Here is a 72089-nt window from a genome sequence, read left to right on the forward strand (position 1 = left end):
TCTGAATTTAAAATATTAGAACATGACCTTCTTGTATAATCTATAAGAAAATAAATTCAATCAAACAATGTAATCATGTAATTTAATTAAAAATAAATTCAATTTTATAAAAGTTGACTCTTTAGTAAAAGAATGTTAATTTTTATGAAATTAAATTAAATTTTAATTAAATTACATGATTACGTTGATTTATTGAATTTATTTTTTGTTAGATTATGTAAGAACATCATGTTCTGAGATTTTTAGTGAAAAAAATAGTTGAGGAATAAAAAATAGCAAACGAGGTGTAGGATATCATCACCTGAGAAGTAAAACCACATCGGTCAGTTATCCGAGTAACTCGTACGAGCATAACAGGCTACAGAGATGGAGCTCTGCTAAAATCCCAACAAGTCCTCCCCATTTCCAGAAAACCCTAACCCTAATTCCTCGATTCTTGTTTATCCTTCTCCTCACACTGTAACAATACACGGGTCTAGAAGGGAAGCTGCACTGAAAAACTGGAAGTGGGCTATGGGCTTGGGCTTGGGCTTGGAAGCACGGCTATTGGACTGGAGACATAAGTCTCGTTTGTTTTTGCAGATGAGATGAGTTGAGATTAAAATTAAAAAGTTGAATAAAATATTGTTAGAATATATTTTTTAATATTATTTTTGTTTTGAAATTTGAAAAAGTTAAATTGTTTATTTTATTTTGTATTGAAAGTTGAAAAAGTTGTAATAATTAGATAAAATAAAATGAAATGAAATATTTTCTGAAAACAAACTAGATCTAATATATTTTAGTTACTGTAATGAGCTTAGGCACCAGTGGTGTAATGATTAATTGATTTCTTTTTATTCTCTTATTGTGCTTATATTAATTGTTTAATGGCCCACGAGATCTACAGCCTTCTATTAGGAATTCCTGCATATAGCTGTAATGATGTACTGTTTATTTTGTCCAAAATCTTAATACAATTTTATTTCTATTTTATCTTCTTCTTTTCTATTAGAGATTGCTCCCCTCGAAGCGAGCTTTCTCAGTGCATTTTCATCAAGCATCTTCGGGTGTGCTACACACGCAACAGTCACACCCCGGCATGGAACCCGAGGACTCGCCGTCTCGCCCACTGATCGACGAGATCCACTCCAACGGCGACATCGAAGATCCGAGCCGCAGCAAGAGGCCAATTATAAGTAGCGGCGAGCAGCTCGACGTGGAAGCCTACGCAAGCCTCTACCAGGGGCGCACCAAGATCATGCGCCTCCTTTTCATCGCGGACCACTGCGAGGGCAACCCGGGGATGCGGCTGGAGGCTCTCCGAATGGCCTACGAAGAGATCAAGAAGGGCGAGAATACCCAACTCTTTAGAGAAGTGGTGCAGAAGATTGACGGCAAGATGGGGCCCGACTATGACTCCGCTTGGTCTGAGATGGTTGACCGCAGGGCCGAACAGAAGAAGGAGAAACTCGAGAACGAGCTCAATGCGTATAGGGTATAATTCCTCTTTATGTATATTTTTCTGTGCATACTTATTTTTGTTGATGCGTGTACTTGTTTGTGTTTGGATGTGCTATAATTGGAGATTGGCAGTTCCAGCAGGTTGTTTTTTGGTACTGAGTTTGATTAGTGTTTGTTGATTAGTATTCTTTGCTGTAGACAGCTCAAGGATTGTGACATAGTTGAAATGCAATTGAATGAAAACGTGTAGTAATCCTTAACATCCTTTTTCTGTGTGTGATATATTTGGTGACTGATTTTCTTATACATTCTCTGTGGTAGTGCCTTTGGGTCGTAATACGTTAATTTTTCACAAAAACAATTCAATGCATTTCATAGTTTTTATTTCTTTGCAAAACAGTCTCAAAATTTAGATAATGTTGGTCTACAAAGCTTTGCAGCTTCCATTCCATAGTATTGTAGTTTTTCTTTACCCTTCATCTTTGTTTTAAGCCCTAGAAAGCAAAGCCATAATAGGACCCACTAAGCGCTTTGCTTGTACAAAAGTTTGGCTCTGTTGAACTGAGTGTACTTAGACCTTGTTTTTTGGCTTTACCTCATTTGAGATTCTAGAGTTGTTGACCTGTTTATCTTGAGATGCTAGATTAGTAACCTTATTTTTGGCTTTCCCTTCATTAATAATTTTATCTCGTGTTTCTGAATCTTGTTGGTGATATTGATAATGTCTTGTCCTTTGACGTCTCTGCGGCCTCATTTTGAATTTTAACTCCAGCAATGCTCGAGATAAAAATGCTGGCATTGAAAAAACAAGTTGACTAATTCAGCTTAGATTGATTTTGGATATTGACATTGAAGATGCCTAGATAATATAAGAAAAGACAGGCAGTGCTTCTGTGAACTAATCCAAATTTCAACCCAAAGTAGATGGTGCAGACAGTTAGATAACCAAATTACCCATATTTTGTCAATGGTTAAGTTCTGGTTCAAAATGAGTCAGCTCTTTTCAAATATTAAGTAAATATCGTTAGATGCACATTGGACAATGAGGTCCAGATGGAGTATTTCATGTTGGGAAATCTATGGATATTAATGACTCTTTGTGGTAGCTTTTGGTAACCCTTCATTGCTAAAGTTGACATTCTCTCTATATGGGAGGTTGGTACCCATGGTATTCCTTTTTCCTGATCTTCATTCCTCCATTTAATTTCTGTGCAGACAAATTTGATCAAAGAAAGCATAAGAATGGGATACAATGATTTTGGAGATTTTTATTATGCTCACGGTGCACTTGGGGATGCTTTTAAAAGTTATGTACGGACTCGTGATTATTGCACTACATCAAAACATATCATCCATATGTGTATGAGTGCAATTCTGGTCAGCATTGAGATGGGTCAATTCACTCACGTGACAAGCTATGTGAGTAAAGCAGAACAATCGTCAGAGGCCCTTGACCCAATCACAGCCTCAAAACTACGTTGTGCTGCAGGATTGGCTCATTTAGAGGCTAAAAAATACAAGCTTGCTGCTCGTAAGGTTGTTGGCTCATTTACTGTCTTGCTATTGACTTTCATACTTATTATTCTTGAAGCTTTGAGCTTTAATAAAGAGCTTGCTGATATTGATAGCCTTGCTGTATTTTAATCTGTAACCTTGGCTTGAAAATTCAATGATAATTGTTGCTGGTATCATGCTTTGATTGATTTCTTGGAACTCGCGGTTAAAATATTTTTGAAAGAAACAGTCTGAACTTCAGACTTGGCAGATTTGATGATGGTGACAATGACTTTCACAATCTGTGCTTGAGAACTATTGTGTTGATCTAAGCTAGGGGGTTTGGTGAAGAGAAATATCCTATAAAAGATGATGGACAATCCATATATGAAGCTTTTGAGAACAAAATATATATATAACAGAGTTATGGGGAAAATGATTTGGGCTTTGCATCATCAATAGTCTGTTAAAATCAAGCTGCACTTATAGTTTTCCTACCTGTATGAATGTTCTATACCCTATAAAAATTGTAAAATTTTTTAGTGCATGAAATTTGGCCCTGTTCAGAATTTTCTATTAACTCGTTGGTTTACATGATGGGCATTCATTCGTTCTCTATATGGCCCTGTTTTAGCTCATATGGTAAAAATAATGCAAAGTGGATTGGGGTAGGTCTGGATTCTAATCATGCCAATGGGAAAATTCGATGATATAAAAAAGTAAGAGAAAATTGTCATTCCTTCTTTAGTTTGAACTCAATTGCTCTGTCATTTTAGATGAAATGGTTTGTTCCTTTGCACTTTCTATCATATTTTTTTTTTGTAACTTGAAAAATGTGTTCAAAATGATTGAGGTCACATATTATCTTTGTAAAGGATACTTACAATGAAACTTCTTCCAGTATTTATCTTCACTGGGACATTTATATCATCATATGTTTACAGTTCTTGGAAGCAGGTCCTGAATTGGCAAGTCACTACAACGAAGTCATTTCACCACAAGATGTTGCAACATATGGCGGACTTAGTGCACTTGCAAGTTTTGACAGAACGGAGTTGAAGGTATTTATCCAGTTTCTTCTTTTTTCTTCATTTTTTTTCTTTGTTTCTCACTAACATCATAATGAAAGCTTGAGAGCTGCTTCTGCTTTCATCTTGCAGCACAAAGTTATAGACAATGACAACTTCCGGAATTTCTTAGAGTTAGTACCTGAAGTAAGGGAGCTTATCAATGATTTCTACTCGAGGTATCGTAATACTTTTAGCCATATTAGACACAAAGTAGAAAAGATTAGAACAAAGAGTATACAAGTATCAACCCAACCTATCTTGGACGGTCCCTATTACTTTGTGTATTTTTTTCAGGGGGCCGCATTTAACAGAATCATTTCCCTTGTTATTTCAGCCATTATGCGTCGTGCCTGGATTACCTTGGAAATCTCAAAGCAAATCTGTTGCTTGACATCCATTTGCATGACCATGTTGAGTCATTGTATGATCAAATCCGTAACAAAGCCCTCATCCAGTATACGCACCCATTTGTCTCAGTTGATTTGCGAATGATGGCTAATGCCTTCAAAACAAGCATTGCAGGGCTAGAGAAAGAACTTGAAACATTGATTACAGAAAACCAAATACAGGTTTGGTTTGGATTGTTGTCCATGAATTCTATGTTGGTCTTTACTAACGGCAAAGGTCTAAAAATTGAAATTTGTCTGTGGTGATGCAGCTTACCTGTTCATGCAATAAGTACAGTATACTTGTGATTTATATAAAGCCAATGTCAGCTGATTGAGCAGAATTAGGTTACATTTGGATGTTGAGTTGAGTTGAGTTGAATTCTATATGAATAGTAGTAAGTTAAGATGGTGGAGTAAGTTATATGAGGCCCACCTAAGATAAGTTTAGATGTATTTGATGTTAAGATGAGTTTAGATGTATTTGATGTTAATATGAGTTTATATGTATTTATGGGAAGTTGAAAAAGGTTGTGGGACCCACGTGTAAAGAGGTGTTGAGTTGAAAATTATTGTAGGTCCTGCGTGTAAAGAGGTTTTGAGTTGAGATGAATTTAGTAATTTAAGAGTTGGGTGTTTAGATATTAGAAGGGGTTTAAATCTGAACCGAACTCAGCTAAGCTGAGTGCAGTCAAGAAACCAAACGAGCTCTTAGTCTATTTAAAGAGTTCCAGTCCGGATGTAGTGAAACCGATTTAGATTCAACCCTAATAAATATCATTCTTTTTAATCCTTTAGTTATCAAACATATCAGAAACCAATTCAAAACACAACCCTTCTAAATATAAGGTATTTAATGCTTTACGAATCAAACATATGGTTGTTTTGCAGGCTCGAATTGACTCGCACAACAAAATTCTGTATGCACGTCATGCAGATCAAAGAAATGCAACTTTCCAGCGAGTTTTACAGACAGGCAGTGAATTTGATCGGGATGTTCGGTCAATGCTGCTGAGAGCAAATCTTATTAAGCATGAATACAATCTTAGGGCATCAAGGAAACTTTGAATATCAATTTCAGCAGGGACAGTGGGTAGGACCAAGCCTTTTCTCCTTTTGGTATTGATATGCAATTGTGCTTGGTCCTTTAGAATGGCGAAGTGGGTTTCCAAAGACTCAAACAAGATGTGGGGGCGGTTGCATGCATATTCAGCATTCAAGGATACAAAATTTTATGCAACAATTACCAAATATAAATGATTACTGCTCTGTATATGGCCGGATTTATCTCATTGGTTGCTGTCAATTCTCCATTTTCGCGTGGTTTCCTTTTCTCTGCCTTTGATTGGGATGTTTCCTGCTGTAAATGTGATAATCATGCGAGCATTGGATGTTCTAGTTACGTTCATTTTATTAAAAAAGTAAAAGGAGTTTTGTTCATTTTATTTTTATTCAATTACTAAGTTATATTTAATGGTCACAATCTATATGTTTATTTTTTGAAATCTTATACTTTTTCATTAGTTTCTAATAATTAGTTAATTATGTAAAGATTATAAGGTTAAGGTTAGTTAGTTGTGTGTGTCTAAAAGATTGGATCTACAAACATTATTGATGATAAACCATAAAAGACTTTTTATTTTTTATTTTTTTAGCACAAATAGTGGGTTTCTATTATATTTCATGACTTTGTTTAAAAACTTCAACATAACAATTTTGCGTTCACACTTCACATAAATATATTTATACATACATACATATAATGTGTCTATATATATATATATATATATATGCATTTAGACATACCTATATTGACATTATTTTCATAATAACTTATCCCATTAATCACATTTTCTCTCGAATTTTTTCCTTTTATTCAAATATGTTCTCGGTGTTAATATTAAAATAATATTATAAAAATAAAAAATTGTCGTACCTTTTTTTATAAATACGAAATTATAAGAATTTGATTCGATCAACAACCTTATCTAAATTCTTATTAGAGCGTGATATTATTAAATGAGTTAATTTTAAGTCAAGTTATATAATTGTGATCAAAGTATTCATAAGTATGTTAGAAGCTAGTCTTAAACCTCGACCATTCATGTGAATTCATTCTTTTCTTGTCGTTAAACCCTTAAATCTATGAATAAATCAAATCGTAGCAATTTGATTTAACTACTTCTGAATAAGAGACGTATAACTTAAAATGTGCATTTGCAGAATATTTTGACTCTTTATGGGGCTGCATCAGGGCGATTATTGAATAAGGAGAAAATAGAGTTACTGTTTAGTCGGAATGTGGATGTAGGAGTAAGGAATGCCCGTAAGGAACTTTGGGGAGTTTGTTCTATTCAAACTCATGATAGATACCTTGGACTTCCCTCATTTGTGGGCAAATCAAAACTAAACACTTTTCGGGATGTTAAAGATAAGTATGGGCAAAGTTACAAGGCTGGAAAGAAAAGCTTCTGTCATAGGCTGGTCGTGAAATCTTGATCAAAGCAGTGGTTTAAGCCATCCCCACATATGTAATGAGCTGCTACAAAATGCTTGTGTAGTGATTTGAAGGGACTGATTGCTCGTTTTTGGTGGGGACAAAGAGAGCAAAAGAGGAGGATTCATTGGATGAGCTGGAAACGCTTATGTAGTTCCAAATTTTCTAGTGGGATGGGTTTTCGAGACTTGGAAGCATTTAATTTGGCTCTTTTAGCAAAACAAGGATGGCATTTGCAAACTCATAATAGCTCTATGTTTTACCTGGTTTTCAAGGCAAAATACTTTCCACACAATGATTTTTTATCGTTTGCTATTAGCTCTAGTCCTTCTTATGTGTGGCGTAGTATTTTTTAGTCTAGATCTGTTATTCAGGCTAGCCATCTGTGGTGCATTGTAAGTGGCAAACATGTGAAGATTTGGAGGGATAATTGGTTGTCGAGCTATCCAAATACGAGAATTATCACTGCTTGTAATGGCATAGACGCTGATGCATGTGTTAGTGATTTAATGGACTCTTCATTGTCGGGTAGATGGAAAACAGATCTGAAACATAAGGTATTTCTTCCTTTTGAAGCTATGGATATTTTTAAAATTCCATTATTCCCTCATTGGACTGTTGATAAAATGGTGTGGGGATATACGCGAAATGGCCAGTTCAGTGTGAGGTCAGCCTATCATTTAGTGCTTCAATTGAGGAGTGCTACTATTGCTAAAAGCAGTTCTCATGGAGGCTTGAATACTGTTTTTTGGAAGAATATTTGGCATCTGAATCTTCCTAATAAAGTTAAAAAAAATTTGTGAAAATCATGTAATAATGGCTTACCCACAAAAAGTTAGTTGCATTATTGTCGAATAATAGACTTTGTTATGTGTAATTTATGCCATGTATCTTTTGAAGATGTTTATCATATAATTTGCAAATGTCGTAGCAGTTCAAGTGTGTGGGGGGAATATTTTGAAAAACATTTACATCTCTTCCAAACTTACTCTCGGTTTGACAATTTGGTTGGGGCAATTATGGATCTTAATGATCCAAGTGCTATTTCCTGTTTTGCTGTTGTTTCTTGGGAAACTTGGAAATTTAGGAATTTAAAGGTTTTTCAGAAATCAGAAGCTACAGCTTGTGATGTTGTGAAAAGTTGCTTTTCCTATGTTGACTGTTTTTTGTTGGCTCGGCAGTGCATGAAAGTGGTGTAGTTTCAAACTTTGTTGTGTTGGAAACCTCCACCAAGTGGGCAACTGAAGTTAAACTTTAATGGAGCAATTTTTAGTCAATGATCTTGGAAGGATACTCACTTATTGTAATTGAAGCTATTCAATGTTCAAGAGTGTAGTTTCAGCCCTATTATTAGGGAGATTCAGTTATTGTTATCTTATTTCCAATGTTTTGATGTTTTACATGTTGGATGACAGGGAAATGAGATGGCACATAAACTGGCCAGGCATGCAAGGGTGGTGGAGAATACTCTTCAATTTCATCCTCCATATTTTATTCAACCTAGCTTGGAAGTAGAAGTTGAAAGTTGCCTACGGGCTTAATGTATTTATTAAGTGTGTGTGTATTCATGCATTGTGTTACATTTTGTTTCTTCATAATGAATGAAGTATCATTTGATTCTCAACAACAACAACAACCAAAAAAAAAAATTCCACCCAAAAATATCTCTTTGGCATGTGAATGTTTGCTCCACTAGATCTTTAGAAAAATTACACTCTAGATCTTACAACTTTTTAATCATATATTTTACGGTAAGGAGAGATAGATACAACATATATATATATATATATATATTATTACAATAAATGCTTCTTTTTTTATAAAGAGATACTTTATTGCTCATAAAAAAGGCTTAAAACGTGTCTCACTGAATACAATTGAACGAATATAGCTACGGATCTCTTCTAAGTCATACAAGTCTTCAATAAGATTAAGAGCATATTTACCTAGTTTTCGAGCTGCCATGTTAGCTTCTCTCTTGGTATGGAGAACATTCCAATCTGTAAAGGAATTCAGCACATAGCTTGCATCTTTAATCAACAAACCTCCTTGACTCTGGTCTGATTTTGGCTTCTTCAGATTGTTCACCACCTACAGAGCATCTCTATCAAGAGAAAATTTAGTAACACCCATTTCTCTATAGAATATAGAAGCTAATATCATGGCATAGGCTTCAGCAGTAAAGGAGTTAGCTTTTAAACTTCTTCTAGCTCCAAGTGTCCCAATAACCAGGCCTTTACAGTCTCTTAAGATAGCACCAATACCAATTCTTCCCTCTCCATCATCTATAGTTGCATCCCAATTAAGTTTGTTACTTCCTTCAGGAGGTCTTTACCATGAAGTAATACTAGTAGAGCTACTGTCTGAATTTGGTAATTGAGTTCCTTTTGTGCTCTTAAAAGTCTGCAATTCCTCTCTGGCTCTATTGAAGATTGAGTTTGGATGACTAAACATTTCCCATGTATGAGTTCATTCCTTCTAGTCCAGATAAGTCGTGCAATCATAGTAGCTTCCTCAAGTTCATCTTGCTGCAGATTTTTAACTAGCTGGCCCCATATGCCTAGAAAAGTCATACTGTAGAAAATTAGGTCTCTTACCCTCTGCTATTTCTTCTTTAATCTGAATCAATTCTGTATCACTTGCTTGAGCGACCTTAATTTGATCAATCAATGTTGAACCTAGGGTCAAACTATTCATCTTAGCTTGAGTGTCCTGGATTACCTCAATGTCAGCTCGCTCCATGTCCAGTAGTAAATGCTTCTGAGGAGTAAACATCGTAGCCAGAGTGCTAGAGGATGACTTTCGACTAAGTGCATTTGCCACGACGTTTGCTTTACCAGTATGGTAGTTAATATTGTAGTCATAGTCCTTCAGAAGTTCCAACCATCTCCGTTGTCTCATATTCAGTTCTTTCTGTGTGAAGAAATATTTCAGACTCTTATGATCGGTATAAATCTCGCAATTTTCATCATAAAGATAATGTCTCCATATCTTCAAGGCAAAAACCACTGTTGCAAGTTCCAAATCATGGGTTGGGTAATTCTGCTCATAACTCTTTAGTTGTCGGGAAGTGTATGAAATAACCTTCCCATTCTGCATTAAAACACAACCTAAACCCTATAGTGAAGCATCACTGTATATAACAAATCCTCCATCTCCAGAAGGAACCGTAAGAACTGGTGTCGTCACTAATCTTTTCTTCAATTCTTGGAAGCTGTCTTCACACTCATCTGTCCATATGAACTTCTCATCCTTTCTTATCAACTTTTTCATCGGAGCTAAAATACTTGAAAAGCCTTCTATAAATCTTCTATAGTAACCAGCGAGGCCTAAGAAACTTCGTACCTCATTGACATTACTAGGCTTGGCCCATTTTACCACTGCCTCAACCTTTGCTAGGTCCACTGAAATTCCTTTTGCTGATACCACGTGTCCCAAAAAGGAAATCTTGTGCAACCAAAACTCGCATTTCTTTAATTTTGCATACATCTTCTTTTCTCTTAGTGTCTGAAGGGAAATTCTCAAATGCTCCTCATGCTCTGTGCTACTCCAAGAATAAATGAGAATATCGTCGATAAAAACTATCACAAACTAGTCCAAATAATCCTTGAATACCCTATTCATAAGATCCATGAAAACTGTGGGGGCATTAGTTAGACCAAACGGCATAACAAGGAATTCATGGTGTCCATATCGTGTTCGAAAGGCCGTCTTCTGCACATATGTCTCCTTAACTTTCAACTGGTGGTATCCAGATCGCAAATCTATCTTAGAAAAGACTTGGGCTCCCTAAAGTTGATCAAATAAGTTGTCTATCCAGGGTAGAGGGTATCTGTTCTTAATAGTTACTTTATTTAACTCCCTATAGTCAATATATAAATGCATAGACTCATCCTTCTTCTTCACGAAAAGTATTGGAGCACCCCATGGAGAAACACTGGGGCGTATGAAACCTTTTTCTAGTAACTCTTGTAATTGATCCTTGAGTTCCCTCAACTCAACTGGAGCCATGCGGTAGGGTGCTTTAGATATAGGCGCCGTTCCTGGAGTGAGATCAATTGCGAACTCAGCTTCTCTATCCTAGGGTAATCCTGGAAGATCTTCAGGAAACACATCTTTAAAATCTCTAACTACTTTTATGTCTTCAATCTTGAGTTCATCTTCTGGTGGTAAGATCAAACTCGCTAGGAATCCCATGCACCCTTGTCTCAAAAGTCGGGTGGCCTGCAAAGCTGAGATTACACGAAGAGGGGAACTTTCTCATACGGACTGAAAACTAAACTCCTCCCCATCTGTGGATTTAAATACTACTCTCTTATTAAAGCAATCCACACAGGCATGGTTCCGGGATAACCAATCCATTCCCAGAATCACGTCAAATCCAAACATATTAAATATGATTAAGTCCACAGGTAGAATTCTCCCTTGAATCTCTATCGGACATCCAATTAGCATAGAATCACAAATAATATGATCCCCCGAGGGTGTAGCAACAGACATACTAGGTTCTAGTGGTTTAGGTATCTTCACAGTCAAAGGCACATAATGATTTGAAATGAAAGAATGAGTAGCACCAGAGTCGAATAAAATGGAGGCATGACGTAAAAATAACGATAATGTGCCTATATGAATGTCATAACAACTTAGAGCTATCAAGATCATATGAATTATTCATTGTACCAAAAGACACATCTAAGATTAGGATAATGAAAGATACCTGTGACTACATCAGTTGATGCTTCAGCATCAACAGGGCTGAGAGTATAGACTCTTGTCGTAGCTTGCATTTTCTGTCCTCCGCTCCTACCTGGCTCCCCAGGTTTCTTAATTGGGCAGTCCCGAGCTAGATGGTTTGGCTTCCCACACTTGAAACACACGTTTTGGCCATACATACACTTTCCCTAATGTCGTTTCCCACATTTTGCACACGTGGGGTAAGTTTGCCCTGCTGGTGGTTACACTTGACGATTCTCAAAGTGAGGCCTCTTGTCCTTATGCGACGCTGTTTGGAGTTGTTGTTGTTGCTGGCGCTTCCTTTGGTTGTACTCAATGTTTTCTTGGAGGTCTTCTTCAGCAATGGTAGCTCGGGTGACTAGCTCCTAGAAACTCCGAATCCTGAGAGTACGGACACGTTCTCGAATCCTGCGATCCAGTCTGCGCTCAAATTTTTCAGCCTTCTTTTCCTCATCTAGAATTAAGTAACTGGCGAAACGGGAAAGCTCCATGAATTTCGTAGCATACTATGCTACCGTCATTGTTCCTTGAGTGAGGTCCATAAATTGGTGAGCTCTCGACTCCCGAAGGGTCCGTGGGAAGAAGTGATCTAGAAAGATTCTCTTGAAATGTTCCCAAGAAATGGGGACTGCTTCCCCTAATTCCAATTGAACCAAAGCCCGAGTCGACTTCCACCACTTGTTTGCCATGTCAGTCAAGTGGTAAGTGGCATATTTCACCTTCTGATCATCTATGCAGTAGAGCGTTTGAAAATCTGTCTATACGTTCAATCCAGCTTTCTGCATCTAAGGAATTCAATCTGCCATCGAAAGTAGCGGATGCTGGCGGGAAAATTGCTCCAAGGTACAACCGGCCTATGGAGCTCTAGGTGCAATAAATTGGCAGCTAACCATTGATTGAAAGAATTGGGTAGCAGCTGCGACAAGAGGGTTCGGGTTATCATTCTGATTAGATCCAGAAGATCCCTCTCGATTTGGGTGATTTCTAGTGTCGGGGGCCATGATCTACGTCAAGATGTCATAGTAACAATTATCTAGTGTTTGATAAGAATGTAAAAAAAAAACAAATGACAATGAAATAACTACAATGATGGTTCTAACTAGTAAAAACTATAAAGTATTCAACCATAAAAACAAACCTTGATTACTCACGAGCAGGCTAGGAGCATCCTAAGTGGCTTAACTTTTCTTCAGAAAATTTATAAAAAGTTTTTTTTTTTTCAAAAAGTCTACAGAATCAACCTGTCTCTGATATCAAATTGTAACACCCCCTTCCCGTAGGTTAGGAGTGTCACGTATTTTTCATAAAAATAAATCTGGCAAGAGATTCCAAATTTTATAAATGAAATTAAAAATTTATTTTGTAAAAAAATATCTAATAAAATATCTCTCAAAAATATTAAATGAATAAATTGAATAAATTCATATCATAAAATCCGGACCCAAAAGCATTTCTCTGTAGCAAGGATCTTTGCCATGACTTTAAAGAACGTTGTGTCGCTCTCCGAGTAACTCGTACGAGTAGAACAGACTACAGAGAGAGAGAGGGAGCTCTGCTAAAATCTCAGCAATTCCTCCCCATTTCCAGAAAACCCTAACCCTAATTACTCGATTCTGGTCTCCACACCCCGACATGGAACCCGAGGAATCACCGTCTCGCCCACTGATCGACGAGATCCACTCCAACGGCGACATCGGCGTCGACGAGCCGAGCCGTAGCAAAAGGCCAATTATAAGTAGCGGCGAGCAGCTCGACGTGGAAGCCTACGCAAGCCTCTACCAGGGGCGCACCAAGATCATGCGCCTCCTCTTCATCGCGGACCACTGCGAGGGCAACCCGGGAATGCGGCTGGAGGCCCTCCGAATGGCCTACGACGAGATCAAGAAGGGCGAGAATACCCAAATCTTTAGAGAAGTGGTGCAGAAGATTGACGGCAAGATCGGGCTCGACTATGTGATGGATTCCGTTTGGTGTGATATGGTTGACCGCAGGGCCGAACAGAAGAAGGAGAAACTCGAGAACGAGCTCAATGCGTATAGGGTATAATTCTGTTTCTTTGTGTGTATCTTTCTGTACATACTTATTTTTGTTCATGCGTGTACTTGTTTTTGTTTGGATGTGCTATAATTGGAGATTGACAGTTCAAGCAGGTCGTTTTATGCTGCTGAGTTTGAATTAGTGTTGGTAAAAATTAGTATTCTTTGTATATAGGGAATTTTTATTGTTTTCTGGAAAAAGCTCAAGGATTATAGAAACAAGTTGTCTAATTTAGCTTAGATTGATTTTGGATCTTGACATTGCAGACGTCTAGATGATAAAAGGAAAGAGAGGCAGTGCCTCTATGAACTAATCCAGATTTCACCCCAAAGTAGATGTTGCAGACACCCAAATTACCCATAGTTAAGTTTTGATTCCAAACGAATCAATTATTTATAAATATTAAGTAAATATCGTTAGATGCACATTGGACAATGGGGTCCAGATGGAGTATTTCATGTTGCAAAATCTGTGGATATTAATGTCTCTTCATGGTAGTTTTAGGTAACCCTTCGTTGCTAACGTTTACATTCTCTCTATATGAGATGTTGATACCCATGGACTAGTCTTCCTGTTATTTTCAAACATCATCATGTAAGATCTGTTTTCCGATCATTTCTTCTATTGTTCCATTGTATTCCTTTTCCTGATATTCATTCCTCCATTTACTTTCTGTGCAGACAAATTTGATCAAAGAAAGTATAAGAATGGGATACAATGATTTTGGAGATTTTTATTATGCTCACGGTGCTCTTGGGGATGCTTTTAAAAGTTATGTACGGACTCGTGATTATTGCACTACATCAAAACATATCATCCATATGTGTATGAGTGCAATTCTGGTCAGCATTGAGATGGGTCAATTCACTCACGTGACAAGCTATGTGAGTAAAGCTGAACAATCATCAGAGGCCCTTGACCCAATCACAGCCTCAAAACTACGTTGTGCTGCAGGATTGGCTCACTTAGAGGCTAAAAAATACAAGCTTGCTGCTCGTAAGGTTTGTTCGCTCATTTATTGTTTTGCTATTGACTTTCGATGGTACTTATTTTTCTTGAAGCTTTGAGCTTTAATAAAGAGCTTGCTGATATTGATAACCTTTCTGTATTTTTATCCATAACCCTTGGCTTGAAACTTCAATTATAATTGTTGATGCTATCATGCTTTAATTGATTTTTTGGAACTCGCTGTTAAAATTTTTGAAAAAAGCAGTCTGAACTTCAGACTTAGCAGATTTGATGATGATGACAATCGCTTTCACAATCTGTACTTGAGAAATATCGTGTTGATCTGAGGTAAGGGTGTTTGGTTAATGGTTAATCAATCAATCATTAACAGTTTATGGAGTTGTCATATTGTGGGATGGGTTGATTTAGTTTCGAAAGGGGCTTTGGGTGTTATTATTGTTATGTGGGATAGGAGGGTTGTGTAGATGATATATTATCATGTGGGAGAATTTATGTTGGCCTGTCGATTCAAGAGTGTGGATGATGGATTTGAATGGGCTTTTGGGGGGGTTTACGGTCCTAATGTGTATAATGTTAGGAGGAAATGGCAGGGGTTAACTGCTGTTGGGATGTTCCTTGGTGCTTTGGTGGGGATTTCAACATTACAAGGTATTTTAGTGAGCGAGTGGGGGATAATTATTTCTCTCGGGTCATGAATACTTTTTCAGATCTGATTTTTGAGCTGGATTTCATCAATTTACTGATGGTTGGTGAGGATTTTACGTGGTCCAATGGAAGAGCATGGTCTAGGCTGGACAGATTTCTGGTTTCGGCTTCTTGGGAAGTACTTTTTCCTGATTTGAGCCATAAAAGGTTACCGAGAATATGTTCTGACCATTATCCTATAATGTTGGAATGTGGAGGCATTATGAGAGGGCATAGGTACTTTAAATTTGCGAATATGTGGTTGGAGAATGAAGGTTTTGTGGATAGGGTGAGGTCATGGTGGTCTTCGTACTCTTTTTCTGGTACCCCGAGCTTTTTGATGGCTAGTAACCTTAAAGCTTTAAAACAATATTTGAAGAAGTGGAATGTGGAGGAGTTTGGGAATACGGAAAATAAGAGGAAACTTTTGATGCAACAATTGCAGAGTTTGGAGGAAAGGGAGCTGATGGGGGGGACATATCCGGTGAGGATTTGAAGAGGAAAAAAACGGTGGTGGATGAATTAGAAAAGATTACTTTAATGGAGGAAATCTTATGGAGGCACAAATCTCGGGTCCTTTGGCTAAAGGAAGGTGACAAGTGTTCGAAAATTTTTCATCGCATGGGGAATTGTCATCGAAGAAATAATGCGATTTGAGACTGCATGATGGTGATAACATCCTTTTAGATCAAGAGGTCATTAAAGATCATATTGTAAATTTTTATGAGAAGCTGTTTAGGGAAGAATACTCGTGGAGACCAAAGTTTGATGGATTGTTTTTTTACTCCATTGACAAGATTAGTGCAGATTGGTTAGAGAGAGCTTTTGAAGAGGATGAAGTTCTTGATGTGGTTAGAGGAATGGCAAGGGATAAGGCTCCGGGACCGGATGGTTTCTCAATGGCTTTCTTTCAAGCTTGTTGGGAAATAGTGTGGGATGATATTATGAAGGTTTTTCTTGAATTTTATACATTTATGAAATTTGAGAAAAGCTTCAATACTACATTTAAAGCTCTTATTCCCAAAAAGGTAGGGGCTGTGGAGATGCTGGATTTTCGGCTTATTAGTTTGGTGAATGGGGTATATAAGATCATTTCTACGGTGTTAGCTAATCGTATGAGTTTGGTGTTGGGAAAAATTATTTCGAAATCTCAAAGTGCTTTTGTAAGGGGGAGACAAATTCTTGATTCAGTCTTAGTTGCTAATGAATTTGTGGATAGCATAATCAAACTAAATGAATCTGGAATTTTGATCAAATTGGACATGGAAAAGGCATATGACCATATGACCATGTTTGTTGGGATTTCCTCTTGTACTTGGGAGATATGGTTTTGGAGAGAAATGGTGTATGTGGATCAAGCATTGCATTTTGACGGTGAGATTTTCTATTTTGGTGAATGTATGCCGGTAGAAGAAAGGTTCTTGTCGGGTTTTGAGGTGGGAAAGGAGGATTTTGGAATAGCATTAAGTTATCTCATCTTTGTTTTGCCGATGACACTTTAATTTTCTGTGAGCCTAATCTAGAATATCTTCGATCTTTGAGAGCATTGTTGTTATGTTTTGAAGTTGTCTCGGGCCTAAGGATTAATCTTAACAAGTCTGAAATTGTTCCAATGGGTGCAGTAGCCAATATTTCAGATTTGGCTAATATTTTGGAGTGTAAGATTTCTTTGTTGCCGCTGAAGTATCTTGGTCTTCTGTTGCATCCCTCTCATAAATCTGTTTCGATATGGGATGGGGTGATTGAGAAGATCAAGATAAGGTTGGCTGCATGGAAAAAGCTATACTTGTCTAAATGGGGATGAATTACTTTGATAAAGAGTACGCTGTCTAATCTTCCCACGTATTTTCTTTCATTTTTCCCTTTGCCAGTAGGGGTTGCAAAAAGAATTGAGAAAAGTTATCGCAACTTCTAATGAGATATAGGAGAGGAGAAAAAGTTTCATTTGGTTAGTTGGAACAAGGTTTGTCAACCAATTTCTTGTGGAGGATTGGGGGTGAGAAATTTGAGGATGTTTAACAAAGCACTTCTTGGGAAATGGCTTTGGAGATATCATGTAGAAGGATGTTTTATGGAAAAATGTTGTTGCTGTTAAATATGGGAGTGGGTGGGGGGATTGGTGTTCTAGTGAAGTTAGAGGAGCGTATGGGGTGAGCTTATGGAAGTTCATTAGGAAAGGTTGGGGGAGTTTTTGAAACATACTAAATTTAAGGTGGGGAAGGGAAGAAGATTCTGTTTTGGCATGATATTTGGTGTGGGGAATCAGCTCTCAAATCTGATTTTCCCTCTCTTTTTAGGATTGCAAGGGATTAAAATGCTGCTGTGGCAGATTTTTTCCAAAATACTGATAATAATATTCTCTGGAATGTTGATTTTATTAGAGAGGTAAATGACTGGGAAGTGAATGATGTTTCTGATTTTTTGGGAAGATTTTATAATTCAAAAGTGATGCAGAGAATAGAGGACAGTTTACTGTGGGACCATGCTGGAAATTTCAGGTTTTCAGTTATTTCTTTTTCTAAGGTGATGACTTGTCATTCTGGTTGTGCTTTCCCTTGGAAAACCATTTGGAGAGCCAAGGTTCCTACTAAGGTGGCATTTTTTAATTGGGTGGTTGCTCTAGGGAAAGTTTTTACCACGAATAACCTTAGAAAACGTGGTATGTGTGTTGCTAATTGGTGTGCCATGTGCAAGAAGGATGGTGAATCTATAAGTCATCTCTTTCTTCATTGTGAGGTGGCAAAGTCTTTATGGAATGAGGTTTTGAGTCGGACAGGTATATGTTGGGTGATGCCAAAGGAAGTTGTGGATCTTCTTGCATGTTGGAGAGGTTTTGAGGGAACGAAATGTGTAGCTGCCAGATGGAATATGATTCCTTTGTGTTTAATGTGGTGTCTTTGGTTGGAAAGGAATGAGAGATGTTTTGAAGACATAGTGTTCTTGGGGAGAACTTCGGAATTTTTTTTTTCTACTTTGTGTTTGTGGGCTAGGATTTTTGTAAGGAATGATGATAATGTACTGAATCTGTATTAGCCTTTTTCCTGCTTCTAGAGTGTAGTAGGTATTTTCTTTGTATACTTCTTGTTTGCTTGGGTTGTGCCTATTCTTGATAATAAAATCTCTTATTAATTATCAAAAAAAAGGTAAGGGGGGTTGGTGAAGAGAAATATCCTATAAAAGATGGGGGACAATCCATATATGAAGCCTTTGAGAACAGAAGATGGGGGAAAATGATTTGGGCTTTATATCATCCATACTCTATATTAAAATCAAGCACCACTTATAGTTTTCCTACGTAACTTATCAAACAAAAAACTTATAGTTTTCCTGCCTGTATGAATGTTCTACACCCTATAAAAAATTTAGTGCATGAAATTGGCTTTTGTTGATATTTTTCCCGTGTTTTCTTTCTCCTTGTTCAATAGGTGAGAAAACTGGATGATAGAGTAGACTACTTCTATTTTATGGTTACCTAGTCTAAGTCAGAATTTTCAATTAACTTGTTGCTCTAGATGATGGGCGTTCATTCCTTCTCTAAATGGCCCTGTTTTGGCTCATATGGTTAAAAAAATGCAAAGTGGATTGGGGTAGTTCTGGATTCTATTCGTGCGAATGGGAAAAATGGATGAAATAAAAAAGTAAGAGGAAATTTTCATTCATTCTATAGTTTGAATTCAATTGCTCTATCATTTTTTATGAAATGGTTTGTTCCTTTGCACTTTCTATCACTTTGTTTTTTATAACTTGTAAAATGTGTTCAAAATGATTGAGGTCACATATTATCTTTGTAAAGGATACTAGCAATGAAACTTCTTCTAGTATTTTTCATCACTGGGACATTTATATCATCGTATGTTTACAGTTCTTGGAAGCAGGTCCTGAATTGGGAAGTCACTACAACGAAGTCATTGCACCACAAGATGTTGCAACATATGGCGGACTTTGTGCACTTGCAAGTTTTGACAGGACAGAGTTGAAGGTATTTATTCAGTTTCTTCTTTTTCCTTCATTTGTTTTTCTCTGTTTCTCACCAACATCATAATGAAAGCTTGAGAGCTGCTTCTGATAAAAGCTTTCATCTCGCAGCACAAAGTCATAGACAATGATAACTTCCGGAATTTCTTAGAGTTAGTACCTGAAGTAAGGGAGCTTATCAGTGATTTCTACTCGAGGTATCTTAATACTTTTAGCCATATTAGAGAAAATGTAGAAAATATTAGAACAAAGAGTAGATAATTATCAGCCCAACCTATCTTGGCCCGTCCCCATTACTTGTGTATTTTTTTCAGGGGCCTCATTTAACAGAATCATTTCCCTTGTTATTGCAGCCATTATGCATCGTGCCTGGATTACCTTGGAAATCTCAAAGCAAATCTGTTGCTTGACATCCATTTGCATGACCATGTTGAGTCATTGTATGATCAAATCCGTAACAAAGCTCTCATTCAGTATACGCACCCATTTGTCTCAGTTGATTTGCGAATGATGGCTAATGCCTTCAAAACAAGCATTGCAGGGCTAGAGAAAGAACTTGAAGCATTGATTACAGACAACCAAATACAGGTTTGGTTTGCAGTGTTGTGCAGGAATTCTAGTTGTTGGTTGTAACTAACGGCAAAGGTCTGAAAATTGAAATTTGTATCTGTGGTGACCCAGCTTACCTGTTCTCACAATAAGGACAATATATACATGTAATTTATATAAAACCAATGTCAGCTGACCAAGTATAAGCGTTTGGATGCTAAGATGATCTAAGTTGATCTGTGAGTAGTAGTATTTTGTGGGTCCCATTGAGATATGTTTGAATGTAAATAGGTTGAAATATGTGTTTAAATGTATGAAGTAGGTTAAGATGGGTTTAACTTCTTTATGGGAAGTTAAAAAAGTAGTGGGTCCCATCAATAATTAGTTTGAGTCGGATTGAGGTGAGTGTGTGTTCCAAACATAGCCACTATTTAGAGAGTCCAGTCCGGATGTAGTGAAACCGATTTAGATTCAACCCTAATAAATATCAATCTTTTTAATCCTCTAGTTATCAAACATATCAGAAACCAATTCAAAACACAACCCTTCTAAATATAAGGTATTTAATGCTTTACTAATCAAACATATGGTTGTTCTGCAGGCTCGAATTGACTCGCACAACAAAATTCTGTATGCACGTCATGCAGATCAAAGAAATGCAACTTTCCAGCGAGTTTTACAGACAGGCAGTGAATTTGATCGGGATGTTCGGTCAATGCTGCTGAGAGCAAATCTTATTAAGCACGAATACAATCTTAGGGCATCAAGGAAACTTTGAATATCAATTTCAGCAGGGACAGTGGGCAGGACCAAGCTTTTTCTCCTTTTGGTATTGATATGCAATTGTGCTTGGTCCTTTAGAATGGCGAAGTGGGTTTCCAAAGACTCAAAACGAGATGGGGGCGGTTGCATGCATATTCAGCATTCAAGGATACAAAATTCTATGCAACAATTACCAAATATAAATGATTACTGTTCTGTATATGGCCAGATTTATCTCATTGGTTGCTGTCAATTCTCCATTTTAGCTTGGTTTCTTTTTCTCTGCTTTTGATTGGGATGTTTCCTGCTGTAAATGTGATAATCCTGATTCAACGTGCAAACTAAACCTGAAACCATTAGAGGATCCAAAAGCCTACTTTCTGGTATTATTTCTTGTATCTACCAAAATTTGTTTTTATGTTTAGAAATTATTTTTAATAGTGTTAAAATACTAACCCATCAACATTGAATTTTGCGCGGTAGGATACAATCTTATTAGACAAATGGATCAAGAAAAAGTTAAGAATAAGATTATTATCAAGCGAGTATTGGATGTTCATGTTCTGTGCGTGTGTTAGATTGACAAGTATTATATTGATGATAAACCATGAAAGATTTGCTCTTTTTTTTAACAAAAATGGCGGGTTTCTTTATAGGCTAGCCGATTGAGTTTTCCTTCTCCTCCCCTCTCAAAACCCTAATCGCCACTGCGAGAAGATCCTTCTTCTCCTTTACTGTTTCAAATCTTCTGATCTCTTATTTGTTCTCTACTATTATTTCGCTTGCTTCTTTTTGCTAATGGAAAGCTCTACTTCCTCTAACCCTAATTTGGCTAAGCCTAAAAAACTCAAGGAAACAACTGCAACTCTCTGAAATTTACGCTACCATTGTGGGAAATTCGGACAGGGTAGAGCTTTCCTCAATCCCAATCTCATACCATATATCAACCTGCCTATGAAACAAACCCAAATCAAACATGGCAAGTCGGCGATTTTTTCATGCCTCTAGATGTCCAACTATCTGGGGCTCCTTTACAATATGCGTTGGTTGCAAAATTTCCCAAAGGGAGGAGGCCCCAAATGAGTTCAATCTGCAATCATAGCATGAGCAAATGGAGCCTCTCGCATCCTCCTATTGTTGGCTTGATTGATTCTCGGCACATATTGATAAAGCTCCAATCTGAAAATGATCTAGCAAAGGCCTGAACAAGAGATACGCACTCAATGGAAGGGCCATGTTCATATTATTTAAATGATCAAGGGATATCAGCCCCATGGAAGAATCACCTATTGCTCATGTACGAGTAAGATTACGTTTACTTCCTTTTGAGTTTCTACATGAAATCTTACCTGAAAGCCATTGTTAATCCTCTTGATAAGTTTTTAGCTGTAGATCTCCCCACTCATTCACACACGTCCCTCAGTTGCCCAGGTCTATATTGAAATGGACCTCTCTGTTTCTAAGGAAGATGCCACATGGATAGGTGTTGGGAATGACGGATTTTAGCGAAAAATCGAGTATGAAAGGTATCCTAGCTATTGTAGTCATTGAAAACTCAAGGGCGTGTTCTGTTTGATTGTAGAAAGATGTCAGGCAGAACCCTAAATCTAATTTAGGTGGCACCAAACAGGCTGTTGTTGTTGCCGAGAAAAATGGGTTCCTAAGAACCCTAATGAAAATGTTGTTGCTTCTCATGAAAATAACTCCTTACCTACCACCAACCATGTCTCCGAACCTAACAATGCTGGTAAGAATGCTGGCCCAAAGTTAGGGAAGATGAAATCACATCATTTCATCTCAGATCACTCTTATTGGATTAATTAAAGTTAAAATATATTTTTTATAAATATAAGATAAATTTAACATTTAACTATTACATTCACATAAATTTCTATATTGAAATAGCTATTTTTTTATTATATGACAATAAAATAATATAAGATGAATTTAACTTTAACTATTCACATCAAATCTTCATATTGGATTATCTATTTATTTATTATATAGTAATGAGTAATTAATAATTTTAAAAAAAATTTAATTTTTTTAATTATGAATTTATTTTATTTTATCATATTTTACTATTCATAATATTATATATTAATTAGTAATTGTATTCTAATTATATTTTTTCAATTGTCATTTAAAATGGAGAGAGAAATAATTGATATTAAAGGGAGAGAAAAAAAAATATAAAATAGATTTGATGAACGAATAGTTCCTTTTAAATTTAGAAATAATTTTGGAATATAACTATTTCAATGTGAGCTATTTTATGACTTAATAGTTAAATTCTCATTGGATTTAACTTTTAGCTAATCCAATAAGAATGCTCTCAATGCATACCAGGTCAAACTCAATAGTCTAAAGGCTTGTCTCCATCTGTTTTTTTTCTTCACCATTTTCTCTTAAGTTTGAATAAATAAGCATCTTCATTTTAAAACACCACGTTCAATTCTTTGAAAAGCTTTATTCCTTATGAAATCGACATTGGTACTCTTCTTAGAAATAATTACATATCTTCTGTACTTAGGAGATACTTTAATTGAAGAGACAGATATATGTTAAAGAAATGAAAAGGGCTTGATAAATATGTTGAAGGGATAAAAAAAAAAAAGATTAATGAGTTGAGAGGAATACTCAGACAAGACAACAATGGTGAAGAGAAGAAACACTTTTCTCATTACTTATTAGTAGAATAAAAAGTTTCTTATATGGAACTTTATGAGCACAAATGCCAAAAATAGAAAAGAATCAAAGGAGACCAGTTATATTTACTGTACATAAATGAATACTTTTGTCCACTGCATTCCTAGCTAACTTTATCAAACAGCTGCTGTGTCATGCACCCACCATTGCTCTTTGTTTTTTCTGTTCTGATCACAGCAGGTGCACCACCACATGGTGAACTACCTAATGCACTATTCATCCCTTGGACAGCAGTTTCAGGATGCAAGTTTCTTAGTGAAGTTTGTGAAAACATTAATAGTTAACGAACCGAGTTTCGAACAAGGATAATCAAGTTTTATTCAAGGTATTCTTGTTCGAACCAATTTCAAACGAGCAAACATGTTAATCGAAATGAATACCCTTGTTCAAATTACTTCATTCATTACGCAACCAATTTATTTGCATTGTCTACGAATAACAGTCAGTCCCCTCTCTCTCTTTCTGTATTTTTTTTTTTAAATCCAAAAAAAACTTTCCACACGACAGAGATTCTGCAGTCCGGCCGTTCTCTGTTCTCCTCTGCTCCATCTTTTTATATTCAAAAAAGAAATACTTGGAGTTTCTCTCTGCGTGATCCTCTGTTGAACCATAAATACACCCAAAATTAGCAAATAATTGAGAACCCAGATATGCCCTCATCCGATTCAAGAAAAGATACAGCTCACCTGAATTTTCCCACGTTGAGGCGATTCCCATGGCAATGGCGGCTCTTGGACCTTGTTTCCGCGGCCTTCTTCGGCTTTGTCTTACTCTTCTTCCTCCTCGTCTCCACCGCCGATCCACGTCAGCGTCATCGCCTCCTGGCGGTGTTGGAGCTCGGGGCACAGTCTGCCACCATTGAGGCCTGCTCGGCTGAGTCCGCGGACCACATGCCCTGCAAGGATCCCCGGCGAAATAGCCAGTTGAACCGGGAAATGAATTTCTCCAGGGAGCGGCATTGCCCGCTGCCCGACGAGACGCCGCTTTGTTTGATTCCACCACCCGATGGGTACAAGATTCCGGTGCAATGGCCCGAGAGCTTGCACAAGGTAATCGCTTAATTCACACTATATGGTTGTTGAGAAAGTTGAAATAGAAGAGAAAGGAAAAAGCCTTTGGTTGTAAAATTATACGTTGCTTAGCTTATTATTATTTCTGAAAATGAATGGAACCTTAGCCGATAATGCTCCAATTTTGGATGTGTAAATTTTAGCGGGTATGATTGACCATGACCGTAAAGCTAGCTTGTTAATGAGCTGCGAAATTAGAAGCCAGTGAAGGAAAAAGTACCCAGACAAAGATTGCTCGCAAGTCACAAAGTAATCAGCCTTTAATGTGAAGTAAACTTGTGTTTTTTTTCTCTCTTTAAAATCCAACACACATGAAAGGATTTGCATGGTGTAGTCTTCTACAAACCAATATTAGAATCTGTTCCATGTTTCAGATGCAGAGAAACTGATATACGATGCCATGATTTATCAGAAATGGATTAGTTATCTACCCTATTCTAAGAAAAAATCTATTTGCTAGCTCTTGACACACCAAACATATCACTCGTGGAAACTTGCCACATCATCTAACATAAAAAAGCATTAGCGTATTGTCTTTGTTATAACTATAATGAGTTCCACAGCAAGTAATGTGTTTCCACACTGGCTTGAAAGTAGCAGAACTCTTATAATTATCAAGTGTAATATTAATGTGCAGATATGGCACAGCAACATGCCTCACAACAAAATTGCGGATAGGAAAGGTCATCAGGGATGGATGAAGAGGGAAGATGTTCCCAGATGGTGCAGTACAGCATATTGAAAAGCTTGGACAGTACGTCCCTATAAGTGGTGGCATTCTATGAACCGCTCTCGATATGGGCTGTGGGGTAGGAGCTGTATCACTGTACTTCTCTAAGACCTTACTAGAATTTATTCTTCTTGATGTCGCGAGATATAATCCTCTTGCAGGTGGCCAGTTTTGGGGGATATCTGCTAGCTGAAGACATTTTAACTATGTCGTTTGCACCGAGAGATTCACATAAATCCCAAATACAATTTGCACTGGAGAGAGGGATTCCCAGCTTTTGTTGCCATGCTTGGAACTCGCAGACTCCCATTTCCTGCATTCTCATTTGACTTGGTTCATTGTTCTCGATGTTTAATCCCCTTTACTGCTTATAGTGAGTTCTTTGTCAAACGTGGCCTTTCCTATATTACACCAGTGCTACCTCCTGCTACTTGTTTTTATCATATCGAAATCTGGCTTTGCAGACGCAGCATATTTCATCGAAGTGGATAGGCTGCTTCGACCAGGAGGATATCGGATTATCTCTGGCCCCCCTGTACAATGGCCTAATCAAGACAAGGAATGGGCAGATCTGCAGGGTGTGGCTAGAGCATTGTGCTATGAGCTCATTGTTGTGGATGGAAACACTGTTATCTGGAAAAAGCCAGTGGGTGATTCATGTCTCCCCAACCAAAATGAATTTGGCCTCGAATTGTGTGATGGAGCAGATGACCCAAGTTATGCATGGTAATTATCCTTTGGAATGATTTCCCTGTTTCTGGGCCTTTTTTTTATATGGGAGAAGGGAGGAAGTCAAAGGTGTACTGCCATGCCATACACCTGCTGTGATCATGCCAGGACCTGTATGGAAAGTATTTAATGTAGTTCTGAAAAAGTAAGCTCAATTTTTCTGCAGGTACTTCAAATTGAGAAAATGTGTAAGTAGGACCTCTTCTGTAAAAGGAGAACTTGCCGTTGGGACAATTGCAAAGTGGCCAGAAAGGCTAACAAAAATTCCTTCATGAGCAATCCTTGTGAAAAACGGCATGGATGTGTTTGAGGTTGACACTCGGCGGTGGGCTAGAAGAGTTGCTTACTATGAAAACTCATTAAACCTAAAGCTTGGAACTTCAGCTATACGCAACATCATGGACATGAATGCATTTTTTGGAGGCTTTGCAGCAGCCCTAAAGTCTTACCATATGTGGCTAATGAATGTGGTTCCTGCTCACAAACCACCTACTTTGGCGGTACTTTATGACAGAGGCCTTATTGGGGTCTACAATGACTGGTGAGATTTTTTAGTATGTCTGGCTCGTCTCTTTAATAGAGATTCCTATAGGACTATCTCAGACAGGTTGATCCATTACATGAATCATTCATATTACTTGTGCAGTAACTGTCATTAAATAGATACTAAACAGTCGAGCATTTTTTTAGTAGTGTGCATCAATAAAAAGTCGAGCATTTTGTTGTCAATGTTTGAGCAAGTACACATTAAACGGCTGGGATTCCCTTTACCTTGTCTATAGAATATGATGTAGTTTTTATTTTACCTATCAAAGTAAAATAGAATATAATGTGGCTGGTTACAATGTTTGAGCAGGTGTGAGCCTTTCTCAACATATCCTAGGACCTATGATCTTATTCATGTAACCGGCATTGAGTTGCTTATAAAAGATTCGGGTTCGGGCAAGAACACGTATTTCTCCTTTGAAACTTCATCCCCCATTTATAGTTCTTAGCTGTCTCTTGATTTCCCTGGCCCCTTGGAGATTTTTATTGTATGGGTAATGTGAAGGAGTTTTTCTGGATAGTGGATAATCAAAAGCACAATTTATATGTTACAAAGGCATTCACTACAAAAGAAGTTTGCTCAAGTAAATAAATTATAAAAGGCTCCTACCAACAACTATCATTTGAAGTAACCTCAACTTGGCCACAGTATTCGATAGATTGCTTCAGCTGTTACTGATGCTAAGTGACTATGCTCATTGATTGGAGACCTCATTTCAGGTGTAACCTTGGGGATTTGATGGTAGAGATGGATCAAATTTTATGTCCAGAGGGAACAATTGTGGTTAGTGATTCCCCTGAAGTTATTGATAAAGTAGGTCGCCTAGCTCGTGCCGTGAGATGGACAGCTACCATTCATGAGAAAGAACCTGAATCACATGGGAGAGAGAATACTTGTTGCAACCAAAAACATTTGGACGCTATCTTCAGCATCCAATTGACACCAGCCGGTACATTCATTATAATGTAGATATTCTTTATCCTCGCTTTCTTATTGTTAATGTAAGAATAAGATTTTTGGCATATTCTTGTGAAAACTATTATAAAATTGTGTTGTAACAAGTGTTGAAGTGTGTAAAGTGAAAAGGGGGTCAACACGGCTTGAGCAGAACACAAACAGAGGTTCACTCAACATGGTTCAACCCATCGCTCGAGCGACATCAAATTAGAGACTTTGCTCAACATAGCTCGACAATTCGCTTGAGCTACATTCAAGTTAGAGACTTCGCTCAACATGGTTCGACACTTCACTCGAGCGAACCAAGTCAGAGAGTTCGCTCGACATGGTTCTCTCTGACTTGGTTCGACACTTTGCTCGAGTGAAATTCCAGTCAAAAAGTTTGCTCGACTGTGCTCGACAGTTCTCTCGAGCCAATATTTTGGAAACTTAATTTTTCCTTAGTTTTGAGTGCCTCTTTTTTGGTAAGTATAAAAGAGAACTTTTTGTTCTTCCCTTGGTGTGCAAAATCGGAGCAAAAACACAGAGATTGAGAGAACGCATCCACTCCAATTGACTCAACGGTGTTTTTATCTTGAGTGCAATTTGGTGGAAGTATATTTTCCAAGAGATTCAACTTTGAATGTGGGAAAAGTTTCTCTCAAATGTTTTTGGAAAGGGGCTGTGTTTTTGCTCCGATTTTGCACACTAAGGGAAGAACAAAAAGTTTCCTTTTATACTTACCAAAAAAGAAGCGCTCAAACTTAAGGAAAAATTAGGTTTCCAGAATATTGGCTCGAGCGTAGTCAAGCGAACTCTCTAACTTAAATTTCGCTCGAGCGAAGTGTCGAGCCGAGATAAACGAACTCTCTGACTTGAATGTAGCTCAAGAGAAGTGTCAAACTATGTCGAGCGAAGTCTCTGACTTAAATGTAGCTCTAGCAAAGTCTCTGACTTGATGTTGGTCGAGCAAACCCCTATTTATGTTTTACTCAAGCCGTGTTGACCTCCTTTTTCACTTTACACACTTCAACACTTGTTACAATACAATTTTACAAAAGTTTTCACAAAAATATGCCAACAAACTTATTTTTACATTAACAATCTCTCTCTTTGACATTTTTGTGACAAAACCTCTAACCTATACATTTGGACCTAATCCTGATACATTTCATGCAAGATTCTCAAATATATAGGTACAATCATGAACAAGGAGATATTTATGCACACTTGACAAACGGGTAAGCATACTAAAATAAAAGTGTAAGAAACATTCACACATGTGTAATCAATAACTGTTATCCAAGTTAAAAGCAATAATTCAGGTATACACATGACAGACAATTTTCATAAAAAAATTTTCATTAAGAAAATATGACATTGAGTTTCAATGAAGGATGCAATACAATAGTAGATTAAAAATTGTGTTTCACAAAATAAATTTTCTTTCACTAGTGCTCCTCTTAAAGCATATCATCACTATCCCTACATATGTGCTCCCCCTAACATATCTCCCTTACATAACACTCTCCCTTTTTGTCACTAAATGCAAGGGGCTCAATCACCACCATCTGATTGGCTGCTATCATCCTCATTACGAAGGAACTCCTCAATGTTGTTGAAGCATTGTGTGACAGTCTGTTGGAAGCCATCAAGACGAGCATCAAGGCAGACCAAATAGTCCAAGACCATTTGTAGACTGGGCTTGGTCGATGGGGTCGCGCCTGGAGATGCCGAGGTGGATGGCACGGAGCTTTAAGGCCGAGAGCTCGACGACTAAGATGATGGTGCTTGTGCCGGAGGATGCTCAATGTCTAAAGGTTGAGGGGTAAGGTGAGCACGACTAAGCTGAATGGTCTTACGACCAATGGGAGTTTTGAGTGAAATCCTGAGCTCATGAGGAAGAAAGGAGACAGAGTGAGCCAAGGCAATCCGGGTGATGAGACAAGGAGATAATAGTCTAGTTCTAACTTTGTTTGACCGGAATGTCTCAAGTATGACCCGGTAAAGATGATTCCCTAAATCAATGGAGACAACATTGACCAGGGCATAAAGAAGAAGTGCCCGATCATACCCGAGATCACTATGATCTGTTGTCGGGTAGAGATTAGTCAGAACGATCCGACTAAGAAGAATGTGGTTAGGTGGAAACTTAACCGTATGCAAGGGTATCCTACCATTCCAGGTACTTGGCCTCCCAGTCAAGCATTCAGCAAATGACTGGCATGCGAGGAGGAGTGGACAGATACGGATAGATCGGGTTGGGTACCCGAGGGGCATTTAACAAGTCAGCCAACATATCAGGGGTCACCCGAAAATGGATGGTTCGGAGACTCATCTCAAATAAGCCATCGTCAGAAATGACATGAATATTGGAATAAAACTCCCTGACCAACTCCAAATGAGTGGGAAGACCAGTGGTTAAGGAAACCCACTGGCGAGTCTAAAAAATGCGGGGCACAATTTTCTCATTGAGCTTGTGTAAGAAGATCTCACGCTCAACAATAAGGTTTCAGGTACTGAAATTCTGATCATAAAGATCTCGAGCCCTCGTATTGTGAAAGTGTGCTTGGGCCAGGGGGATCTTGGGGTGGGAGTATTCTTACGAGGATGCACACGACGAGACATTCTTTTAGCCTTGTCTAATGGTCATTGTTTTGTCTACAGCCTAAAACCATGTATCGTCGTGTGCGTCCTTGTAAGGATACTTCCACCCCACCCCAGGATCCCTCTACCCCAACCCAAGAAAACTTCCACAATACGAAGACTCGGGATCTTTATGATTAGAATTTCAGTACCCGAAACCCTATTGCTGAGCATGAGGTCTCCTTACACGAACTCAATGAGACAATTGTGCCCCGCATTTTTTAGACTCGTCAGTGGGTTTCCTTAACCACGGGTCTTCACACTCCTTCTTTGGAGTTGGTCAGGGAGTTTTACTCCAATATCCATGTCATTTCTGACGAAGGCTCCTTTAAGGTGAGTATTTGGACCATCCATTTTCGGGTAACCCCTGATATGTTGGCTGACTTGTTAAACGCCTCTCAGGTACTCGACCCGATCTATTTGTATCTGACCACTCCTCCTCGCATGCCAGTCATCGCTGAATGCTTGACTGGGAGGTCAAGTACCTAGAATAGTAGAATACCCTTGCATATGGTTAAGTTTCCACCTAACCACTTTCTTCTTAGTCGGATCGTCCTGACTAATCTCTACCCGACAACACATCATAGTATGATCGGGCACTTCTTCTTTATGTCCTAATCAATGATGTTTCCATTGATTTGGGAAGTCATCTTTACCGGGTCATACTTGAGACATTCCAACCCGAACTGGACTACCATTTCATTGTCTCATCACCCGGATTGCCTTAGCTCACTTTGTCTCCTTTCTTCCTCATGAGCCAAAGATTTCACTGAAAGCTCTCATTGGTCGTAAGACCATTCAGCTCAGTCGTGCTCACCTTACCCCTCAATCTTTAGACATTCAGCATCTTTCGACACAGGCACCAGCATCTCAGTCGTCGAGCTCTCAGCCTTTGAGCTCCACACCATCCACCTCGGCATCTCTAGGCACGACCCCATCGACCAAGCTCAGTCTACAGATGATCTTGGACTATTTGGTCCGCCTTGATGGCTTCCAACAGAATGTCACACAACGCTTCAACGACATTGAGGAGCTCCTCCTTAATGAGGATGATAGCAGCCAGTCAGATGGTGGTGATTGAACCCCTTGCATTTAGTGACAAAAAGGGAGTGTTATGTAGGGGTGCATATATGTAGGGGGAGTGATAATATGCTTTAAGGGGAGCATCAGTGAAAGAAAATTTGCTTTGTGAAACACAATTTTTGAACTATTATTGTTTTGTGTTCTTCATTGAAACTCAATGTCATAGTTTCTTAATGAATAATTTTTTATGAAAATTGTGTCTGTCATGTGTATACCTAAATTATTGCTTTTAAATTTGATAACAGTTATTGATTACACATGTGTGAATATTTCTTGCACTTTTATTTTGGTATGCTTATATGTTTTTCAAGTGTGCAGAAATATCTCATTGTTCATGATTATACCTATATATTTGGGAATCTTGTATGGGGTGTGTTAGGATTAGGTCCAAATGTATAGGTTAGAAGCTTTGTCACAGAAATGCCAAAGAGGTAGATTGTTAATGTAAAAATAAGTTTGTTAGCATATTCTTGTGAAAACCTTTTTAAAATTGTGTTGAAAAGGCGGTTAACACAGCTTGAGCAGAACACAAACAAAGACTCCGCTCGAGCGAACTTCAAGTCAAAGAGTTCGCTCGAGCTATATTCAAGTCAGAGAGTTCGCTTGACTCGGCTCGAGCGAAATTCAAGTCAGAGAGTTCGCTTGAGACAATGTTCTGGAAACCTAATTTTTCCTTCCTTAGGTTTGAGCGCCTCTTTTTTGGTAAGTATAAAAGGGAACTTTTTGTTCTTCCCTTGGTGAGCAAAAACACAGCCCATTTCCAAGAGCATTTGAGAGAAACTTTTCCCACATTCAAAATTGAATCTCTTGGAAAATATACCTCCACCAAATCACACTCAAGAACGATGTGTTCATTGGCCGGAAGGTTTCCGGAGCTACTGTTGCTATAGAGATCAAGAGGTTCTCATGGGATGCTATAGAAGAGTCGGAGTTCCGGCACTACATGCGTGTAGAGATTGAGTGGGTCACTTGTGAAGTTGCAAGCCAAGTTTTAACTACTACAAAGATTTTGTGAGTGTTTCTAAATTGGTTGTAATGAACTCATATTTCTATAGTGGATTTGTGGCCTACACCCGGAGTGGTTTTGTATTTTGAAGAAGTTCTTCAAATGAGTTTCCACTTCGTGAACAAATCTCTGCTTTGATTATTTGTGTGATGTTTATATTTGATTAATTGTATGGTTGTCAATATTTTTATTTGACCAGAAAAAAAAAAAAATTTGAACTACACCTATTCACCCTCCCTAGGTATTGTGTTGGGTAGAACCACTGTTTTTTCACTTATGCTTACTCAAAACCAAGGTGTCATCTCAATGCATCAAATGAATGCAGTTTTCTTTCTTGTTCCCTTATCTGATAAGATCATATTAGGATAAAGTATGAGTTAATGGAGGGAAGTTCAAGGATGGGAAGGCATGCAGATTTGAGAATATACATGCTGCTGGGAAATTACATGTCCAGTTAGTTGTCCCCCCATTCATTGTAATTTCATGTAGTTATTTATCGTCAATGATTTAATGATTCTGCATTACTCTCCTTGGTAGGATTGCCTTCTATGTGCTTACATTATCTTGTGCTAGTGTTGACCAACTTTATGTTATCCATAAAGCATTAATGTTTTTTGAAAGAGGGAGCTAAACGGAATCATGTCTTTCTCGTAAACAAGAAAATAGTGGATGCTATGTCTCAGACTCTCATGTATGCCGTCCAACTTTACTGGTATCAAGCATATGTGTTGGTTATTTCTGTTGAGAAAAAGGAATTTTTTTTCTTGCCAGCTAGAAAGTAAAAAAGAAGCATTATTTGTTTAAAGTGTTTGTTTCTATAAGTGAAGGATAGATAAATCTCAGAAGTTTCCCTCGAGGAAGTATTCTACTAGAATTCAGTTGAATATATAGTTTCAGGTACTTTTTACTTTGGACAAGAAGAAAATGTCACGAGGTCTTTTTTGCAACGAGGTCGATCCATGCACAGCACTCCACAAAGTATATGATCAAATAAAAAGTGAATAGGGGACATGTTTCCCAAAAGCCGAATCTTGGGTCTGTGTGAAAAATGTTGTCGAGCTGAGTCAGGACCAAAGCAGACTTGTCACGGGCACGCAGCCATCCTTCAAGCTAGGGCCCTCGCATCGATACAGCCGTGCAATCATATTATTATTTGAGTCTTTTAAAGGCACGTTTTTCTTTTCTAGATCGTTCTATTCTCTTAGCCTTCATTTAGTTTATAAATTCTTATAATTTTTTTAAATTTTAACATAAAATATAAAATATAATAAATAATTCAATTTTTTTAAATTCTAAAATAATAATAATATTCTAACAATATTTTATCATCTCAATTCAATTCAACATCCAAACGCAATTTTACTATTTTGTCTATAATTATAAATTTTCATTGGCCAATCACGAGAAAAATACCGAAAAATATTGAGTTGCATTCTAAAAAGTGGTTTGGATGAGTTGAGATGATTTGTGAATAGTATAATAAAAATCAAATTGTTTATTATATTTTATGTAAAAATTTATAAAAATTATTTTGAAATTTGAAAAAGTTGAATTGTTTATTATATTTTGTGTGAAAATTTGAAAAATATGTAATGATGAGTTGAGATCAGTTTTGAATTCAAACGAAATCATTTAAATCGATAAAAGCCTTATCATGATACCTAATTTAACTTGGCCAAAGAAAATTACTCCACTAAGGCCCTGATACTCATAATTACAAAATATAATAAATAATTTAATTTTTTAAATTTTAAAATAATAATAATATTAAAAAATAATATTTTATTTAATTTTTAATTTTCATCTACAATCTTCTCATCTAATCTCAATATCCAAACTGAACCTAGATTGACTTCAATTCTCGTTACAGATATAAAAATATTATATAAAAATAAATTTATAAATTGACATAATTTTATATTATTCGTCAATTCTATTATGTGATAAAAATAATTTTATAATTTAATATATCATATTAAATAATATCATTTTATAAGTTTATTTGTATATAATATTAAAGTATTTAATAGGATTATTGTGTTCATCCTTTGCTCTTATATTTACTGTAAATTTACCTTTACAAAAGAAAGAAAAAAGAGTAACAAAGGGCCCTGACCAATAGGCGTGTTCATCCGGGTTCCAACCCGGGAACCCGGGTATACCCGGACCGGAACCCGGATCTCAAATCCGGACCGAAACCCAGACCGGATTGATCCGAGTCAGATCCGGGCCGAAACCCGAGTGAATCCGGGTTTTTAAAACCAGGAAATCCGGGTTCCGGATCGTATCCGGATTTTAGACAAAGATGAAAGAAGCCTTTCATCGACTTCAAATTCCAGATACACTTTCAAAAAAAAAAAATTTCCAGATACACTGGACTCAACTGTGGTGTTTATGGAAATTTTCTTGGACTGAAACAAGCATGGATGAGTACATTATTTATACAAACAGAGAGTGAAAATGACGAAGGAAATAAATTTGGGCTTTTTTCCTTCAAGTTTCTCAACAACCAAACAGATAAAATACAGAAAGTCGATACCCAATACAGATTAAAACAAAAAACAAGTTTTCAAACATTCCAAAAATACACGGTCACCAGCAAATCAAAGCATCCATCCACCACTGCACGACCCATCTCAACGGCAAATAGATGCAGCGACGGCGAAGGAGATGCGCCCGACGGGGTTACGATGGCGGCGGCTAGGGATCTAGGGTTTCTACTTCTGCGGCAGCGCAACGAGAGAGAGAGCGAGAGACAAGAGAGAGAGAGAGAGAGATATATATATATATATATATATATATATATATGAGTCGGGGGGTTTACCGGAATAACGATCTAAGGTCGACGGCGACAGAGATGCGGCAACGGCGTCGCGATGGCAGCGGCAAGAGACTAGGGTTTCTGCTCGGCAGCGAAACGAGAGAGAGCAAGAGACGAGAGAGAGAGAGAGAGAGAGAGAGGTGAGACCGAGTCGAAGTGAGTGTGAGCCCGCGAGGGGGGGGGTTTTATTTGGTTTTTTTTTAAAGGACCCGGGTACCGGGTTTAAACCCGATACCCGGACCATGTTGGTCCGGGTTTTATAATCCGGGTTTCGGATCCGTTATGATCCAGGCCGAAATTCTAAACCGGAATCCGGTTTCTTGGGTTTCGGACCGGGTCGAGAAAAAATCCGACCTGGATGAACAGTGCTACTGACCAATGCAGTCGAATTCATTGAAGAAAGTGAATGGGAGATGGGAGATTGGAGATGGGAGATGGAGGCTTTGATAATGGAAAGTCAAGAGTGATAACTTCTGCCAGATGCAGTAGGGCGGTCGTTTGGTTAAGGATGACGCAATGGCCAATGGGTGTGACCACCACCTCCCAGCCCCCGGGGTTTGTAGCCTCATCCATACTATATAGTCTATGTTTTCACTTTATATCCAACAATAAATTATAATAAAAAGAGATTTAGATTTACGCCTTATTTATTTTTATAAATTAGATAAAATAAGATGTTATTAAAATTAAAAATTAAATAAAATATTATTAGAATATATTTTGTTAATATTATTTTTATTTTAAAATTTTAAAAAAATAAATTATTTATTTTATTTTATATAAAAAATTAAAAATAATTATAATAATTAGATAAAATGAGATAAAATAAATTAAAAAGAATTGTAAAAACAAACGTGACCTTAGACAGTGGAGCTACCACACACATAATAGTATTGCTTATCTTTTTTCTCTACTAAAACTCATCACAACTTCAACTTACCCACCTATTCTACAGATAAAACTTAGATCTTGGTGTGAGAGAGAGATTCATGGATGATGATTTTTTATAATTTTATCATTTCTTTATAATTTGGAGTGATAGATATAAAATTCATGTACATCTCGTACTATTATTTTGATTATTATTATTATTATTGAACTGTTTTGAATATAAAGAAATTTTATAAAAATAAATTCATAAATTGATATTATTTGATATAGTATGTTAAATTATAAAATTATTTTTATTATAAAATAGATATAACGTATCTCATAAAATTATATTAATTTATAAATTTATTTTTATAAAATATATGTTTAATTATAACATGAGTCATGACTTATCTCGTAATTAACATAATTCGTGAATATATTGTGATGCAGTATGTGAATTCGTTGAACACGTGCATGGAAAGGGTGTCTTTTTGAGTGAGGTTGGTGGTGGCGTGTGCAGATAAAAGATAAAACACAGGAAATATAGCGTTAGGAAAGAGATCGCAGAGCAGAGGGCGTGCGTTAAATGTAAACGCGGTTGGGGTTGGCGACTCGGTGGTCATTATTAATGCAGCAGGTTGGTGGCCGTTCCTCTACCACCCTAGCTAGTATTTCTACTGTTAATATAGAGAATGGGCAAAGCAACAAGCAACTGTACTTTTTTCTTTTTTTCTTTTTTTTCCAAGTAGTAATATGTTGCCATCCAACAACAAGGGTAGTGATAGGCTTACTACCCTATTACTATCCATCTACTACCAAAAGGTATTTTAAGTTTTTTTATTTTTTTATCATTTTCTTTTAAGTATTTTTTTAACATCCTTAATCATTAAGAAAAAATTAAAAAAATATATATATTTACTAATATACACTTCCTTAATCATTAAGTAAAATTAAAAAATTAAAAAAAAATCAAATATAAAAAGAGTAGTAAATGGGTAGTAGTAGGGTAGTAACCCTATCATTATTCCAACAATAATAGCTCGTGCCGCTGACACAAATTTATTTTTTTTTCTTTTTATATTTTTTTAATATTTTTTAATATTTTAAAAATATATATAAATATATTAAAAATTATTTTCTTAATCATTAAATAAAATAAAATAAAATATAGGAGCGGTCAAAGTGAGAGAGCAAACTAGACGGCATACTAGCATTTCTCTTTTCCGTTTTATCCCTGCATTTTTTATATTCTGTTAGTGCCTTTATGGTTTTTTCCCTCATTTTTGTTTGCTTACCTTTTTTGTTGGTCGGTTCTTTATTTGTGATTTTACGTTTTTGTCCCTCAATTTCATTAATATTGGTTTCTCGACTATTTTTCCTTCCCGTTCAGATGTAAAGTAAAAAACAATTATGTTTAGAGGATTGGAGATGTATAAAGGGTATATCTCAAATCATACACATGCATTAAATTAAACCAATCTCAAAACAATCTTCAAAAAATATGTTCAAATCTAAAAAAAAAACTAAGTCGTTCCACAAGTCCTAACAAAATGCCTTCAAGTTTCTATAAATTCGGTAAATAAATCATACCGGCTCGGATTTGTACAAAAAAACATTACAAAAAATACTATTCAAATTTTTCTCACAACATTACAAAAATACTACTCAAATTTGCACATAAATAAATAGAATTAGAAAGGAATCATACTCATTTTGTCATTTCTCCTATATTCCTTTGTCATGGAAATGCCCATGAAAAGATCCAAATTAAAAAGAAGAAGAATTAGGCGAAGAAGGAAGAAGAGAGCATCTCATTATTCAAATTTCAAGATAGAAAACCAATGGTAGGCCATGTGGCACAAACAATCAAAAGTGTCATGTTCTCCAAGACAGCAAATTCTCATAATTTCCAACCACCCAACAGAGCCTGGCATAACAAAAAAAAAAAATCCAGAAATCACTCCACAAAGCCACCATAGTCTCCCTTTCCACTAATCCACCTTACCAAAATCAAGCACCGAAGACACTAAGGAGAAGTTAAAACACCACTCGGCAACTCAGAATTTGCTGACTTTGACTCCGGCCAACCAGATCCACCACGCATGGCATCTATTTCTTCTTTGTAAGACCCCGCCGATTCATCCCTCTCTTTTCTTCACTGTGTTTCCTCAACCAAATGATGAAAAAATAATTGGTCTTTTTTCTACCAGAAATTGCTATTGCCATCGATCTCAACTCAACCAGTAGGAATCTGCCGTCCTCTGCCCATTCTCAACCAGCCACCCATATCTGTCATCACACCTCCATTTTCTCCCTGTGAGTTTTAAGGGTATGTTTGGGTGTTGAAAAATGTTGAGAATATTTGTGAATAGTTATGAGTAGAGATTAGAGTGAGTTTGTGGGTCCCATTGAGAGTATTTTGAGTTGTTTGGATGTGTGAAATATGTTGAGTTGTTGACTTTTGAGTAGGTAGTTGAAAAATGTGTGGATCCCATAAATATTATAGTGATTTGATTTTTAATAATAAATATTATAATGATTTTATTATAGTGATTTTTTAATATTAATAAATATTGTAGTGATTTTATTTTATTTTTATATATAATAATGATAAATATTATAATGATTTTATTTTTAATTTATATATAATAATGATAAATATTATAATGATTTTATTTTTAATTTATATATAATAGTGATAAATATTATAATGATTTTATTTATATATATATAATAGTGATAAATATTATAGTAATGTTATTTTTTATTTATATATTATAGTGATTTTATTTTTAATTTATATATAATAGTGATAATTTATATATAATAGTGATAAATATTATAGTATTTTATTTTTTATTTATATATAATAGTGATTTTATTTTTATTTATATATTTTAGTGTTTTTATTTTTTACTTATATATAATAGAGATAAATATTATAATGATTTTATTTTTTATTTATATATTATAGTGATTTTATTTTTTATTTATATATTATAATGATTTTATTTTTTATTTATATTTAATAGTGATAAATATTATAGTAATTTTATTTTTTATTTATTATATATTATAGTGATTTTATTTTTTATTTATATATTATAGTGATTTTATTTTTTATTTATATATTATAGCGATTTTATTTTTTATTTATATATAATAGTGATAAATATTTTTTATTTATATATTATAGTGATTTTATTTTATTTATATTTAATAGTGATAAATATTATAGTAATTTTATTTTTTATTTATATGTAATAGTGATAAGTATTATAGAATGTTTGTGAATAGTTATGAGTAGAGATTGAAGTGAGTTTGTGGGTCCCATTGAGAGTATTTTAAGTTGTTTGGCATGTGAAGTATTTTTAAAAGTATGAAAATACGTGGAAAGTGTTGAGGAATGTTTGGTACCCAAACATAGCCTAAATCTCATTGTCGCACGACTTTCCCTTCTCTAGTGAAGGTGTTTAGGTTCTTTTAATTTTTTGTGCCATATGATTCGGATTTCCCTATTTGATTTTCAGATTTCCTAAAAGATTCATGCATGCTTTTTGTTATTACAAAAATACCCTTCAACCCACGGCCCTTAGAATTTCGCAGAAGCCTCTTGAAGAATCATTTTGAGTAATTATGTTTGTGCCCTTAGGTGTACATGGCAGGTCGTATGTTTTAACCCTGGGTCATTTACATGGGTTGTGCTTAGATTTTAAATGTGACTTGTGTTTCTAAATTAGGTTGAGTCTGGATGTATGTTCATAAAACCGATATGATATAGTTTATTGGGGCTTTGTTAATTGAATAAATATTTAAACTGTAGATCTAATTTGTATAGAAAATACACAAGTGATTTAAAATATATTTCAAAGTATAGTACTAAGTATTAAATTTATGATTAGCCTATAGTTTTATGGAGTCTGTTTAATTCCATTGTTTCTTTTTTCAAATTTTTTATCAAATTATTATGTTATACCTTAAATAGAAAATCAATGAATATGTTATGAACTTTAAATAATATTACTATCTATTAATCTTAGTATAATCAAATATTTATTCAACTATTTTTATGGTATGATTTTAATTAATTAGAATATCACGAAGCGTTTTCTTAGAAAGTAACAAACTATGTTTAGTGTTTTGTATAAATTTAGAAACACTTTTCTTATTTCCATGATATGAATTTAGTGTTTCGTATAAATAACAAACTGTGAAATGAGATTTTAGAAGCAGAGTTACAAAGTAAGTAATTTGCTTTTCCACCAAACTTTGATGAACCTGTCACTTCTCTTAATTTTTATTAGGTTTATTTTAATTTGTATAAATCTATGACATGTTTCAACTTTGTATAGATTTCAATTCTCATTTTATTGTTCATTGTGGAGTGACAGATAGCCACTTTATCCATTTTGATTAAAGATAAATCAACTTATTTGAAATCAATCATTGATGAAACTTAGGTCTTGTTTGGATAATAAGTGATCTCATTTCATCTAATCAATATAATTTTTTTAAATTTTTAAACAAAATATAATAACAAATACATTTTTATTTTTTAACCAAGTGTTATATGCAAGGGGCATACGTGCCTTGCACGCAATTCCTCACTAGTATATATATATATATACACAAATATATAGGTCTTTAGATGCATTGGATCATCATTTCATTAAGTAAATTTGGCTTAATATCACACTTTTTAACTTTTACCGATTCTACTCAAAACTGTCTCGTTTGGTTACACAAATGAGATAAATGTTGAATAAAAATTATTAGAATATAAGTTTTTAATATTTTTTTATTTTGTTTTAGAATTTGAAAAAAATGAATTTTTTTTTTATATTTTATTTGAGAATTTTAAAAAAATTATAATAATTAGATGAGATAAAATGGTTTGTGAAAACAAACCAGGCCTAATCTCGCATGGAATTATCTATGGATGATACTACACCCACCAAGGGAAGCCACCAAAAGTACTCACCGAATGTGAATTCTTTTTTCAAACATTTTATTAAACCCTTTAAACCTTTTTTTTTTTAAATTACAAACTCATTAAAAACACTTTCTTAACTATTGAGTAAAAAAAACATATCGCTACAAAATGTCGATGGACATCCTTGAAAGGAGTAGTGTTTTCCATTATCTATCTAAACTATATAATAATAAAATATTATTTATTCTCAAATTTGTTATTAGTTTTCTAGATTTTTTTTCATCATATTTCACAGATATACTAGTTATATTTTTTAATCAAATAAAATATATTTTATTTTAATTATCATAATATATAATGAACATTTTTCTAATGGTTTTATCATTAATAGCATAACGATAATATCGTTCATTATTTTTAACTTATTATTTTTAACTTATATTTTCAAAGCAAACTAATCGATAAGGTTTGAGCACATATTTTACCCTTATTTGGATTGGATTGGATAGGAGATGGAGAAAAATAAAAGGATTTGTAGATTTCTTAATCAATTTTGTGCAAGGAATGAAAACAAAAAAATATCATGACTGTTTAGGAAGAGAGAAAATTAGCTTAAATGGTGGATGGCATATGTTGAGCTATTATAGCTAAAAGCTTAGATGGCTATTGGATACTAAATTCAATGCTTTTAAGGCTTAATTAGCCAAAATTTGACCTTTTATGGCAATTAACTAATCTAATACTAATGCTCTAATCGCGTGTCATTTGGTTAATTTGAGTGTGAAATGTCTTATTAGAGCATTAGTAGTGACCTAATTATTTTTAGCCAAAATTTGATTAGAAAATTTACTTTTTCTAATTTAGCTAATCACTTTTTAACAATAATAAATAACAAACTCTCTAAATTCTCATCTCATCATATTCCATTCCCAAACATCACTCAAATACAAATACTTTCAAATTAATCATTACAATTTTTTCAAATAAATCATTACAATTTTTTCAAACTTTCAAATAAAAAATAATAATTCAACTTTTTCAAATTTCTAAATAAAAATAATATTAAAAAATTATATTCTAACAATATTTTAACTGTATAATATTTTTTATTCAATTTTCTCTCTCTTATTTTTCAAAATCCCATAAAACTATCTCACTACTATTCACAAAGTATCTCTTTACTATTTACAAAATTCTCATATCATCTTACTCCACAAGATTATCCTAAATCTATCGCTATTCTATTTAAATATCTATTTTTAATTTTCATTTATTTTAATTCTAATATTAATTGGAATATTTATTCATTATTAAAACAATCACACATTAATTTTCTAACGTTCATAATATTCCAATGGATGTAATTTTCTAATAATTTTATTTTTCTAATAGTCCTATTATTTTCCAATGGTCCTATTCTTTCAACGAATATATTTCTTCAACAGTTATGTTCTTTTATTATAAAACAAAATATTTCATCAACAATTTTATTCACTTCAATTCAAGTTTGTTTATAAAATCATTTTTTTCATTTTCTCCCTCGTTTGCTTTTTCAAAAAATTGAAAACATAAATGACTGCTAAAACATCAAATAAAAGTCATGGCTCAAAACACCATTTGTCCCGTAATTGTTTGTATTTTCCATTCCGGTTTTTCTTGCATTCAAATTACTCATTTACTGTAGGTCAAAAAAAAAAAAAAAAAACCCAGCAGAAACCCCTTAATTCAATTTCACACTCTCTTGCATTCACATTATCCAGTGAAGCTCGTGTGAAATGAAGAGAGGCGTTTGGAAAATGTTAGCGCCAAAATGAGAGAACGGAAGAATATATTAATGAGAATTTACCACAAAGTAGATAATATAAGAGAAATTTTATTTGCAGTCTCCACTTGGAGATTGTATGTACATACTCTTTATTAAATGAAAAAAAAAATCATTTTAAGAGAGATATTTTTATAATTTTAAAAAATTTTAAAGATAAAATTATCTAGACTTGCATTATAATCTATAAATAAGAACTGTACGTAACATTGCTAACATTTAGCGAATTGGCACTGGGCGGAGGGCTCCGGGAAGGGGCGGTGCGATGGAGGGATATCATAACAAAAATATCCCTCCTATCTACACGTGATCATAAAATAGCACCATATCTGCAAGAACTTGATAAAAAGAGTTTAGACGATAGAAAGTTACATGCGCTTCCTCTCGCTTAAACCCTAATCCCAGTAGAAAATTCGATGAGACAGCTAGTACTAATAGTACTATTATAAGATGAATCTATATACATTCGAATGTTAACTTATAACATTGGGCAACTGAAAACTTGATATTTAAACACTATACAATTAATTTTAAGGAGAGAATTAGCCCCAAGAAAAGAAGGGAAGGGAAGGGAAGGAAGGGAAGGCAATGAAAATCTGTACGAGGCAAATTTGCTAGGCAATGAATGGAGTCAAGGTTGTTCAAGGTCTGGTCAGGTTGGAGTTGAATTCATTTACTCCGAAAGCCATGCGTCCCTATCCCTATCTATCTAAGTTGGTTGATTGACAGTAGAGAAGGAGAAACACGAAAATAATGTAAAGATAGGAAATTGAAGATTGATAATTGAAGATTGCTTGCAGTAGGTCTCTCCCTAGTTTGATGCCTTCCCCGGCTAGCTAATAATGCTGTGGGACATTGTTTTCATGTTACAATATTATTGAGGGATGTTGGGTAGGTAGAAAGATTTTATTTATAAATTTGCTTCTTCTATGTATTATTGATATATCAGGATTTGATTTATAAAATAATTTAATTTTAATTTTTTTTTGTAAATCAAGTTTTGTTATATTAAAATATTTGTATTGTCCATGTCGACTTGAAAATAGAATGGCCTATATCACAAGAACATTATGGTGAGGCTTGGATAATGAGTTTTTTTTTTTTTTTATAAGAAATAAACATCATTTCATTTTATAAGGAAGTTATATCTGTGACTCAAAATTACAAGCCAAATTAAATTCTTGTTGTAAGCTCCCCGTATACAAATATGTTTGCGACGGCATTGTCTAAACTTCAAAAACTCTTAAAAGAGAGAATATCAATCTCTGTATAAAACAGAGGTAGAATCAATCCGCATCCAAACTCCATCCTCCAAATGAGAAGAAGTAAACACTACATCCATCCTTCTAACTGGAGGAGGGAGGAACCAAACACTCTATGAACATAAGTCCAATAGCCTATTTCACTTTATTTTTCTTACAAATAAAACCAACAAACAAATACCAACAAAAACACACCAACATAAAGTCGAAAATACAGAAAATAAAAACCACCAAACAACACCAACAAAGCAGAATCTGAAAAACAAGAGGGTAGGCAGTGGTGGCACGTTCATGACATGCGCCACACTAGGAAGGAGTCGATTGGTCGGTCAAGACATTGTCGGAATCACTGGACCTTGAGCTACCGCACACGGCTTCGACGGAAGATGAAACGCGATGGTTGAGTGTTACACGTGTTTCCTTTAAACTGCGCGTCGGCGCAATGCGCCGCTCCGAATGGCATCCAATCGGGTCGACGTCAACATCAGCGTGTGAGGCTACTCCCAGTGGTGCGCCTGTCAGACAATGGTCACCCAAGAAGCTCGAACCAGCTACCCTCCCTTATACTGACAAAAAAAAAAAAACCGTCAGAGACGAAGGGCCGGCGATGAGAGGGAGAAGAGGAAGAGGAAGATGAAGATGAAGCCAAAACTCCCCTTCCCTCCAGCTGGATTCGGACGAGGGAGGTTTTAGAGAGAGACGGTCTGATTTTAGAGAGAGAAAAGTGAGAAAGCGATGCGTAGGATTTTTTTTATTGTTAGAATATTATTTTTTAATATTATTATTATTGTTAAATTTGAAAAAATTAAATTTTTTATTATATTTTGTGTAAGAATTTGATAAAATTGTAATAATTAAATGAGATAAAATCAACTGAATCCAAACGGGGTCTCATTCATCATAAGAAGTTATAACTCCAATGTTATTGCATGGTCAGATTGGAAGGAAAATCCATATAGCAAGCAACTACATTCATATATAAATTCCATGATTCTACAAATGAACAACTGTTCATAAACCTACACCCCTCACCTGAGCTGGAATATTTGTCCGTCTAATATTCCTCCTCCAAACCAGTAAGCTTAACCTCCGCATCATTTACCTCTCCACTACCGCCCTCCATCTCTGACGCCCTCCTCCACTACGCTGCCACTGCCTCCAACTCCTCCTCTCCCCACATGTGCTCTGTCGAGCTCACCTCCATAGCCACCGATCTTAACCTCTACTCTCCCCACTGTAACTTTTTAGCCTTCTGTCTCACTAATGAGTCTCTCATTTGATACGCCCTAAACTTCCACGACCACGCAGTCTACCTAGGCGAGAGTGAGTTCTTGGTGTCCAGGTTTGAACAATCCCACTCCGGGATGAGCCAATGAAGATGAAGGGAGGGGGGAGATGAAGGAGATCTCCGCACGCACCTTTGGTATTGAGTTTTTTGCTAGGGGGTCTGAGGGGCTTTGAGATGCAAGACCGGTTAACTTAGTGATCCTGTCTGCCATGTATGGTGTGGGGTGTGTTGGTGGACTGGCTGATACCAAGAATTTCTCATAAAAATAAAAATGGACTAATTTATGGTAGATTACCATGAACATTTTAGGAATGTTTTCCAAACAATGTTATAATTCTTTATCTTGCTAAAACCCTGAATGGGCTAAAAGGAGGGGGAAACAAATGGAGTTAACCTAATAGATTAATGCTATATACAGTTTTAAGGTGTCACTCATTTTAAAAGATAGTGAGATTTATTATTAAAAAATAATTTTCTTATACAATCTTATATTTATTCACTTTTTCAAAAACATTTACGCAAATTTACATATTCTGATAGTTGTATATCTTAAAAGAGTTTTGATGTTCATCATCTCTACACACCATGTATTATATATATATTTTTTAATTTTTTTGATTTTATTTTTTTTTAAACTTATTGAATTCTTCTACTTATTATTTATGTAATACATATTTAATAAGATAATAAAAAATATATAATATATAATATATAGAGATGATGAATAATTTTTTTATTTTAAAATTATAAATATGCATGATGTCATTAGGCAGTCAGCAGACATGACATGTGGCCCTCTAAGAAGAGATTTTGCCTTCATCTCTGCAGAGTCGGTACTCTTTGTGAGCTGTGGTTGCAGATTCTGCCCATCAAAATAATTACTAAAAGCAACAAAGGACCGTGTAAATAAAGCGTGTAATTAATTGTTCACATTTAAATCTTTGTCCTTTACGGAGGGTTTGACTATACACGATGCTATAGATATATTGATAATGGTGTCACTATTTATTTCTATATTTTATATTTTATTATTTATTATTTATATTTTATATTTAATATTTTTTTTATGTGAGATATAAGATAATAAATAATAGTTTATGGGTAGATTAATTCATTGTTAATACAATATGTTATTTGTCATCTTTTTATCTAACATTAAAACTCGATTAGTTCCTTGATTACACTCAAGTCAGTTGAATTTGATTTAAATTTAGATTTTTTTTTAATATTTAAACATCTAATTCTCAAATCATTAAATTTATCTCAACTCAAAATTTATTTACACGTAGGACTTACAACCTTTTTCAACTCAATATTTCTTTACACTTTTCAACTTCTCATAAATTTATTTAAACTCATATTAACATCGAAACACATTTAAACTTGTCTTAGGTAGATCCTACAGAATTCATTTTACCATTTAAACTATCTACTATTCATAAAAAACTCAACTTAGCTCAACATTCAAACGCAACCTAAATTATTAAAAAGTGTTAATTTTTATTTATTTACTAAACATTAATTTTAAATCAAGAAATAATAAAAAAACAAAGACTACAAATAGAGTATACAATATTTATTTCTTGATTGTTGATCTTCTACTTGCTCGTTTGGTTCTTTGAGTGCACTCAGTTTAGTTAAATTCGATTTAGATTTAGTCATATTTTAATATTCAAACACTTAACTCTCAAATCACTAAATTGATTTCAACTCAAAATCCTTTTACACGTGAGACTTACAATATTTTTCAACTCAACATCTCTTTATATGTAGCACTCATAATTTTTTTCAACTTTACATAAATACATTTAAATTCATCTTGTGGGTCTTACAAAACTCATTTTATCATCTCAACTCATTACTATTTATAGAGAATTTAACTCAATTCAACATCTAAACCTAGTCAGAGCATTTTACCATACCCAGGTCAAAGGAAAGCAAAATTCAACCAGAATATAGGTAATAAAAAATCTAATTACAAGTTCGTTTATCACACATTAAACACGATTATTGATGTGAAAGTATATCCCATCAACAAACATAAAAAAAATCTATATATTTTAACCCTTTTTATAATGGCTATGAATCTAGGAACAGCACACCAGCTTTTCTGCATCAATTTAAATATAATGCAAATGATCATATTATATGCAGAAAATTAAATTGCATTACAAGTACGTACCCAAGTTATATTCGTGACCTCTAGCTCATGGAATTCCAAGCGTTCTAATGCAATTGTGCCTGGTACCATTAATTTAATAGCCATATTAAATTATTAATTAACTTAAAAACATGTCACTATTATAAAAATCAGGAGGAATTTTTAGAAATAAACAACACAAAATCCAAAATCGAAAAAACAATGAGACAATATTAGTACTGCAGTTCGTGGCTAATGATATTATTTAAAAATAAATAAGCTAATATATAGAAAAATTACGATAGAAATCAGAAATATAGAAAGAAAAAAAATTGAAAATTTTTATTTATAATTTGATTTAGAAGAAAACTTTAAAATTTAAATCTTACCAATTAAAATTTATTATTTAAATGATGTGGATGTTGTGCTTTACATACCGACTTGATAATAGAATAATTCAAAGAGAAAATATATTTATAATCGTGAATTGTGTAATCGTCGCGTAATCGTTTTAAAAAAGTAAATAAAATATGAGACCTACATAAAAAAAAAAATTTTTAATAATAAATTTATTTATTTTTAAATAATTATGTGATATTTATGTACTTTATAATTATATGTAGAGTTGCTCTAATTCAAAATAATTAAATGTTGCCATATGTTTGGTTTAACTCGTTTGCAGTAAGGGTTTACAAAAACTTGTTTGGCTAAAGGAATCTGAGCAGACTTTTCTCCAACTTTCTGAATGTAATAATAAAAATCAAAATATAATTTTCATTTCTTTGGGAATAAAAGTTTATTTATTTATTTTTTATTCGCCTGTTGACCCCTTTATCAAAACAATGATTATTGGCATAAATGTTTTCATCTTTCTGTTAAGATTATCTGATCATCTAGTGATTGCTCATAATAAAAAACTAGTTTGCAATGAGTTCAAATTTATTATTATCTATATAATTTCTCAAGCATCATCTTTACATCAAGATTATTTATAAAAGGCTTGAAAATGAAAAGTATTCCTACTATTTATGGTTACTATCTCAATAGAAATGTTTTTTTTTTTAATTTTTTACTTATAATGGTTATTGATTTCTCATTATTTGTCTGATTAACTTTTTTATACTTAACCTTTTTATCATTTAATTATTATGTTTTCACTAAAGAAAAAAAAAATCTTTCATTGTCTTATAATTAACTAATGATTTATTATTATTTATCCTATATGACTTCCTTACCTCTTAACTATTATAGTTTAATTATTCTCACTGATCAACCACTAGTAATGAGTAGTTTGGGCCAAGATCCCCCGCCCCCATGTATAAAAAAAAAAAAGAAGGAAGAAGAGTAGTTTGGGAGTATACTTGACATTAAAATGATATATGACCATGTATGAGTGATTATCAAAAAAGCATAAGAGATAGATACCATGAAACCATCGGAAAACTTAACCCTAACATTTCAATCGGTTGTAAAGAAGAAGGAAAACGCAAAAATAGAAGATAAAAGAAAATATAAGAAATAAATGAAGAAGAAGAAGAAGAAGAAGATGATGATAAAGAAGAAGAGCGAAAGAGGTGAGGAATGAGAGGCGTGAAAGATGGAATGTGGGTAGGTGGCCGGAGAAACAAAAGTGTAAGATGCAATGAAGCATATTAGGCTTTCTTCGGAAATCTGCCTGTATGTGTAGCATTACTCAAACAAAATCCCATAGAAACAATAAATTTTTTAAAATAATGCAACATTTAGATAGCAGTAATCTATAAGGATTCTTAAAAATCCTAAAAGATTATCATGATTAGATACATTTAAATGAAACAAATCGATATCTATTTAAAACTAGATTCTTTCGCAAAAACTTTCGATAAAAACATAAATTTCCTTATAAAAAATAGGAAGTTCACATTTTCATCATCTTAGAAATGTCGTTTTATTTTTAAAAGGAAAAAAATAAACTTGATAATTTTTTAATTAAATTTGCTGTCATTTATTTTTTTTCTAAATTTTTTACGAAGAATTTTTAATGACTTATTTTTTTTTGTTTCATTGCAAGAATTTTTAAAAGTACAAAGAATTATTTTATTTTGAAAAAAAATATGATAAGTTTGTCTTTGCTTAAAATAAAAAAGGATAACCAAAAAAATTTAGATATTATGTACAAGTTTTATTCCAAAAAAGGGAAAGAAAACCACGATTTATGTGTATTTTATTCACTATCATTTTTATTAATTATATTGTCTCAAATATATTTTACACAATCTAAAAGAAAAAACGTTGGGACGTTGGAAAAAAAAAAATAGAAAACGGCCAAAAGTATACCTGAGAAAGTTTATATATATGTCCAGTAGTGGTATTATCACATGTCCCAAGAATCAGAGTCCTTCCATGGGAGAGATGCAAGGCAATTAGAGGAGGGAGGGAGGGAGCCATGGATCTGAATCTCTGTCATTGTAATTTCTTTTTCTTACAGTCCTCTAAACAACGGGTTTAAAAGGTATTCTCAGACTTTCGGAAGAATAGTGAGTGCGTGAGAGAGAGTCAACCGACCCTACTTTTTGGAGGCATCCATTTGTAAGGCTTCGAAGACTCCACATATACTTGCGTTTTATCTTCCACCCTCTCTCTCTCTCTCTCTCTCTCTCCCCTCTTCGCTAGCCTTTCGTTTTCTCTCTCTTGTTTTATTTTCATTTTTCAAGCCCCGGAGCTTCAGCGTTTTTTAGTCAAGCATGCAGAGAAGGAGATAACACTTCTCACTCAAAACTAGGGTTTCTCCCAACCCCCAAGCAGTCAGTTTCAGTCCTTTGGACGATTCTGCAGACCAGGGAACTAAAAAAAAAATAGCAGACTTTTAGAGAGAGCGAGAGAGGGATCGAGAACGAAGAGCTAAGCAGTAAATAATAGAGAGTGTGCTTGCCTTCTTTCTCTTTCTTTCTCTCCAGTCTAAAAATCTTGTGGAGAGGGAGTTGGAGACATTTGGCCTTTAATCAGCTCTTGTCTCCTCTATCCTCTCCCATTTTTATTTTTCCTTTTCTTGAATTCCTATGTACTTCGTATGCTTAAAAAGGTTATTTTGAGAGTGACCCAGCTCTTTTTTATTTTCCAAGCCCTATTGTTTTGTGATTTCTGGTTTGGTGTACTGAGAGCGTGATTTTAAGAAAAAGAAGCTACTGATCACTCGATAAGATTTGTAGGGCTGCTTGTAAATTTTGTGTAGAGAGAGACAGAGAGAGAGAAGAAAAAGAAAGCAAATCTATAAAGAGAGGAGATCAGGGAGAGAGATAAGCTCTTATATATAGCAGATAAAAGAGAGAAAAAGGACTTCTTTGATGAGTTTTGGGGGTTTCCTTGAGAATACTACTGGCGGTGGCGGTGCGAGAATCGTGGCCGATATCCCTTACAGCAACGGCAACCTCATCCACAACATGCCCGCCGCTGCACTCGCGCAGTCTCGCCTTGTCACTCCGCCTCTCACGAAATCCATGTTCAACTCCAGTCCTGGACTCTCTCTCGGTCTTGTACGGCACCGTACCTTCTCACACTTGGATCTTGTTGCTTTTGATTACCATCGTTTCCTTCTTTCTCTTGGGTCAATAAGAGCTGATCGGGGTGTGTGCTTGTTTGTTTTAAAAAAAAAAATTGTTTTTTTTTTTTTTTTTTCCCAGCAACAACCAAATATGGACGGGCAGACGGATGTAGCTAGAATGGCTGAGAATTTTGAGGTTAATACTGGGAGAAGGAGCAGAGACGAAGAGCATGAGAGTAGATCTGGCAGCGACAACATGGACGGCGCTTCTGGGGACGATCAGGACGCAGCCGACAATCCTCCGAGAAAGAAGCGTTACCACCGACACACGCCACAGCAAATCCAAGAACTCGAAGCGTATGATTTGTTTCAAAAAAATATTCACTCTACCAGAATTTGAGTTTATCAGAGAGGTGGTTGATTTTTTCTGCCTTCTTTTTTTCCTTGTTTTAGTCTATTCAAGGAGTGCCCTCATCCTGATGAGAAACAAAGATTGGAGCTTAGCAGAAGGCTTTGCTTGGAAACCAGACAGGTGAAGTTCTGGTTCCAGAATCGCCGTACCCAAATGAAGGTCAGCCCTTACAGTCCCCTTAATTTCTCCATCGCCAAGCAAGAGACTTGCTTAGATCGATGAAACTTGATTTTTCTCGTTTTTTGCACCAGACCCAATTGGAACGCCATGAGAACTCACTGCTCAGACAAGAAAACGATAAGCTTAGGGCAGAAAATATGTCTATCAGAGATGCAATGAGGAACCCGATTTGTTCAAATTGTGGTGGTCCATCAATAATGGGTGAAATTTCACTTGAAGAGCAGCATCTTAGGATTGAGAATTCCCGGTTAAAGGATGAGTTAGACCGAGTCTGTGCGCTCGCAGGCAAATTTTTGGGCCGCCCCATTTCGTCTTTGGCTAACTCAATCGGTCCCCCTCTACCAAGCTCAAGCTTGGAACTTGGAGTAGGGAGCAATGGTTATGGTGTTTTGAGCACTGTGGCCACAACATTGCCACTGGGACCCGATTTCGGTATTGGCATTTCCAGTGCTTTGCCAGTGATGCCTCCTGCCAGAACCACCGCTGGCTTTGATAGATCGATCGAGAGGTCTATGTTTCTTGAGCTTGCTCTGGCAGCCATGGATGAATTGGTTAAAATGGCACAGACCGATGAACCCCTTTGGGTCAGAAGCCTGGAAGGTGGGAGAGAAATGTTGAATCATGAGGAGTATGTGAGAACATTCACTCATTGCATTGGATTGAAACCTAATGGTTTCGTCACCGAGGCTACTAGGGAGACTGGTATGGTGATTATCAACAGCTTGGCCCTTGTTGAGACGTTGATAGACTCGGTAAGTCATAGTTCTGCGTCAATATTTCTTTGAGCAAAAACTTGTTAAGTGGTATTGCTTGAACTTGAAGTACTTGCATCTTTACTTTGAATTTTATGTACACTTTCTGGAAGAATTAATTTGAGTTGGCTTTGTCATTTTCATAGAATCGATGGGCAGAAATGTTTCCTTATCTGATTGCCAGATCCTCTACAACTGATGTGATATCTAGTGGTATGGGGGGAACCAGAAATGGCTCACTTCAACTGGTAATTAGCTGATGTTGTTCATCTTCCTCAAATACATGCATATATATATATATATATATATGTATATTGTGTGTGTATTCCTTGTGGTTGTGTTGAATAATGATGTTAATGTTTTTTTAAGATGCATGCTGAGCTGCAAGTCCTTTCGCCTCTGGTTCCGGTTCGTGAGGTCAATTTCTTGAGATTCTGTAAGCAGCATGCGGAGGGTGTATGGGCTGTGGTTGATGTATCGATTGACAGCATCCGAGAAACTTCGGCTGCACCAACATTTGTGAACTGCAGGAGGCTTCCTTCCGGTTGTGTTGTCCAAGATATGCCCAATGGGTACTCTAAGGTAATTACCAAACCACATTTTTACAAGGGTCTGTTTGTTTGTGTATTTGGCAAGCGGGTCCCTTCAACTTTACCCTCCATATATTTACATATTATACACATACTTACACCTCTGGATGTGCCTTTGAAAAACTGATTCATGCCTGATCTTTAGTCTTTTTTGAGAGAACAGTTCCTGTTTCCATGTAGTGTTTTGAACAATGAAACAACCACAACTTGCGCGTTCCAAGGATTCTTGTTCTTGAAAATGTTTTTCCACCCGTACTCCATACTTCGAGTTTTGTAACGCCCACATAATTAGGGATGTGAACGGATCCACTTGTTTCCTTTGCACTCATTGTGTTTTCCCAGGTGGGTGTTTTCTCCTTTGTGTCTTTAATGAGTTTGCTAAAGAAACTGCAACTTTAGAGTTTAATTTAAAACATCAGGTCAAAAATCATTTAATGAGTTTGCAGTTCTAAATCATTTAATATAGGCTTTGTTTGGATATACATAACAGTTCAAATGAGATGTTTTGTTGAAAGTTGAAAGAAGTATTATTAGAATATAATTTTTTAATATAATTTTTATGTTAAGATTTTAAAAAGTTTAATTATTTATTATATTTTGTGTGAAAAATTGTAATGAAGAGATGAGATACTCTTTTTTGTATCCAAACCGGCCCTTTAAGACTTTACACGTGCATCGGATAACTTGATTTATTTGTCTTTGATATTACTCACTATGTTTCCCTCTTAAGGAATATTTTAAGCACTGTTCGCTAATAATCTAAGATTTCCTAATGTCAGTCCTTGTTACATGCATTGACATGGATGGATGCTTCTTTTCTTTCTGGCCTCAATTCCATTCTCAAGTTTCAACAACTGGCATAATTATATTTAATTTAGAGACACCGTACGCCTCCCCCAAATCGAGGGTAGCACATTATTTTATCAGTAGAAGCTGCCATTTCTGTACCCTGGGACACATTAATTTCATATCCCTTTATAAGCAAATCGCATCGTAATCTTCAACATTAGTTGAATAAAATACGTATTTGATGTTTCTATGCTAATCTTTGATGCTTTTATCTTCTATATATTATATTGTATTTGTGATGCTGCATGTGAACTGTTTCCAGCCTTTATAAAAAAGGGGTTTATTTTTCCCATCAGTGTAGTAGACCTTGAAGTCAAACTCCCAAGACTGGCTATTTTGTTCTTACGTATGACTATCTTAGAGTGAGTGGGACACACCTCAATGTCTCCGTATACAGTGCTCACGTCGTTCCTCTAAATCATGCGAGAGTTTTGCCTTTAGCTTTTAAAGCAAATTATTATTTTATGTATATGCCTGAGCTCGAGGTCTGTGTGATATCTTGTCTCATGCATTGAGCTTGAGCTCTCAAATCTTTCTTCCTTCATTGACATCATACATTCACTACCATGCACATATATATAAGTAGGTTTTTTATTATTAATACAATAATTTCAAAACCCATATCAATCCCATTCCCACCTGGGTTTTAACATATGCACAGCACAGTATATACGGTATATCACTAAGCAGATGCAAATTCAGCTTGTAATTATTTGGTTACATGTTAAAGTGATAGAACACGCAACTTGTAAGGCGAAAGCTGCTTTTTTGGGTTCCTTTTTGTGACTGATATCATGATGTAATAATGCATAATATATGCCAAAACAGGTTACATGGGTTGAGCATGCTGAGTACGATGAGAGCGATGTTCACCAGGTTTACCGACCGTTATTAAGCTCCGGCATGGGCTTCGGTGCACAGCGCTGGATAGCCAACCTTCAACGCCAATGCGAATGCCTAGCCATCCTCATGTCCTCCGCCGTCCCTACCAGAGACCACGACGGTAAAAATATAAGCAACAATAAGCATAGACACCCTTCCAAACTCCACATGGACAGAGTACTGACCCAACTTATGTTTTTCGTGTTTTGGTCCAGCAATAACTGCGGGTGGGCGACGAAGCATGTTGAAACTGGCGCAACGAATGACCGACAACTTCTGCGCCGGAGTGTGCGCGTCGACGGTGCACAAATGGAACAAGCTACACGCCGATAATGTAGACGAAGACGTCAGGGTCATGACCCGGAAGAGCGTGGACGATCCGGGGGAACCACCGGGCGTCGTACTGAGCGCTGCGACGTCGGTTTGGCTTCCGGTTTCGCCGCAGAGACTATTCGACTTTCTACGCAATGAACGGCTCAGAAGTGAATGGGACATATTATCAAACGGTGGACCCATGCAGGAGATGGCCCATATTGCCAAGGGCCAAGATCACGGCAACTGCGTCTCTCTCCTCCGTGCCGCCGTAAGCCCCTCTTTCTCTCTCTTATCATCTCTCTTTCGGATTTTGTCCTTCAACGTCGACGTAAGTGTAGTTGGGGAGGATGATGTAAAGACGCGTATGCCCCCTTTGGAAAGGTCAAACCATTTTTGTCGTTGAGAGATAAAGGTTTAGCCTAAAAGGATTGGTTTGGAATTTGGAAGTCTCTGCCGAGGACGATCTCTGCATCAGAGAAAAAGGCTATACATACACTGTTTGCTTATTTTACCTTTTTTCCTTTGCTTAAAAAGTCAAAATTTTTGGATTTTGAATGATTTTTTGGATTTTTTTTAAAAAGTCAAAATGGCGTGATTTGTAAATTTCCTTGAAACCCGAGCGTAAACCATGTGGTATTTCTGCAGGCCATGAACGCGAACCAGAGCAGCATGCTGATATTGCAGGAGACATGCATAGACGCGGCGGGATCGCTTGTGGTGTACGCGCCGGTGGATATCCCGGCCATGCACGTGGTGATGAACGGCGGGGATTCGGCATACGTGGCGTTACTTCCCTCGGGATTCGCCATCGTCCCCGACGGTCCGGGCTCGCGTGGGTCAGGGGAAACAGCCAGCAACGGCGATGGCCCTCTCAGAGTGAGTGGATCACTTCTAACGGTTGCGTTTCAGATACTGGTGAATAGTCTCCCCACTGCCAAGCTCACGGTAGAATCGGTGGAGACCGTCAACAACCTCATCTCCTGCACCGTCCAGAAGATCAAAGCAGCTCTTCAGTGTGAAAGCTGAAAGGCGAAGGACAGCTGATGGGGGGGGGGTTTGTATTGTTAACATGGAAATTTGTATGTGAGTGAGTCAGACTCGGTCGGTGTTCATGTGGAGGTGGTTGGGAGGTGGGTGTTGAGTCAAGAACGAACCGCGCGTGTGGAAACTCCTTGCATGGTGATAAGGACGGAGACTGAGAGCAAGCGAGCTCAGCAGTCTTTAAACACAAAGCAAGGGTGGTGGTTCGGGTATTGACTCGGTTTAGCCCATCTCCCCCCGGTTAATTGCCTCCATTTTCTGTTAACTTTTCTGAAAAAATAAAGAACAATTATTTAAGAAAATGGTATTTCTGAATTTTCTAAGTTAATAATTCATTATTAAGCATTTTATTTTTTAATTATCTTACAAATTTTAAATGAATAATGTTATGAATAAGTTATTATTTATTTTTACATTTTATATAGTTGACGGTGTTTGTTAAATTTTAAGATACGTACGTGGCATTATTTTATTATTTTAAAAATTTTAAAAAGATGGTGGTTCACGCGCCACCGGATGGTTGTGGATATTGGGATTGTTAGGAGACCGATACTGGGGTTAGGGGTTGGTGGGTAGATGTGTGCGCTGTATTTACATTAATGAAGGTAGCAGAGGTTGTCGGAAAAATATTAAATGCATGGCGACCTTATGGTGTTGTCTGCGGTTACGTGAAGAGTCCAATCCGATTCTGACTTGTACCGGATAAAGGGTGGGTGTGTAGGAAGGGTAGAGGATTCTGACAGTAACGGCGTTTTGATCATTACGATCTTATCAGTCTTATCGTCTGTTGCGTTGGTGGTCGCCAAATGTTTGTTTGAGAAGTGTAACGGCAAATCCACGTGTCTGACATTTACTATTAGGATTGATAGAAAAATTTTAAACAGTTTTTAGTTTTTTATTTTTTTCTTGAAGAAGAGCACTTTCAATGATTTTTTTTTATCTTATTTTTTAAAATATATTATTAATTTTTTTTTTTCTATTTTATATATTTACTCTTACAATATATTATATATCAATTTATTTATTTATTTATACTATTTAAATATTATATTTTATAATATTTTTTATTCATTTCAAATATTTTACTCTAACTATCAATAATATATTCATATTTTTTTTATATTTGTAATATTTCTTCATATACAATATCATATAATTATATTTTATTTTAAATTAATCTAAATTTATAAGTTAAATTAAAATATAAATTAATTTAAAAATAAAACGAAGAGATTATATATTAAAAATATTCTTATTTTATTTTGTTTTGTATTCAAACTCAATTGAATAATTATAGCTACGTACAGTACAAATGAGAACTTTGGGTCTCTTCCAAATGCAAGGATGGACATGCAATGTAAAAATGCTAATGTATTAGGAGAAGGAGGAGTGAGAAATTAATTAAATATGTTTACATTAATGAATAGAATCCTCTACATCTAGCAATGTCCTGTAGCAAAATATAAAAATGTCTTCAAAATAGAAAATTCAATGGAGGGTGTTTTGAGAGCATTTTTTTTATATTTTTAGAGAAAAATGTATTATACAACATCCATTGGGAGTGCTCTAAGTGTGGAGTAAAAATGAAAAGTAAGGTCTAGTTGTCTTTTAAGATTAAAATTTTAAACTTTAAAATTTTTTTATTTTTTTATTATAATTGTTTTACATTTTTACTCAAAATAAAAATAAAAATTAATTTTTTAAAAAATTTTAAAACAAAAATAATATTAAAAAATATATTTTAACAATATTTTATTTAATAACTTTAAATTCAACTTATCTTATCTCTAAAAACAAATAAGGCCTAAAAGAATAATATCATAAATTAATTTAAAAGTAATTTTACAAGATATAGTTTTACGTTATTTATTAGATATATTTTATAATAAAAATAATTTTATAATTTGACGAATTATATCAAATTATGTTAAAAGTAATTTTACAATTTGATGAATTACATCAAATTAAGTCAGTTTGTGAGATTATTTTTTTATAAGTAGAGTAGTTTTCTTTATTTTATGGAAATTTATTTATGCCAAAATATTTTTAATATTTTTTTTATTGAGGTCTGGGGGAGCAAAATATGGATTTTTTTTGGCAGATTTTAGAGCAAGCACTATTGGTTAAGACAAAGTTTGGAAATTGGTTAACATATCATTTTTTTGATTTTGTCTACTCACGCAAAATTTAAATTCTACATTGTATTAGTTATCTCTCTACAACAATAAATATTATTATTTTTAAAATTTTTATCTACTTTTTTAAATATTTTTTATTTTTATTTTATAATTTCCAATAACCCATATGTCAAAATACATAAATCCTGCTTATCAACCTAAATTAACTTCATTTTTAAATACAAAACACTAAAAATCAAAATGCATACAAATACCCATTTGCATTATTTACTAGCATCCAACATTAAAGAGACTGAAAATTCAATAACTACTAAATAATATAAATTATTTAGTGAGAAGACAGTCATGTAAAGACAAGGTTTGGGCAAAGTGACAAGGATGGAAGGAAAAGTTATCATCGTAGGCTAGTCGTGAGGTATTGATTAAGTCTGTGGTTTAGGCCATCCCCACATATGTCATGAGTTGCTTTAAAATACCGAGAAGGTTGTGGCAAGAACTAGAAGGGCTGATTGCACGATTCTGGTGGGGGCAAAGAGATCATGAGAGAATGGTTCACTGGATGAGTTAGAAGTATTTGTGCCGTTCTAAATTTTCTGGTGGGTTGGGATTTCTGGATTTGGAGGTGTTTAACTTGGCACTTCAAGCCAAGCAAGGCTAGCGGTTGCAACAACACCAAAATTCCTTTTTTTTTAATAAATTAATTTTCAAGGCCAAATATTTTCCGAATTGTGATTTTTTATCATCCAATATGAGCTCTAATCCATCTTATGTGTGGCAGAGTATTTTTTAGTCTAAATATGTAGTTGAATCTAGTTGTTTGTGGCGTATTGCAAGAGGAGAACATGTGCGAATTTGGTCAGATAATTGATTGCCTAACTCACCAAACAGGAAAGTCATTACTGGATGCAATGTTCTTGTTGCTAATGCATGTGTTAATGAATTATTGGGCTCTTCACAGTCGGGGAGATGGAAGTTAGATTTGTAAATCAGGTATTCCTTCCTTTTGAGGCTTCTGACATACTAAATATCCCATTATTTCCTCATTGGAATGCTGATAAGCTAGAATAGAGAGCTTGTAATGATGGCTTACCCACTAAATGCCAGCTATCTCATCACAAGATACTTGATTTTGGTATGTGCAATTTCTGTCATGCAGTTAATGAAGATGTTTATCATGCATTATGCACATGTCCTAGTATTTCACAAATCTGTGCTAAGTATTTTGGAAGGGATATGCATCTGTTGGACTTGCATTCAGGGTTTGATAGTGTGGTTTGGGCAATGATGGAACTCCATGATCCCCATATTTTTGCACAGTTTGTTATCATTGCTAAGGGTGTTTGGAAGTTTAGAAATTTAAGAATTTTCCAGCATAATGAAGTTTATGTTTTTGATGTTGTGGGGAATTGTTTTTCCTATATTGAAAGTTATTTGATGGTTTGGCAATGTCATCAAGTTAATCAATGTTTATCTACATTGTGTCGAAAGCCTCCGTCATGTGGGTAGCATGATTATGGCCAACAATATCAGTATGGGTTGGGTGCAATATTGTGGGATGAAAAGGGCAGCATGATTATGGCCATGTCAAGGAATGAAGATGGCATTATTTGGTGGATGATATAGAGGCGCTTGCGGCTTTGAGGGCTTTATAGATTCTCCTCGATATGGGGATCTCTCACTTGGTTCTTGGGGGAATGGAGATTCTCTTGTTGTTGTTGAAGCTATTCGATCAACGAAAGAACTAGAGTATAGCTATAGCCCTATTATTCGGGAGATTCAACTATTATTATCTCATTTCCAATCTTTTGATGTACTTTATGTTGGTCGACAAGGAAAAGAGGTAGCGCACACCTTGGCTTGGAATGCACGGTTTGTTGAAGATACCCTCCAATGGTGGTCTAATCCACCAAATTTTATTCAAACTTGTTTAGTAGTGGAGGCAGAGAGATGTTCCCTGGTGTAATTTTAAGGCTTATCAGTGTTTTTAAAGTTATGACTTTCAATGTATCTGTTTCTGAATATTGAATGTTGCAATATTTGATTCTAAAAAAAAAAACATTAGGTTATTCTTAGACATCAATGCCTTCTAATGTGGGGACTTTTATGTTGAGATTGTTTATATTTTAGCTAAACTTAACATTTGCATAATTCAATGACAATAATCTTAGAGAGGTCAATTGTCGTATTATTATAATATGATAAATAGCCCATCTCCCCGCATTAATTGCCTCCATTTTCTATTTAACACATAGTTGAGTTTCCATTATTATAATATGATAAACAACCTTAAATTTTGCTGCCATATGTGAAGTTTACCATCTCTCATCACTTCACAAACGCTCTCTCATGATGATGATCTCTCCCATGTTACTCATCACCTATGCACACTTCCCAAAGGGAATTAGGAAGATCCTTGGCTCCCCCTCCTCCTGCCCTCCCTCTTCCACTTGCCTAGTTTAGTTTTTAGTTGTTTATGCGCATTCTTTCATAACTCCGAAATAACCCAATCTATTGGTTTTTGTAGTCCAATGCTCCACACATGCGCACTGCACTCACCATTTGCCAATCTTTCGATATGAAAAAATTTACTTATCATCCCTTACAATGATCACATACCAACATGTGATTTATTCCTACCCTTTTCACTAAAGGAAATCACTATTTGCGACTTTGTGTAGTCTGAAAGTCAGACTGGATTGCATGGGTACGAGTCGTAGTAGATGGAGGGTGATCTTGCATTTTGTTATAATTTTGAGTTGGTTAATGGAGAACTCTATTCATTAAATTGTTGATCATTGTTTGCGGGAACCGGAAACACAAATTGATAAGAAATTACTAGGGATAGTCTGAATCTTCAATGTCCAAGAACGCACGTTAGAGGTTGTGTTATCGTATGGAGACAAGTGTACTGTAGATGTAAACGCTCCATATTGTTTTGTATTCCTTTTTTTTTTGAAAATTCTACTCGCCTAGGGTTAGCCCATGGCGGTGCTCATCGCCCCTCCATTGGTGGAGAGGGTTGGAGGGGACAGCGGGACCTTGTCTTAAGTCCAAATGGTAGCGAAGGCTGCGGCGTCTTCTTCGTTTAAGGTTTAGATGAGATATCCAGTGGATGTAGATGGGGATCCTCGATTTGTCTTCACGGAGCCAAAGATGTCAAAAGCTGCAGAGGATTTCTGATTTGCACTTGTTCTGAAATTTGTGCGTATTAGGCCGATGATTGATGATATTCAATTGGCTATCATTAAATTATGGGGTTTACTGGAGATCCCGACGGTTAGCGTGATGGATGATTACCATGTTTTCGTGAAGATGCAGTCCAAGCGGGATTTTGTACTTGGATGGGCAAGAGAAGGCCGTTTGATTGCTGGTGCTGCGTTAGACTCTTCCGGTGGACAAAGGATTTTGATATTCGAAAAGAATCAACATTAGCACCTCAGTGGATTTTTCTGCCAGGCTTGTCTCTTCATATGAATCGAACGAATGTGTTGCAGATTCTTGTGACTAGGTTTGGACGGTTTTGGGAATTGATAATGCAACGCTTCATAGAACTCGAGCTTCGGGGGCTCGTATGTGTGTCGAAATTGATTTAACAGAGGAGCCGGTGCAGAGTTTTCCAATAGTGGTGGCTAATAAAAAGTTTTGGCAGGAGGCTCGGTATGAATGGCCAGGGTTCTATTGTAAAAAATGCAATTGACATGGGCACACTTATGTTGTATGTAGGGAGGGTGAGGGTTCCTTGCGTAAGGAAAGAGATGTGTCCAAGGGGGGGCGGGTCAATAAATTGTGGCAAGTGAATCCAAAAAAGAAAATTCTACAGAAGGAAAATGCAGAGAAGGGGATGGCTATTTAAGGAAAAAAGGTTTTGAATCCTAGGGAGGATGAAGGAAAGTTTTCAAGTGATGATCCTAAGAGTTCGTCGAGTCAACTAGTGGAGGGGCCAAAACAAGAAGAGACGGGAAATAAGGAGGAAAACACATAGGAGGTGGTGATTGACGACGAAAAAGAGGTGGTGAGTCCTAGGGAGGATGAAGGGAAGGTTTCAAGGGATGATCCTGAGAGTTTAACGAGGTATCTGGTGGTGGGGCCAAGACATGCTGAGACGATGGTAGAGCATCCTTCAATCCACATAGGATATATGGTTAACACTGTGATATGTTGCTTGCGAATGAAAATGGGAGGGATTTTTGTCCTGCTATGGATCTTTTTATGGGTGATGTTTTCAAGTCTCCATGTAAAGGGGATCGTGATCATGCTATGATGGTTTCTGAAGTGCTTGATATGGAATGCTGTCTGAAACCAGCCTCATGAGAAGAACCACCGAATCCTATCTCTTATGGTACTGATGGGGAAAGGGAAGAGAATGTCTTTGGGTTGGCCAAACAGAAAGGTTATGAGTCTAAAAATGTGCAGGCCTCGGGCTCAAACATCAAAAGGAAAAATTTTGTTGTTCGTCAATCTTAGCGAGTGTCAACCCGCACAACTAAACTTAATCTATGACAGAGTCCATCATTACATGGAACATAAGGGGGTTGGGTAGTTCTCGTCGTGTTTTGCATAGTATGATTCCGAAAAATAATAGTTCCATTGTGGCTCTCATGGCGCCTTTTGCAAGATAGGATAAGCTTCGGTGGTTAGCTAGTTCTTTCGGCTTTGATGGTTTTCATTGTAATGAGGCAGTAGGGGGAAAATTTTGGATGTTGTGGCGAGCTCTATATGAGTTTGAGTGGTTAGCACTTCAAATCAGATGGTGACAGGATGGTTCCTACTAGAGGGTACACGTACGCTTGTATCCTTCATTTATGCGAAGTGCAATCTGCTGGATCGAATAAGTCTATGGGAGAGGCTGGTGGCTTGTCAATCCAATGGGCATCCGTGGATTGTTATGGGCGACTTCAACATTATTCGGGAGGATCGGGAACGTGTGGGTAGATTCCCCCGAAATGTCCAAGCTATGGATGACTTTAATGAGTGTATTGATGCTTGCGGTCTAGTTGAACTCAATTACCATGGAAATCCTATGTCTTGGTGCAATGGGCAGGAGGGGAATGCTAGAAAGTGGGCGTGACTTGATTGACTTCTGATGAATATGACTCAGAACGGTTTAATATGGCAGAATTTGAGTATCTTAAACGGAAATCTTCAGATCACAATCCAATGGTGGTGAGATTATCATGTATTAATGAGGTATGGCCCATATCCTTTTTTATTCCAGCAAATGTGGTGCTCTCATGAATTATTTTATAGTTTGGTAAAGGAGATATGGGGGCGGCCTATGTTGGGATTGGGTTTGATTAAACTGGTGGCAAAATTGAAAAGTCTTAAGTTGGAGTTGTGTAGTTGGAATAAAAATGTATTCGGACTAATTGATACCAACTTACGGGAGCTTGAAGTGAGGCTTGATATACTGCAAGCCCATCTTCAATCTGCATATTCGGAAGACACGGAAGCAGATTACCTAGTTACTAAATTGGAGATTGATGTTTGGGAAAAAATAGAGGAGACCCGTATAGCTCAGTTAGCTAAGAAGAAGTGGTTGAGGGAGGGAGATCAGAATTCCAAGTTCTTTCATGCAGTTGTTTCATAGTGAAGGCATGGAGCAGTCATTTCTTAGATGCGGATGGAGGATGGTATGATATTGGATTCCCTGGAGCAGGTTCATTTGGGGGCTATGAATCACTTCACAAAATTCCTTACCGAGATGCCGATTATAGAACCTGCGGATTTGTCTCAAATTCTGGGTATGGAGATACCAGTGAATGATAATTCAGAATTATGCCGTTTGCCATCAGAAGAAGAAGTGAAGAACGCGGCTTTTTCGATTCCACGGCATAGCAGTCCAAGTCCAGATAGGTATGGATCCTCTTTCTATATTTCTTGTTGGCATATTGTGAAGGACGAGGTAGTGGAGGCAGCAAGAGATTTTTTTGCAAGCTCTATGTTACCGAGGTTCTATACTTCATCATATAGTGTTAATTCCAAAAGTGCCAGATCCTAAGCGTTTTGAAAAATTTAGTCCAATCAGCCTATGTTCAGTGGCGTATAAGGTTTTTTTGAAGATCCTTGTGAACCGTTTGATGAGCCTTTTGCCATGATTGATCTCGGTAGAACAAGAGGCTTTCATTCCGAGACGTAGTATGTTTTAGAACATTTCTTTGGCTCAAGAGATGGTTCATGCTTTGAATAAAAAAACGGTGGGGGGGAGGGAATGTTATGGTAAAGCTTGATATGACAAAGGTATATGGCAAGGTGAATTGAGATTTTTTACTTAAGGTCCTTGGCAATTTTGGTTTCTTGCAACAATTTTGTAACTTGGTTAAGGAATGTGTTGCGTCCCCTTGGTATTTGGTGATGATGAATGGATCGTATAAGGGTTTTTTCCAGCCTAACAGAGGCCTCCGGCAGGGGACTCGCTCTCGCCATATTTATTTATTTTAATGCAAGAAGTCATTTCGCGGCTCCTTCGGAAAAAGTTTGAAGAGGGTCATATTGAGAGATTTTATTATCCTATGGGGGCCCCTTTGGTGTTGCATTTGTTATATTCGGATGATATTTTAATTTTCCTTAATGGTGAAAATAGGTCGTTGTGAAGGCTAGGGAGCATTTTATCCCGTTATGAAAATTGGTCTGGATAACGGGTTAGTAGGGAGAAGTAGTCTATTTTTATCTCACCCAAGATCAGTGTAGCACGGCAGCGTGGGCTGGTGAGGTTAACGGGGTTTGCGCAAGGGTTATTTCCAGTTACGTATCTGGGGGGTCCTGTTGGTATGTGGTCGTTTGAAGGCAGCTCATCTGGACCAATTGATAGTGTAATTTCGGGCCAAGGTTGCAGGGTGGAAAGCGAGATTGTTGTCCCAAGGGGGGCAGTTGATATTGCTTAAGCATGTGTTATCTAGTATGGCTTCACATTTATTGGTTGTGATGAATATTTCGAATATTGTTCTCAAAAAAATTAATTCCATCCTATCCACTTTCTTTTGAGGAGAGAGAAATGGGAAAGCAAAAATGAAGCGATGTGCTTGGTCTCGAATCAGTTAGCCAATAGAAGAGGGTGGTTTGGGTTTGAGGGATTTTTTGAAAATACAGAAAGCGATGCACATGAAATTGGCATGACGTATTTTATCAATAGACTCGTTGTGGTCTCAGATTATGGTGTCGAAGTATGGTAGAGGCCAACATGCCTCTTTGTTTGTAGCTAGACCGAATAGTTTGAGACTTTGGAAATCAATTGTGTTAGTGCTACTGGATGTTTGCGAGGCCACCAAAGTCAGAATTAAGGAGGGTAGAGCGTCTTTTTGGTTTGATAGTTGGTTATCGCATGGACGTTTATGTAATATGGTGGATGTGGTTGGCAACCCTTCATTGCAAATCAAGGAGGTCTGGGTCGATGAGACTTGGAATTTTGACATGCTTGAGCAATTAGTTGGTATGGACACTACGAACGACGTGATACGAGAGATTGGGGCAGGCATGCTTGGGAGTGATGTGTTAATATGGAAACCCACACAGGATGGATAGTTTACTACATCCAGTGCCTGGAATTTAATTAGAGTGAAGGAAAGCAACCATGCTTGAATGGACTAGATATGGAGCAACTACTTGCCGAAGAAAATTTCATTGTGCATGTGGTGGGCTCGGTTTAATTGTTTAGCTATAGATACAAGGGTGCAATCACGTGAAGTGGCTATGGCATCCATGTGTGATTGTTGTACATCCCCACAGACGGAATAACTGGATCTTGTTCTTGCTACTGGATAGGTTGCAGAACAGGAATGGCACAAAGCTTCCTTGGCTTTAGGCATTTCTTGTTTGCACTCTAGAACTTGGTGGCACCGAGTTGTGGCCTGGATGGTGTGTGCGAAAAAAGGAATCAAAAGGGGTATTTTAATTGGTTTATTGCCGAACATCCTGACGTGGTGCTTATGGAAAAGACAATGCTAATCTCGGATGGAGGGTGTTCAGTTTAATGTAGTGGATGTTTGGAGATCAATTCGGTCTTGGTTGGGGAAATTGGTTAATGGCATGGATGATAAGAAGCTGACTCAAATAGATAAGCAGATTTTGCATGCACTGGACATTAGAACCAAAGTTCGTGTAGAGTGTAAACCGCAACAAGTAGCATGGATGAAGCCTCCTAGTGGTTGGTGGAAATTAAATGTGGATGTCAGTTGTCGTGGGAATCCAGGGAATTATGGTGGGGGTGGAGTATTACGAGATCATCGGGGCCGGATTATGGAGGGTTTTTCTACGCCGTATGGTTTCGGCACCAACAATGAGGCTGAATTGAGAGCTTTACTTCAAGGGGTACGGTTATGTAAAGAAATGGCCTATCAACATGTTACTTTCGAATGTGACTCCAAGGTAGTAGTGGATTGGGAAAAGAACAGGCGTTGTAACTTATGGTACCTTTGGGATTATTGAGATTCATTACTTCAGGAACTGGAGGGAGTTAGTTTCCAAGTAGTGCACCAATTTCGAGAAGATAACCAAGCTGTAGATTATTTGGCAAGGAAAGGCAAAGAGGGGCTAAATTGGAGTTGTCTCAAAAAATTGTCTACCGAGGTTGTTGAGGGGTATTTTGAGATTAGATGCGCTTGGTCTTCTGTCTATTAAGAGATAAGCTTTTATTTGTTAGCTGTTCTTTATTAGGACGGTTTTGGTTGAATTTTTATTCTTTCCATATAGGGTGGTTTTGGTTTATGGCTTTGCGCCTGGTTGGGTTTTATTGCCGAATTGTATATCCCTTGCATGTTTTTTGTTAATATGATTTTCTTCCACCATAAATGATGGTTTTAATAAATTGGGAGGGGTCACTTGTAGACATGTGATCTCTTCTCTTAAAAAAAAAAAAAACGTACTGTAGTTGTAAAGGAGATTTGAAGTCATAAACATTTCAAACCATTTCATCTCATCTTAACATTATATTTTTCAATTTCAAAATTTTAAACTTTTTTATCTAATCATTAGCTAATCATTACTAGGGTGTAAATTTAAATTTGGAAATCGAAAAACTGGACCGGACCGGTTGGTCTGGAACCGGTTCCTATATTATGAAAACCGACCGGAACCGGTCCGGTTTCGATTCTGTAGTTTCCGGAACTAGAGCGAACCGAACCGGACCGGTTGAAAAATATATATATATAAAAATTAATTTTATATATTATACAAAATATTTATATATAGAAGTTTTATATATAATATATAATAATATATTAAATTTTTATATATAATATATAATTATATATAATATATGAAATAATTTTATATTATAATTTATAAATTATAAAATAAAAATTTAATCTTAAAAATGAAAATTTAATTGATCATATGCTTTAAACATAATTTATATATTAAATTATTAATAATATTTTATCATAAGAAGTAACATTTTATTATATATTTTTTACATTTTAAAAAAATCAGAAAACCGGACCGGACCGGAAACCGGTAAAATCGGATGTACCGGTTTACGAGAGTAACCGGGACGTAATCGGTTTTGAAAAATGAAAAACCAGTTCATACCGGTTCGGTCTTAGATTTTATCCAAAATCGAACCGAACCGAACCAGTTACACCCCTAATCATTACAACTTTCACAAACTTTCAGATAAAACATAAAAAACAATTCATGTTTTTTCAAATTCTAAAATAAAAATAATATTATAACACTCTTTTAACTTTATAATTTTTTTCTGTCATTTCCCAAAATCCTATTAAAATCTTAATTTAAAATAGTTCATTACTATTGATAAATTATCTCATTATTATTCACAGGATAAATGATACTTATCATCCCCACACCATATACCAATATGTGTGTATTTAAATACTACTTGTAATTTTTATACTTATATTTAAACATACATATTTACACATCAATATGTGTGTATTTAAATAGAATTACAAAAATGACAAATTATATGTTGGTGTATAGTGTAAATTGTAGGGGATGATAAGTATAATTATTTTTTACAATTATAAGGTCTGCAAGTCATGTGTTAATTTTGATAAAAGTGAGTAAAAATTGAATTCACATGAAAGAATCATTTTTTAAAAGTAGACTCTATATTTTTATCAAATTGAATACGTGAGACTTTCACGCTCTATGACTGTATTTAATATTACCTATAAATTAATACAGCTTATAATCTAAAACAGCATTTGGTTGCTGATGTGATTTCAGATAATCTAAATTAAAATAGTAGTATTTTGTAAGTTCTATTGAGATGTAATATTTGAATGTATGAAATATGTTGTGTTTGAATGTATGAAATAAATTGAAATATATTTAATTTTTTATGAAAATTTGAAAAAGTATTAAATCCTATTAATAATTAATTTGAGAATGGATTGAGATAGACTCGCATGCAAACATAGCCTAATTCTATTTTTTAGTTTTTGAGCTTTTGTAATTATGATACAACTTTTGTTGGGATTTTATTTAACATAAACGAGGTTAAGGGAAAAAAACAAACAAACAAGATACCTTAAAATTTGCTTTGGATCATCGCACATTTGTCGAATTACTAGGATTGTAATCGAGCTGAGCAGAGCCGAGCCGATCTTTAGCTTGCCAAACTCAGCTCGACTCAAAATACTTGGAGCTCGAGTTCGATCTTGAGTTCGAGATTTTTTTTTATTCTTTATTTGAACTCGACTCGATAAGCTAAACTCTCAACTCGAGCTCAAACTCGTCCCACAAACGAGTTCGAGTCGAGTCGAGTCGAGCCGAGTTTGAGCTCGAATTGTTTATTTTTTTATTTTTTGAATAAAATTTAATAAATAAAAAAATAAAAAAATCTAATATTGAGTTTATACAACTAACAAGTAGAACATTTATTGAATTAAAAAATTTTAAAAAATTTATAAATAATTAATATCTAACTAGTTGATATTTATTTAAAATAACAATATATATATTATATATCTACATATAGTATTAATACATACACTTAATATGATGTTATATATCTATTTCATATATGGTTCTCACATACTAGTATATGAAATTATTAAATTTTATCGACTAATTATTGTACAAATTATAAAATATACCTATGAAATATATTTACTATATAGATATAAGTAATTAGATTACATATTTTATATTTAATTATAAAAATGATATGTATATATTATTAACTAATACATATATACATGTATGTATATATATATAGGTGTGTATATATTATTTATCAATATATGAATGAGTTTTAATCAAGTCGAGTTAATGAGTCGACTCGAATATAAACGAGTAGGTCTTAATAAATCTTTATCGAGTCGAATCAAGTTTTGTTAAGTATAAATTATTTATAAATTGGAGGGATATCTATTTTTACCAATAATTTTTTTTTAAAAATTAAATTTAAATTTAACAGAACGAATACCAAAGAATTTATCCAACATTTACAGCACTACGATCAATGTGATTCACACAAATAAAATAGAGAGACGCGTGAGGATAACAGGCTCTATATATAGTCTGGTATGTGGTAGTCTATATCTATAGGGTCTGCCTTAGGACTAAAAAGTCAAATACAATAATAAGAGGGTATGAGCAGTTGGCTTTCACCTCTAACTTTTATTACACTGTTTTTCTGTACCTTTATGACGTAGATCTTTTCCGATCCGTAAAGTTATTTCAAAAGTTTTGGATAAAATGTTAAACGATAAATTGAACCAACGAAAATGATACAAATAGTATTATTTTCACAAGAATGATGTTGCATCTATAAAATTATTGTATAAAAATAATTAAATTTGATATATTTTATTTATTTTATAATAAAAATAATTTTATAATCTAATAAATCATATCAAAATATATTAATTTATAAAATTAATTTTATGTAATTCCTGACTATATTATTTCCCTTTTCATATAAGAGTTATGATATTGAGTTATTTGTAACTTACGATTCTCTTGACATAATACCACCAAGTTGTATCATGTTGTTTATTATAATATATATTATCAAAATAAAAGAGAATATGAAAACAAAAAAAAGTATGATTAAAATTTTAATTTCTTTATATCCTTTTCATGTTTATATTATTTTTAATAAATCACGTGATACCACCAAATTTTAAGCTTTAAAAGACTTGATAACATTTTTTTTATATAATCTTATTTTAAATAAGGGACATTTTGTAAAATTCTAGTAAAAATAATATTATTTTATAAAAATACCTATAATTTAAAATATGATTGTATACAAAAATTATAAAAAGAATTATATATATATTTATATGAGATATCATTCTAGAATTGAAAAGGTATTAAATTTATTTTTATTGAATTTTGAAAAATTAATTTTAAGATTATTTAATAAATGGATATTTAGATTAAGAATAACAAAATCCTAAAAATAAAATAGTTTCTATAACAGTATTCTTGAGTACTTACGGCTGCGGCTGCTGCTGCCGCTACTGCTAGAAAGTCATATCCATCACAGAGCTTGTACAACCTACAGTGCTACCGCCCCCACCAATCACTTGCAACTATGCAAGGAAGTCCAACTGCTCGCGTATTTTGTGTGATGAGAAATGGACTTAAAAAAGTGTCTCGAATGATAATTATTTTTTTAAGATGATTAAAAAATATTTTTTAATAATATTATAAATTTTTTATTTTATTTTAAAAAATATTTACGATGATGAAAAAAATATATAAAAAAAAAATTGATACTATTCAGGATACTTTTTAGATCTCAAATTCAAAACTCGTAAGAGTACTCTTGTGTGCGATATTATATGTGGCTGACACGGTTCATTAATCCAACCTAAATATCATTAGGATAATATTAATTTTGAGTTTTATTTTAATGAATTTAGGTCAAAACAAATAGATCTTTTAAGATACGATGTCTTAATAAATTGATAACGAATTAACTCATTTTGACCGGTTATAATCTATTAAGACCTGTTAAAAAAGTTAAAGTTACAATTATATTCTTATACCTAAAAGTAAAATTGTTGAAATTTTAATTTCGATATTTTAATTGTCTAGATTGTAATTTTATACTTATAGTTAGTTATATATATATTTATAGATATTATGATTTTAACATTTATATAAAATTATACTAAATTTAATCAGGTTAAATGGGTTAATTTCGAGTCTGTTCAACTCATTTACACAAACGGGTTGAAACTTGTTGGGTCGTGTCGTGTTAATCTATTTCGTAGTATTCACTAACGGGTCAAAACAGGATAACATGACACGACTCGTTATGTTAATGAGTTGTTATTTTGAGACGATAGCTTAACGGATCGTGTTTGGGTTGACCTATATAGTATATAATATACATGACTTGGCACAACACGAATACGACTCGTTAAAAAGATTTGACACCCCTATGTGATACGTAAGATTTATTTTATAATAAAAATAATTTTATAATTATAAATTATATTAAGTCATATCAATTTGTGAGATTATTTTATATAATTTAATTGTGACTAGAATAATTCTCTTCTAATAAATACTCCATTACAATTATTATTGCGATTAAAAAGAAAAATAAAAGAACTATAAGGCAAATAAATTAATCTCCACCCATTTTTCACAAAAGATGATTCATCTTAAATGATAGTTTTAAAATACACTTACAATTATTTTACAACTAATTTACAACCTATTTTATAATTTACTAATGCAATTATAACACTTCATAAAAATGAATTTCACTTTTATGAAACTAAGCTTTTTTATAAGTAATGTAAGGTACGAGCCCAAATAGACAAATCTCACATAGATTTTTTGTTAGAAGGTGGGTCTCCCTAAAATTATAGTTTTTTTTTTTTTTTTACATTTTTTCAAAGTAGGATCCATTTTTTTACAAATCAATTCTCTTATTCTAGCACTCAATGGCACAAGCTAGAAAGAGTGGTTTAATTAAGGGGAAGAAAAAAAACAAAAACCTGCAAAGAGAGTGAAATACATGATACATCTTCTCTAAGGAGAAACTCTCCCATCCTAGTGATCCATCACTACCCCAAATCCATACGATAAGGTCCCGTTTGGATTAAAAAAGTGTTTCATTTTATTTCATCTCATCCTATTCCAAATATTTTAAATGACATATTTTACAATCCAACTTTTCAGCCCCGTTTGGCAGAAATTGTGTATTTTAAGTTGGTCTCTCATACGTATACTTTCTGGGATAATTGTCTTTTACTTTTGTAGGAGGTCGATGATGAACTTATCAAGATCT

At 35.2% G+C, this 72089-nt stretch overlaps 3 protein-coding genes and 1 pseudogene across 3 annotated transcripts; all 4 read left to right on the forward strand.

Moving 5' to 3' along the window:
* Positions 1-926: 926 nt before the first annotated feature.
* LOC108983337 (COP9 signalosome complex subunit 1-like) lies at positions 927-5849 on the forward strand. The gene is made up of 6 exons (XM_018954927.2): positions 927-1477; positions 2659-2979; positions 3882-3998; positions 4098-4183; positions 4342-4576; positions 5285-5849. Exons 1-6 carry the CDS (start codon positions 1082-1084, stop codon positions 5459-5461), a joined length of 1332 nt encoding a protein of 443 aa, XP_018810472.1. The 5' UTR covers positions 927-1081; the 3' UTR covers positions 5462-5849.
* Positions 5850-13083: 7234 nt separating this feature from the next.
* On the forward strand, positions 13084-20987 carry LOC108983336 (COP9 signalosome complex subunit 1-like). The gene is made up of 6 exons (XM_018954926.2): positions 13084-13664; positions 14342-14662; positions 19177-19293; positions 19401-19486; positions 19643-19877; positions 20440-20987. The coding sequence occupies exons 1-6, from the start codon at positions 13257-13259 to the stop codon at positions 20614-20616; spliced, it is 1344 nt and encodes a 447-aa protein (XP_018810471.1). The 5' UTR covers positions 13084-13256; the 3' UTR covers positions 20617-20987.
* Positions 20988-21369: 382 nt separating this feature from the next.
* Positions 21370-31650, forward strand: LOC108983335 (annotated as a pseudogene).
* Positions 31651-49732: 18082 nt separating this feature from the next.
* Positions 49733-56051, forward strand: LOC109020988 (homeobox-leucine zipper protein ANTHOCYANINLESS 2-like). Its single transcript, XM_019003529.2, has 9 exons — positions 49733-50707; positions 50855-51072; positions 51169-51286; positions 51379-52059; positions 52206-52307; positions 52429-52641; positions 54327-54501; positions 54596-54963; positions 55341-56051. The coding sequence occupies exons 1-9, from the start codon at positions 50519-50521 to the stop codon at positions 55719-55721; spliced, it is 2445 nt and encodes an 814-aa protein (XP_018859074.1). The 5' UTR covers positions 49733-50518; the 3' UTR covers positions 55722-56051.
* Positions 56052-72089: the final 16038 nt, after the last annotated feature.

Source organism: Juglans regia, chromosome 12 (assembly GCF_001411555.2).
Source record: "Juglans regia cultivar Chandler chromosome 12, Walnut 2.0, whole genome shotgun sequence".
NCBI lineage: Eukaryota > Viridiplantae > Streptophyta > Magnoliopsida > Fagales > Juglandaceae > Juglans > Juglans regia.

Excerpts from the sequence above, each read along its gene's own strand:
- LOC108983337 (XM_018954927.2), top strand. The coding sequence starts at position 1,082 with ATGGAACCCGAGGACTCGCCGTCTCGCCCACTGATCGACGAGATCCAC. Across the intron at positions 1,478-2,658 it reads ACGAGCTCAATGCGTATAGG|ACAAATTTGATCAAAGAAAG; the intron begins GTATAATTCCTC and ends ATTTCTGTGCAG. Across the intron at positions 4,184-4,341 it reads ATCAATGATTTCTACTCGAG|CCATTATGCGTCGTGCCTGG; the intron begins GTATCGTAATAC and ends TTGTTATTTCAG.
- LOC109020988 (XM_019003529.2), top strand. The coding sequence starts at position 50,519 with ATGAGTTTTGGGGGTTTCCTTGAGAATACTACTGGCGGTGGCGGTGCG. Across the intron at positions 52,642-54,326 it reads TGCCCAATGGGTACTCTAAG|GTTACATGGGTTGAGCATGC; the intron begins GTAATTACCAAA and ends ATGCCAAAACAG. Across the intron at positions 54,964-55,340 it reads TCTCTCTCCTCCGTGCCGCC|GCCATGAACGCGAACCAGAG; the intron begins GTAAGCCCCTCT and ends GTATTTCTGCAG.
- LOC108983336 (XM_018954926.2), top strand. The coding sequence starts at position 13,257 with ATGGAACCCGAGGAATCACCGTCTCGCCCACTGATCGACGAGATCCAC. Across the intron at positions 19,487-19,642 it reads ATCAGTGATTTCTACTCGAG|CCATTATGCATCGTGCCTGG; the intron begins GTATCTTAATAC and ends TTGTTATTGCAG. Across the intron at positions 19,878-20,439 it reads TTACAGACAACCAAATACAG|GCTCGAATTGACTCGCACAA; the intron begins GTTTGGTTTGCA and ends GTTGTTCTGCAG.